This window comes from Armigeres subalbatus, unplaced genomic scaffold (genome assembly GCF_024139115.2).
Source record: "Armigeres subalbatus isolate Guangzhou_Male unplaced genomic scaffold, GZ_Asu_2 Contig1547, whole genome shotgun sequence".
NCBI lineage: Eukaryota > Metazoa > Arthropoda > Insecta > Diptera > Culicidae > Armigeres > Armigeres subalbatus.
Genome location: NW_026942337.1, coordinates 82,574 through 153,527, shown reverse-complemented (window position 1 = coordinate 153,527; position 70,954 = coordinate 82,574). Strand labels below are relative to the sequence as shown.

Here is a 70,954-nt window from a genome sequence, read left to right as displayed (position 1 = left end):
CCCAGGGAAGTCGAGACAATTTCCAATCCGAAAATTGCCTAGACCGGCACCGGGAATCGAACCCAGCCACCCTCAGCATGGTCTTGCTTTGAAGCCGCGCATTTTACTGCACGGCTAAGGAGGGCCCCTACCAGGCCCCATTACCGAGGAATAACCCTCCTTAATTCGGCGTACAAAATTATGTCCCGTATTCTGTTCAACAGATTGAGACCGCTTGATAAGTCCTTCGTCGGCGAATACCAAGCAGGTTTTCGTAAGGGCCGATCAACGACGTTTACCAAGAGACAAATCCTTGATAAATTCCGGGAGTACAACTTGCAGAGACATCATCTGTTTATTGATTTCAAGGCGCGGTACGATTCAGTGAAACGGAATGAATTATGGCAAATCAAGTGTAAGGGTTGCGGATGAAATATCGACGTCATTTGTGATGGATTTCAGATGGATTAGCAGGGTGATGCACTCTCGAATCTACTGTTCAATATAGCGCTCGAGAGATTAGGAGAGCTGATGTGCAAAGAAGCGGTACCATTATCACAAAATCGCATATGCTCCTGGCATTTGCGGACGATATCGATATTATCCGGATTGATCGCCGTGCCGTGGAAGAGGCTTTTGTGCCTTTTAAGAGGGAGACAGCGAGGATTGGACTCACGATCAATACCAGCAAAACGAAGTACATGGTCGCTGGCAATCAACGTGGGTTCATTAGTGGTGGTGGTAGCGAAATGGTGCTGGATGGTGAAACAATTGAAGTGGTAGAAGAATTTGTGTATCTTGGAACATTAGTGACGTGCGATAATGATGTTACCCGCGAGGTGAAAAGGCGTATTGCGGCTACAAATAGGGCTTATTACGGACTTCGTAACCAGCTTAAGTCCCGTAGTCTGCAAACGAAAACAAAACTCGCGCTGTATACAACTCTGATTCTTCCGGTGGCTTTATACGGCCATGAAACATGGACGTCAAAGGAGGCTGATCGGAGAGCTTTCGGAGTGTTTGAGCGTAAGGTGCTGCGGACAATACTCGGCGGTAAACAGGAGAACGGTATCTGGCGGCGCCGCATGAATCACGAATTGTACCAGGTGTATAAAGGGCTGGATATTATTAAGCTTATTAAACACGGCAGACTACGGTGAGCTGGTCACGTTGTTCGTATGCCGGAAGAACGTCAAGCGAAGATAATATTTAGTAGAGAACCCGGAAGAGGTCGCATGCTTCGTGGAAGGCCGCGTACACGATGGCTTTTTGCAGTTGAAGAGGATCTCGGGGCGCTCAATGTTCATGGCGACTGGAAGCGATTGGTCCAGGATCGAGTCCCAGTGGAGAAGGATACTCCATTCGGCGTAGGTTCCTCGAAGAGCTGTAGCCCATCAAGTATCAAGTAAGTTAGAAGTAAATAGTGAGAAGTGAGATGTGAGAAATGAGAAGTGAGAAGTAATATGTAAGATGTGAGATGTAAGAAGTGAGAAACAAGAAGGGAGAAGTGAGAAGGTAGAAATGAGAAATTAGAAGTGAGTAGTAGGAAGCAAGAAGTGAGAAGTAAGAAATGGGAAGCAAGAAGTGAGAAATGAGAAGTGAAAAGTGAGATGCGGGAAGTCAGAAGTGAGAGGCTAGAAGTGAATAGTGAGAAGCGAGAAATGAGATAAATATCTGAGATTTGAAAAATGAGAAGTGAGAAACGAGAAATGATAAGTGAGACCCGAGAAATGAGAAGCTATAAGTGAGAAGTGAGATTTAGAAATGAGAAATTCGATACGAGAAGTGAGATGTAAGATGTGAGAAGCGAGAAGTGATAAGTGAGAGCCGAGAAGTGGGTTGGAAGCGACAAACGAGAAGTGAGATTGAGAAGTGAGAAATTCAATACGAGAAGCGAGATGTAAGATGTGAGAAGTAAGAAACGAGAAGTGATAAGTGAGAGCCGAGAACTGGGTTGGAAGCGACAAATGAGAAGTGAAAAATTCAATACGAGAAGTAAGATGTAAGGAGTGAGAAGCGAGAAGTAAGAAGCCAGAATTGAATGGAGAGAACTGGATTGTGAGAAGTGAGATGTGAGAAATGAAAAGTAGTAAGATGTAAAAAGTTGAAGATAAGAAGGGTGAAGTTAGAAGATAGAAGTGGGGAGTGCGAAGTGAGAAGTGAGAAGCGAGAAGTGTGAAGTAAGAAGATAGAAGTGAGGAGCGAGAAGTGAAAGGCGATAAGTGAATAGTGAGAAGTGAGAAATGAGATGTGATATGTGAATGATATGTGAGATAAGATAAAATGAGATGTGATATGTGAGTGAGAAGTGCGAAATGAGAAGTGATAAGTGAGAGCCGAGAAATGAGAGACTACAAGTGAGAAGTGAGATTTAGAAGTGAGAAGTGAGAAATTTGATACGAAAAGTGAGATGTAAGATGTGAGAAGTGAGAAACGATAAGTGATAAGTGAAAGCCGAGAAGTGAATGGAGAGAAATGAGTTGTGAGAAGTGAGATATGAGAAATGAAGAGTGAGGAATGAAAAACAATATGTGGATGTGAGAAGTGAGAAGCAAAAAGAGAGTTAGAAGCAGGTTTGCCAAAAACTCCTCCTCGAGTAGAAAATGAGCAAGAACAAGAGTTTTTTTGAGGAGCAGAAATAAGCATCAAAACTTTTCCTCACTCTGTTTTTTTGTACCTCTGCTTTTTTACGCTTCCACTCAATTGTGAGGATGCGAATGCAGCATTTTGCTGATGATGATTTTATTTAACTCTAGCGAGTGTTTTGTCAAGCCTGGTTGGAGGGGAGAAGTGAGGTGTGTGATGTGAGAAGTGAGAAGCAAAGAGTTGAGAAGTGATAAGGGAGAGGCGAGAAGTGAGATGAAAAAAAGTGAAAAATTGAGATAAATATGGAAGATGGAAGAAGGGAGAAGTGTACCAGGCGAAGTTGACGTCACACGTTCCATTGCTTGGATTGCAATCCTGACGTCATGCTCGTTTGGCTATACTAATTAAGAGTTCGACTTTCCGATTTTGGTACAATATTTAGACCACTACCCGGGATGCGTGAAATGATCTTGGTGCTGAAACGTGGAGCGCAGCTAGCAGGACGATTGGCCCAACCCTAGCAGCACACATGCTTCACAGACCAGTGATAAGATTTAGTCACAATCAAGTTGCTGCAACCATTTTTGTCTGACTTGTGCTGCTCGGAAAGAGATCTTGGGCGACGGCCCCGAGATGAGGTCGTTGGGGACGGAAGTGACCTTCCAGGGCAAGCAACTGGACGAGGTCACGAACGCGGACGACGTCGTCTCTATTAGGTGTAGGAGGAGCAAGTAATAACAGCAACAAGTCCGTCTGGGTGATTAACAATTAATGATTATTTATTCATAACGAGTTCATGGCTAGCTAAGTAATAATGTAGTTCTTGATGTTGCTAAGCATCGGCATCGCTTCACTCCTCCTCAACGTCAAAGAACTTCAGACCAATTATGCTGCGAAATAATTCTTGCTTATTTTTTGCTAATGGTTTCGTCAAGATATCCGCCAGCATAGATTCTGTTGGACAATATTGAACTTGTATTATTCCGGTCGACACCAGCTCCTTCACGAAGTTGTATCTGGCATCGATATGTTTTGTTCGTCGGCTTCCTGTAGTAGATGACAGCATGGCAATACAACTTTGATTGTCTTCATGTATAACTACTGGGTTATCGACATCTTCTCCAATATCATGCATAAGTTTCAACAACCAAAGCAGCTCCTGGATAGCTTCCGAGAGCGCCACGTACTCAGCTTCTGTTGAGGATAAACTGACGCATTGCTGTTTCCTAGCAGACCAGCTTATGGTACCACTTCCAAGTTTGATTTTGAACCCAGAGTTAGATTTGCGGTCTACTTTGTCACCGGCCCAGTCAGCAGCAACGAAACCTTCAAGACCTCATGATCCGCCAAGATGAAGCTTCAAATCTGCCGTTGAAGAGAGGTATCGAAGTGTCCTCTTTGCTTCGTTCCAGTCTGCTTCAGTAGGTTGACTAACCTTGCGTCCTAGAATCGATGCCGCTATTGCAATATCAGGTCTGGTGCAAACCGCAATGTACAACAAAGCTCCAACTAAGCTAAGATAGTGCTCGCTATTTGGCATTCTTTACTCCTCCATTTGTTGCATATTCGGATATCCTGGGTCCATCGGTATTTTTTTAGGTTTTGTCTCGCTCATGTTGAATCTATTGGTAATAGGTATACGGATGTATGCTGATTGATTCAAAACAAAACTTCCAGAACTAGTCATTTCTACTTGGATGCCCAGGTAATTGGCAACCTCTCCTAGACATGTGAGACTGAAATGATGCGACAGATAGCGTTCGACTCTTTCGTACTCATCGTTGTTCGGACATACTACGAGCATATCGTCAACATACAACAAAATGAATGACATTACTCCTTCGACGTTCCGTATGTATAGACACGGATCTGCTTCGGATTGTTCATACCCGAGCTGCTTCAATTTTTCAGTTATCTTCCGATTCCATATACGTCCCGCTTGCTTCAGGCCATAAATACTACGCTTCAGAAGACACACGTCCTCTTGAGATCCAGTGTGATACCCTTTCGGTTGCTTCATGTATATGGTCTCCGTGAGTTCTCCGTGTAGATATGCTGACTTTACGTCAATGTGCTTGACTTGCAAGGTTCGACGAGCTGCAACTGTCAACAGGGTCCGAAGCGTGGTGTGTTTTGCTACAGGCCCAAAAACCTCGTCATAATCGACGCCAAACTTTTGACTATAGCCTTGAGCTACAAGTCGTGCTTTGTAACGGATTACCTGGTCAGATTCGTTTAGCTTCTTCTTAAAGATTCATTTGCAACCTATAGGTTTTCGGTTGCCAGGTTTTGATACTATTTCCCATGTCGAATTTTCTTGAAGAGACGCAAACTGCTCGTCCATTGCTTTCTTCCACTGGTATAGCAATCTTGACTGCGCATTGCCTCATCATACGTACGGGGTTCATCTTGGTGTGTAGAGGCCAGTCGGGTAGATTCTCTATAACGCACAGGTGGTATACCAATATTTCTCGGGTACTTATTCAAAAGGACGTATGTGATTTTGTAAACAAAGATTCAAACGTCGATTTGTCCAATCTGATAGCACTCCCACGCAAACCATCACCACAGACAGAAAGGGGAAGCCTTCGGCTACCTGTTGGTGGTGTTGGTTTGCGTGGGAGTGCCATCAGATTGGACAAATCGACGTTTGAATCATTGTTTACAAAATCACATACGTCCTTTTGAATAAGTACCCGAGATTTGAACGATTCGATCTTCTCACATCGTTAACTTCTACTTCTTCTTCTTCTACGGCAGTGTCGTAATCATCTTCACCGTGGAGCATTGTTTCATCAAGCGTATCCTCATCGTCAGAAGGTTCGTCATCTGCCCGGGGAAACTCCTCCTCAAACTGGTTGGTCGGAACATCAGAAACTCCAGTAGATTGTGCAGTAACTGGTTTGAATGGGTAGAATACAATATTTTCCAGCTGATTCTCAGTTTCGCAAACTTCTTCTGCTGGAATGAACCTGGCATCACGTGACACGACGATCTTGTTTGTAGATAGATCCAGGAAACGGTATCCCTTATGCTGTTGAGAATAATCAACAAATGTCATTTTGACCGATTTTGAGTCCAGTTCGGAGCGCTTCTCTTTCGGGATCCATACATAAGCTTGTGACCCAAACAACTGCAGATGATTGACGTCAGGCTTCTCTAATGTCCATAGCTCGAAAGGTGTTTTTGAAATAGCGCTTGATGGAAGAAGATTTTGAAGGTAGCATGCTGTATTTATTGCTTCAGCCCAATACTTCTTTGGCATTTTGGCATCAAGTAACAGACATCTTCCCATCTCTACTAAAGAACGGTTCTTTCTTTCCGATACTCCGTTTTGCTGCGGTGTATAATAGCTGGTGCAAAACTCCTGTCGAATGCCTTCCTGTCAACAAAACATTTCTTGGTTTTGGAATTCTTCGCCCTGATCGGATCGAATAACTTTCGGCGGTCTCCCAAATATTGTTTTCATCTCTTGCACGTACTGCTTGATATAATTTTTAGCTTCTGATTTCCGTTGAAGAAAATACACCACCGAGTAGCGCGTAAAGTCGTCTGTGATGGCCATGAAGTATCGACACCCACCTGGAGAAGCTGTGTTCATTGGTCCGCATAGATCTGTGTGAACCAGGTCGAGTGCTTGCTTTGTCCTCTTCTTGGATTTCTTGGGAAATGATAACCGTGAAAATTTGCCTTCCAAGCAACATTCGCAAACTGCCTTGACTCCACAAATTACAATTTTGAGACCAGTAACCATATTATTCTTCTCCAGCTCACCAACTGCTCCCGGGTCTCTATGGCTAAACTTTCTATGCCACGCATGTTGGCAATTCTCCGAATGATTTGGTTTGCTTTGTGCCAAATTTTCGACGTGAATGTGCTGAAGATTGTACAACCCACCAGAAACGACTTCAACTGCTACTACCTTCTCACCCTTAAATATGCGGCAACCTTGTTCGTCGAAAATAACAGTTGCTCCTTTCTTCGTTGCAGATCTTACCGAAAACAGATTTGATTCAAGATCTGGGACAAAATAGCGTATTGCTGAGGGTCATTTCGTTGACAAATCCTTCTGGTCCAATGCACTGAATGCGACAAATTCCCTTTCCAGCTGATTTCGTCTTCATGCCGTTTGCCAGTACGATGTCATCTTTAACGGTTTCGTCTAACGATTCGAAATATTCCCTACTAACTGCCATGTTGTTGCTCCAGTTGCTCCAGAATCAACAACCCATGAACCTTCCTTGTCGCCCTTCTTTGCCAAGAAAGCATATTCTTCAGGGCTGTTACGAACTACCTTCGCCTTGCTGCTTTTGCCTTGTGGTTTCGAATCGTTCTTCTTGGGTTCCTTTTCCCGGCCTTGCACCAATGAACGGCAGTCCTTCTGTTTGTGCCCAACTTTATGGCAATTATGGCAAATTGTTTTTTGTTTTTTTTTTGTTTTTTCGTACCCGCTTTTAATACCGATTGCGATCCTCCAGAACAGTTTCGCTTTACTATCTCGTCGATTAACTTTGACTTGACCAGGTCGAAGGTTAGATCAGCATCCGATCTGCTTTCCAAAGCCGTTGTTAGAGGGTTGAAAGAATCCGGCATGCTTCTGAGGACCATGGCAACTTGCAAATTAGCGCCCAATACCTGGCCCGCCACAGAAAGGCGATCAAAGAGATCTTGCTTCTCTGTAATGTGCTTCTCGATGTCCTCGCCATCAGTATAACGCATATCGCACAGCTTCTTGAGGATTGAAACCTTAGATGTGAGAGTTGTGCGCTTGTAATTCCTTCTGAGGTTGTCCCGCGCTTCCTTTGAAGTGACTGTGTCCTGAATAAGTTTCCGCTGGCTGTCGTCGACCAGAAGGCCAATTGTAGCTCTGGCCTTCTGATCACCCTTCTTCCACGCCGCTACTGCTGCTGCACTCGCTTGATCTTCTGCTGGGCAAATGCCAGTTACAAATTCCCACAGATCTTCTCGAACCAGCAATAATTCAACCTTGAATTTCCAGCTTGCGTAGTTGCTTCCATTCAATCGGGGTACACCCAATTTTTCCAGCGACATATTCAATTTCGAGCAGTGATGGAGAAAATCAAAAACGATTTACTCACGGACAGTGTTTTTTTCCCTTTGTTACTACTGGTTGCCCATAACCTATTAGGTGTAGGAGGAGCAAGTAATAACAACAACTAGTCTGGGTGATTAACAATTAATGATTCATAACGAGTTCATGGCTAGCTAAGTATTTAATAACAATAATGTAGTTCTTGATGTTGCTAAGCATCGGCATCGCTTCAGTCTCTGCCGTCAGAGAGCAGTGCGGTACAAAGGTCGTCTATTTGACATACAGCTAGCCTACCCTAGGACATGGAGCGAGGGATGTTGAAATCGGCTAGTCAGTACGCCCAATAAGCATACTTCAGCCACCTTCTGTGGACAGATACTATTGGCGCTTAGAGTCGGGACATAAGTCCTTCGATTTTGGGGCCCAGACCGTAGCAACCTGTGTCGTCATTGTGGTGAGGAAGGGCGCAAGGCGCAGGAATGCGATAAGTCACCAAAGTGTCCATCTGCCCCAGCAAAAAGCAAGCATATAATCACGTTATGGGTGGACCTCCGTGTGCCATCGGAGAGGAAAACAAGAAGAAGCCATGCAAGCAAGCTTCCACATGTGTATAGTACACTTTCACATTAGAGGAGCGTGAGTGCGTAATCGCAATGCGGTCGGGTCTGAGCTTCACGACCGACTGGCAAATAGCTTACACAACCTCACTTGATCAGTACAGTTGCTGATGAAGAATGTGTATAGCCGCTTAGTTGGTTAAAGCACCAGTCTAGCGTACTGTAGGGTCATGGCTTCGAGTCCCATCGAAGGGAAAGTGGTTACCAAATCAATATCTTTCACATAACGTACATATTCACATATGAGTTTTCACAACATTGTAAATTGAATAATGATTCATGAAAAATTCACAATTGAAACTATTGAATATAAATAGAACAGCTACTCGGTAGATAATCTAATCCTTCAAGAAAATACTGATCCATTTGTTGAAGTTTTCTCGTTTCAGCAGACTGAGTTAGGATAATCTGTTTGAGAAGGGGTGTCATTAAGCCAATCAGTTCTCAGATATATAAGCAATCCTTTACACGAGAATACTAATAACTCGACTATTATAATGTGCAAATATATTGGTGATAGAAATCAATGAAAAGAGTCAATGAACACCAGATAGTAGGACTTTTGAAATTCGTTGTCTTGTTCCAATTTGATTCTGGCAGTAATAATATTTGAGTAACACGAACCCGAGCAGTCTACGGTTCATTACTCAAAGGAATGACAACGAAAATTTCGCATAAATATAAAAAAAAAAGTTTTCACTTACCTCAATATCTTCATCCTCTGACGACTCAAAATCACTACCAACTTCCACTCGTTCTCTCACACCTGATTCACTTTCTGCATCTGATTCTTCATCTTCGATATCTTCATCTTCCTCATTATCACCTTCATCATCATCATCATCCTCGGAATCACCCTCCACAAACTCCCCATCCATATCCAACTCCTTCTGCATCTCCTCGTCGATTTCCATCTCCTTCTCCACCTCTTCTTCCAGCTCACTCTCCGCCTCCTCTTCGTCCTCGATCTCCTCTGCTTCCATCGCCTTATTGAAGGCAGTCTGCGGGAAGTTATATATATCCTCGTAAGCCCCCTTCCGCAATCGTTCCATCAGTTCCTTCTCGATGGCATTATCGATCTTGGCCGCCACCAGTGCCTTCTCCTCCCGTCGCCTGTCCCGCCGTTCCACCTTCGTCGACAGCGGCACCAGCATCTTCTGCCGTCGCAGCTTCAGCTTCCTCATGCGGATCAGGTATTGCGTTATCTTGGTGAAGCGTTGCTTGCATTTCAGACGCACGAACCGATCCCAGTAGAGCAGATTTTCGTTGATCTGATGGACGGCTTTCTCGAAGTTGCGGGACAATTTTACCTTTTCCCAGTGCTTCGCCGGGAAGGCATTCCGCTCGGCCGTCTTCATGTACAGATAGATGATGCCGTTCTCCTCCCGGATTGTGGCGTACTGGCTGTTGGCGATGGGGCAGGCCTTACGCGAGCACAAACCCGTCAGGCTGTACTCGTTGCGGCAGAAGTTTTGCGTCTGCGTTTTGACCATATACGAGCAGAACTGCCGGCTGATGATGCTCCAAACGATCTGTTCCGAAGAGGTGGAAAATAGTTTCAAATGACTTATTGACTATTGAATAAAACATTTTCGTTTATATGGAACATCTGTATTTGACAAACATGGGAGAAATACTTTCTTTTATTGATTGTCTCATGTTTGGTCTAATAGTTTTTTGGGTGAATTTTTCTGATATGATATATTCTTGCTCTTCAAAGACTGTAAGCTTGGACATCGTAAAAGTGACATAGTAGAAAAGAAGCGACTCAATACCAGCCCTGCAAAATAACTTGAGTCCTGAACGTGTGAGGTTAGTCTAGTCTATTCAAAACAAACGATACAAACGTGGACTTACCTCGTCCTGCTGCATTTTTAAGTCTTTTTAAATCTGATTCAAATGATTTACGAAGAGGACACACAAATTTAAAGAATTTCGCTGGAATCGTGCGCAAAAACCGCAAAAAATCACTACACCACCGCGAATTTTAAACCGAAATCGAACCACACATGCGGAATTTACGACTCCGTTCGAGAACGCGATTCAAGCTTTTTGACAGCAGCAAAAGGAAAACATCCCCATAGAAAATTGACCCGACTAAATCGGGTGCGAATCGGCCGATTGTTGCACCGTCGCTTATGGGAATTTAACACAGGCATTGGCCGATCAATCACTATACTTAGTCGGTAGTTCCGATTTTTACCGATCAAATCGGTTGATTCGTCGTTCGTTTAAATTGGTGTGCACGAAGTTCCACTATTAAACAAGCTATTTCGTCGGAATGATATTAAATAGGGTGATTAATTGACACACGCCTGTGTTAAAATCTCATAAGCGTAGGTTGCAACAATCGGCCGATTTTACCCGACGAAATCGGTCGATTCTAGCTGTCAAATTTTCTACGGGGATGTGCAGCGAGGCAGCACAAAGCGCAGACAGAAAAAGCGAAGTGGTGGATCAAAACAAATAGCCGGCTATCCGGAGGTTCGGGTTATGAATCCATAAAAATAGTAATGGCGGTTCACATCTCAAGTGTACTGATGGTGGAATATATGCAAAGTAAATGTTGATTCCAGGTAGGGATTTATAATTAAACGAAAATTCCAAAAAAAATATATATTCTTTATGTATTTTTAAAACAAAAAATGACGTGGGAATACTAAAATGATTGAACTATGTATACATAGTTCCAAATAATTATACATATTGGCTGGTTTTGCTCTATCGTCAGATAATTTCATAATCCCGAGTTCAGCGGGACTGATTTGAAGAAATTTTTATCAATACAAAATGTATGACGGCAATGCTTAAGAAATCAGAACCTACTAAAAAGTAGAAAATGATACAAACTCAAATAATCCCAATCAATAAAATGGAATAAAAACTTTATTCGATATAGACCAATGCAAACTCTAACTTAACCTCACTTATTTTGACAGTTCACAGAGCTTGTTTACAAGGTGTTAGAAGAAAAATCGATGAAGGGAAAATGAAAAATCATATTTTTAGTTTAAAATTGCTGTGATCCGAATATTTTAGTGTTATTCTTTGCATTCAGCATGAAATCAATCGCAAAGGACATCTACATGCGAATAAAATGACGAAACAATTTTATCGGAAGCTGCGCCGGAGGCTAAGTCCCAGAGAAAAAGCTCTGTGAACTGTCAACCACGTCATAATGCACTGGTCTATAGACGAATCCAAGTAAAAGTAAGAAGAAGACACACGACGGTGTTAACTTTGACAGATCCTACAGTTCAGCATAGGGAGATCATTTTAAAATGCTTATAATAAATTCTAGACAAATTGTAATTAAAATCTGATTGATGTACGGTACGGAAAAAGTTCCGAATTACATATCTGGAAGCTTATCTCAATTTTTTGAATTTTTTCCAAAAGTGTATCTATCATACAGTTCGGAACTTTTTCCGTAACATACATCAATCAGATTTTAATTACAATTTGTCTAGAATTTATTATAAGCATTTTAAAATGATCTCCCTATGCTGAGCTGTAGGATCTGTCAAAGTTAACACCGTCGTGTGTCTTCTTCTTATTTTTACTTGGATTCGTCTATAGGTAGAAGTCTCAGGATAGAAGCAAAAGAGAATCTTTGCGCCATTTACTTATTATCATTGCATTCCTAATTGGTGCTTCGTTTATAAATATTTGCGCTGATAAATACCGCGTTATCGTTATCAAATTTCTATTATTCCAAATTTTGAATACGCCAACACCAGATAGCCATATCATCATTCCCACAGACAGCAATGGTGCAGTACATCGCCAAAAAGTGGATCTACGCCCGGAAATTCAATGGCGAACCCAAGCTGGATGACTTTCGCCTGGAGGAGGAACTCATGCCCGAGATTCGGGATGGAGGTAATTTCACCCATCTAGAACAATAATTATGTAAAATAAACCATCGAATATTCTCTTTCAATAGAGTTCCTCGCGAAGGCGGAATTCCTGAGCGTGGATCCGTACATGCGCATCTACATACTGTCGTACCCGGTCGAATCGGTGATGATCGGTGGCCAGATTGCGCAGGTGCTCGAAAGCAAACACCCGGACTTCCCCGTTGGGGCGTACGTGTTCGGTCAGTTCGGATGGCGAACCTATGCCATCTGCAATCCGGCCGGGATCGAAACGAGGAAACCGTACGTGTTGCCCGAATTTGGTCCGGCGTTGCCACGTTCGCTGGGTATCGGAGCGCTGGGCACGGTGGGGAATTCTGCGTACTTTGGATTTTTGGAAATTTGCCGGCCCAAGGAAGGGGAAACCGTAGTGGTCAGCGGGGCGGCCGGGGCTGTTGGAAACATAGTGGGGCAAATTGCAAAGATTATGTTAGGGAAGCAAACCCAATCACGATGCAGTATGCCATGTTTAATATGTAGTTACTAAATATACTTTCATTTAAACCACCGACTCGACTAGTCACCATTTGTTTTACTCCGAGAGGTTATGGGCCCAGGAGTGGTGCCCTAGTAACGAGTCAACAAAGTTGAAAAAATTTTCACATCACACGCAAGATGGAGAAGTTAGGAATTCAAAAGCTCAATGGAACAAACTATAATTCCTGGAAGTTCAGCATGGAATTACTTCTCATTCGCGAGGATTTATGGAAGTTTGTTACTGGTACAAGACCTATCGCGGAAGGAGATGTAGCCAGTTGGGACCAAGGCGATCAACGGGCGCGTGCGACGATCGGGTTGCTGATGGAGAGTACCCAACACGGACTCATTAAGCAAACGACCACGGCCAAAGAAGCCTGGGGGAAGCTAAAGACTCATTTTGAGAAACCTACCCTTACTTCTAAAGTTTCGTACCTGAGAAATCTCATATTGAAACGGTACTCCGAAGGCGACAATATGGAGCGGCATGTCATTGAAATGGAAGAAGCATTCGAACGACTATCTATAGCTGGATTTGAACTCGACAAGAAATTACAAGTTGCTTTAGTATTAAGCAGTTTTCCGAAGTCATTCAACACATTAACGACAGCTCTCGAAGGACGTGCTTACCTTGGAACGGGTGGAAATGAAACTAATCGATGAATTCACGAAGCAATGAAGTTTCAGCGACGAAACTGTTCTCAAGGTAGGCACGAGTAAGAGATGATAATTTGCTATTATTGCCAAAAACCTGGATATAAGCAGCAGAAATGCCGCAAGATGATGAACAGTCGTGAAACGAATACAACGAAAGATGATCGCAAAGGACGGAAGAATTTTTCAAGAGCAAAACTGTACGTGAGAACACTGATTTCGCTTTCATGATGTTCGATTCTGGAAAGTCTTCGGGAAATGGATTGTTGATTCAGGCGCAACCTCGCATATGTGTGGAGATAGAAGCTACTTCACGGACCTGGTGGAATGCTCTACTGAATACATCACTTTGGCAGATGGTAAGACAACGAAGGCGAAAGGTAGAGGAACCTGCAGCGTTATGTGTTATGACTCTGCAGGTAACAAAGAACAACATCACTCTTTCTGAAACACTGTTTGTACCGGATCTGGAAGCAAGTCTTATATCGGTTCGAAAGCTTGTCGCAAAGGGAGCGAATGTCGCCTTCGACGCTAGCGGTTGCAAGATCATGAAGGGAAAACAAGAAGCGGCCTCTGCTATACTGGAAACGTGGATTATACGAGTTGAATACGGTAAATGAAGCACTGAAAGTAAATGAAAAGGATCATTGCGCAGACTGTCAACATCAATGGCATCGAAAATTGGGACATCGTAACAACGACGCAGTTCAAAAAATGCTGAAGAATAACTTTGTCACGGGAATGCAGATTACAGATTGCGGGTTACGTGCTGTCTGTGAATGCTGTTTGGAAGCAAAATCAGCCCGTATTCCATTTCCGAAGCAATCAATGACAACGAGCGGACAAGCTTTGGATTTACTACACGTGGACGTATGCGGACCTATGAACACAGTTACACCTGGAGGCTGCCGCTATTTTCTTACGGTAATAGATGATTATTCTCGTTATTGCACTGTTTATTTTCTCCGCGAGAAGTCGGAAGCGGAATTACGTTTGAAAGAATTTGTGAGGGAAATGAAAACGACTTTTGGGCGGCCACCAAAGATATTTCGTTCGGATAATGGAGGAGAATTCAAGAATAAGTCATTAGAAGCATTTTTCAAAGCCGAAGGTATTCGTCAACAGTTTACCACACCACATACCCCACAACAGAACGGAGTTGCTGAAAGGAAGAATCGGACGCTGAAGGAAATGGCCAGATGTATGATGCTTGATGCTAAACTACCAATGAAGTTCTGGGCAGAAGCCGTGAGTACTGCCAACTATCTCCAAAATAGGCTTCCATCGATAGCAATAGAACGTACACCATATGAAATGTGGTGGGGAGAGAAGCCAGACCTGAATCATTTACAGATTTTCGGAGCCGAAGCGTATGTGTGGATTCCGAAGGCAAATAGATCTACACTGAAATCAACAGCACAGAAACTTGTTTTTGTTGGATATTCGACGAACCAGAAAGCCTATAGATTCATCGATTTGAAGACAAACCGTGTTGTAAACAGTAGAGATGCCAAGTTCCTACCAACCAACAGATCTCGTAAAATAGATGGAGACGAAAGTTTCGTGGACTACCCGTTATTTACAATTTCAAAAGCTACTGGCAAGACTAGTGAATCATCAACTGTTGCAGGCGACGTAATAGACGAACATTTACATTCTGAGGAGGAGCCTGAATCTGATTATGAAGATTGCGATGAAGCTAATGAAACTCTTATCGATGATAATGGAAGTGGACCTCTACGTCCTAGCAATACACTGATTGAAGCTACTCATACACCGGCACGAATCTCAAATCGCTCGACGAAAGGAGTTCCTCCATCGCGGTATAAAGAAAGTGGTCGACTTGTAGATGAAAATTGTCACGAACCCAGAAATTACACCGAGGCTATATCAGGAAATGAAAGAGATGCGTGGAGAAAGCAATGAATGAAGAATTTATATCGTTACAAGAAAACCGAACATGGGAAATTGTGAAACTACCATCGGATAGAAAACCCATTGGCTGCAAATGGATATATAAGAAAAAGATCGATGGAAAAGGAAACGTTTCACGTTGGAAGGCCCGCCTTGTAGCTCAAGGGTTTAGTCAGAAATATGGAGATGACTACGATGCTGTATTTGCCCCAGTTGCTAAGCACGTTACGTTTCGGGCACAATTGTCGGTAGCTGCTGAACGAAAGTTGATAGTTAAACACATCGACAAAAAACTGCCTACCTCTAAACCTCCTGGTTATGAAACTGGCAATGCTGAAGATGTGTGCTATCTGAAGAGAAGTTTGTATGGCCCAAAACAATTAGGAACAATTTGGAATAATAAAATCACTGATGTCCTGAAGATACTTGGCTACACACCCGCAGAAGCTGATAACTGCCTATTCGTGAAGGAGACCAAAGGAAAGATGTCGTTTATTCTGCTCTACGTAGATGACATGCTCATTGTAACCCCAGAAGAAGAAGAATACGAGAATGTGGTAGTCTACTTGAGAAGTAATTTCAAAATAACATGCCTCGAGATATCAACAACTACCTTGGAATTCAGGTCAATCGAAACACAAACGGTAAATATATGCTGAACCAGAAAAGCTACATTAAGTCACTAGCCATCAAATTTCAATTGAATCAAGCCAAGCCGTCTGCAATACCGATGGATCCTGGATACCTTAACATCAAGCAAAAGGAGGAGATAATGCCCATCAAAGAAAAATTCATAAGCCTTGTAGGAGCTTTGCTATATTTGGCGGTAAGTACCAGACCTGACATCGCTATTAGTGCTTCAATATTAGGACGCAAGGTTAGCAAGCCAACCGAAGCTGACTGGACAGAAGCTAAGCGAGTCTTACGTTATCTACATTCCACCGTTGACTTGAAACTTCTTCTTGACGGATCTGGAGAACTAATTGGATATGCTAATGCAGATTGGGCTGGAGATAAGTCTGATCGTAAGTCAAATACCGGTTTCGTTTTTCTACTCGTTGGAGGACCTATTTCATGGACAGCAATAAAGCAATTTCTGAAGCAAGTAAGGAACTGTTATGGTTATTAAAATTGATGTCGAATCTGGGAGTGAAGCTTCAAAAACCAATTATATTACAAGAAAACAACCAGAGTTGTATTAATCTGTTACGGACTGAAGGAGCAAGTCAACGTACAAAACACATAGATACAAAATTCAATTTCATCCGTGACTTGCAAAATACAGAAATTCTTGAAGTTCAATACTGTTCCACCGAATTTATGCTAGCTGATATACTGACAAAACCATTATCACGCATCAAACATGGAAAGCTGAGAGAATCCTTGGGCCTACAGTTTATCGCGCTTGAGGAGGAGTGTTAGGGAAGCAAACCCAATCACGATGCAGTATGCCATGTTTAATATGTAGTTACTAAATATACTTTCATTTAAACCACCGACTCGACTAGTCACCATTTGTTTTACTCCGAGAGATTAAAGGTTGTCACGTGGTGGGAATAGCCGGTTCGGATGAAAAGTGCCAATGGTTGAAGGAGATCGGTTTCGACGATGCAATCAACTACAAGGCGGCGGATGTTGAAAAGGAATTGAAGCAGGCTGCTCCTGATGGAGTGGATTGCTATTTTGATAACGTCGGTGGTCAGATAGCGGCAATCGTGCGAAAACAAATGAACCAACGGGGAAGAATATCAGTTTGTGGAACGATCTCTATGTATAATGGCAATCCAGTGCAGGTGGAAGATCCGCAAAGAGATTACGTTTGGAAGCAACTGATTCAGGAGGGATTCAGTGTTCATCGCTGGACGGACAGGTGGTTCGAGGGAATTAACCAAAACCTAAAGTGGATCCAAGAGGGCAAGATCAAGTATCGGGAAACGATCACTGAAGGCTTCGAGAATATGCCGCATGCATTCATTGATATGATGAAAGGAGGAAACGTTGGTAAAGCTATTGTCAAGGTGTAACATATGTAAAACTGTTTTTATACTCATTAAATTTGTATTATCCGTCATTTTCTATTAGAATTTTACACGGTTTTTACTTCACCATCTTTCGAGTGATCCTGAGAAATCCTGAGCAATTCTTTTTCTTTTTACTGTGCACAGCCATGCACTCCTTCTCACTGGCATGATACTGCTTGTAGTGGATAGAAGTAGGCGCCGACATGTTTAAATCGATCACCTCACTATGTCACAGTTTTGTGAACTGGAAATCGCAGTAGGTGACGACTTTTAAATTGAACGCCTAACCAGGCCTAACCACGTGTTGAGGAGAAGGGAGAAAACTAAAATCTTTCTTTAGAAAGATTATGGATGAGCTCCTCAGTGAAAGATGCTGCTGGCATAGAAATGTAGAGAACATTGAGGGACGCGTTTACGAAAAAGTTCGTGCGCACGCAGCTGACCAGATTAAAGATTAGAAACCATATGATTTGATATGATGGCGTTCGACGAGCTGATACAGTTTAAGCTTAATGAAGGCAAACGATTTGGTTTCTCAGTTGTTTCCTAACGCTACTAAATTAGCCAACGTACTCGTGGTGAAAGTGCACAAGTTGAAAGTCATTTGACCTTGATGTTGCCAAAGATGAACCTTCACTTATCGGTGAGCACGAATACATTGTAAGGGGTGCGGTTTGAAATAAAAACCCAAATTAAACCACCTAGTAGTTGAAACGAGGCTGGATTAATAACAACCCTATAAAACATCCCACCGACTTTCCCCCCGACTTAGTCGATTTTCGTCGGTGAGATCGGCCTACTTTGTATCCGACTAATCGGTTGTTTGTTGCACAGATGCTTATGGGAGCTTTACAGGGGCGTTTAGCGATTAAACAATACATAAAATCGGCCAACCAAATCAATAGATTTCTAATTCACCTAGTTGATTGATTAATCGGCTAACGTAGTCTAGCACAAAAAAGCAACTAAACCGACGAAAATCTGAAGAATCGTATGATTAATAAACTGGTTCAATTAATAATAATAAAGCGTGCCTTGCATCGCTGGATGTTACCAGATGGGCCTCGTTTTGTTTTGTAGACCACCCGTATATCCCTTTCGTTTAGAAGAGTAGACAGCTCCCATATTCCATTTCATAGGGGCCCTCCTGCGGTAAGACGCGCGGCTACAAAGCAAGACCATGCTGAGGGTGGCTGGGTTCGATTCCCGGTGCCGGTCTAGACAATTTTCGGATTGGAAATTATCTCGACTTCCCTGGGCATACAAGTATCATCGTGTTAGCCTCATGATATACGAATGCAAAAATGGTAACTTGGCTTAGAAACCTCGCAGTGTTAATAACTATGGAAATGCTTAATGAACAATAAGCTGCGAGGCGGCTCTGTCCCAGTGTGGGGATGTAATGCCAATAAGAAGAAGAATATTCCATTCTCTTCTAGAGCCTTGATCTCATTGCGATAGCCGCGATCCACTGCTCATGATCCGGTCTTTCAAGAGCTTCTTCATAACTCTGAGGATCATCATATTTGACCAAATCTGCTGAGGGGAAATAACTTCACCAGAAAAAGACTGTACGTAACGTAATCCAAATACTTGCCTGGGATTCGGAGCTCCCACTCGCTGTGCCTCGACCCTTGCTGCTGATTAACTGCTTTATCTGATTGCGACGGGAGCTTGGGTAAATCTGGTTTCTTACCACACCATGCTTCTTCTGGTGTCGTCGCTATAGTGATCTCATAGGGCTTCTGCTAGTATGTACTCACCAATAACATTGATGGACGAGTATTGAACGTATTCGAAGCCCTGCTAGTTGATTACCGGCACGGAGGCGGCCTTACTGTTAGCCCACTCGTCAATTTCAAACCGGTACACGTGTCACCCATCCTTACTCAGGGAGTAGAACAGCACGACCGTCAGCCCAATGTCGTCGTTTCTAATCGACTATCCAGGTTCTGTCCGTTGTCGTAAGCAGCGAAAAGAGGCAAGAAAAATGGAGCATTACAAGAAAGAAAAGCCTCCGTTGCGTCAGAATCTGCCCAAAGGAGAAGCCGTACTCGTCCAGGCCAAAGACGCTACGACGTATGCAGCGCTCCTGAAGAAGGTTAGAGAGGATCCGGAGCTGAAGGACTTGGGCGAGAACGTAGTAAAGACCAGGCACACACACACCGGAGAGCTGCTCTCCGAGCTAAAGAAGGACCTTACGGTTGATAGCTCGATTATGCAAGAGCGCATTGCAAAATCGCTGGGCGCAGAGGCGGAAGTTAAATCCCTAACTCCAGAGATGGTAATTATGTGCAGGGATCTAGACGAAATCACGTCGGAAGCGGAGTTCTAGGATGCACTAAAGTTGATGTGGCTGAACTGATAAGAAGGATGGTAACGAATTGTGATGCCGCGAAAACTAGAGCCTAGGAACCAGAGGCTCAGTGCGCTAAGCGCTGCTTGTCTTAGATCCAGGTCCAGGAGGCGGGCACAGAGAGCGATGACGGAACCAGAGAGAGAGGAGCGCAAGGCGGCATTCCAGGAAGCTAGAACCGCATTGAAACGGGCAATCAAGATTGGCAAGTCAGATTGCTACAAAGAGCCATGCCGAGAAGCAGACGCCAATCCCTGGGGTGACGCGTACCGCGTTGTGATGGCGAAGATCAAAGGCCCGTCGACGCCAGCTGAAATGTGCTCAGTTTTGTGAAGGAAATCGTGGAGAGTCTCTTCCCGTAACACGATCCAACTACGTGGCCACCGAAACCGTACGGCGAAGAAGAAGAAGCACTTTCCGATGGTCGGCAAGTGTCCAATGACGAACTGGCGAGATGCGAAGCGCCTGAAAATGAAGAAAGTGACGCAGAGTAAAGGGTTGAGCAATGAAAATGAAAAACGTGCGTATATGGTAAGCGACTACTAACGAATGAAAGAAAATTTATTTTGAGCAGAATAATTGTGAGTTAGTGTGTGTGAGAAAAATAGTTCAATTTGAATTGGCAATGGTGCCACACGGTTGTGTAGCCCATCACTCCTCCTCAACGTTGTCAATTCATCGTCTCTGTTGGCTCCTTCACACAGATAGCAGTACGGTGCCTTTCCAGCTTCACTCGGTCTAACGGCTTCGTCATGAGATCCGCTTCCATGAGCTCAGTTGGTATATAGCGGAGATCGATTGCTCGTTGTTGGTGTAGGTCCTTAGTGTAGGCGTATTTGGTGTCGATGTGTTTAGAACGCCTTTCTAGGCGCTCCGATTCCACGATTCTAATGCACGACTGGTTGTCTTCCCAAACGACAATAGGTGCCTGCTGGTTTTGATGTAAATCGTTGTGCAACTTCCGGTACCACATAAGCTGTTGACAACCGTCCGCCAACGCCACGAACTCCGCCTCTGTCGAGGACAGGGCGACACATGATTGCTTCCGTGTTGCCCAGTCGACAAGACCTCCACCGAACTTTAGCAGGAAACCCGAATTGGATTTCCTATCACCTTCGTCGTCGGCCCAGTCCGCGTCTACGAAGCATTCAATTTTGCCGGATCCAGAGCCCAAATGCAGACGATGGTTTTTGGTAGCCTTCAGATACCGAAGGACTCTCTTTGCTTCGCTCCAATCTCGGTTGGACGGACTAGTGACTCTTCTTCCCAGTAGTGACACAGCGACACTGATGTCCGGCCGAGTATTAACCGCTACGTAGAGCAAACTGCCCACCAAACTGCGGTAAGATGTGTTTGTAAGCAATTGGTCCTCCTCCTTTTGCTTAAGGTACGCGGAGTCGATTGGTACTTTCGATGGTTTTGCTTGTTCGTGTCCAAAGCGCCGAATCAGTCTTTCGATGTAACTTGTCTGGTCGAGGGTGTACATAGTGATCACCGCTTTTTTCAACACGTATTCCGAGGAACTGCTGTAACTCACCGAGGCAGGATAGTTTGAACAGTTTCTGCAGTTGTTGACGTATCTCATCGAATTCTTTGTCTGAGTTGCACACGACGACTATATCGTCAACGTATATGAGTATGTAACTTTGCTTCCCGTTGTGGTTCCGAATATACAGACATGAATCACTTTCCGCTTGCTTGAAGCCCATGGATTTGAACACTCCGTCGATCTTTTTATTCCATGCTCTGGCGGATTGTTTGAGGCCGTAAATGCTGCGCTTAATGTGGCACACCATGCCGTCGTTGCGATCGAAACCGGGAGGCTGTTTCATGTAGATGTCTTCTTGGAGATCCGCATACAGATAAGCGCTTTTGATGTCCAGGTGTTTAACCAACATTCGCTGTTTACTGGCTAGTACGAGGATGGTCCGAAGAGTTGTCTGGCGAACGACGGGCGCAAATACCTCGTCGTAATCTTGGCCGTATTTCTGGGAGAAGCCCTGCGCGACTAGCCTCGCCTTGCGCCGCATTATTCGTTCATTCTCGTCTTCCTTCCGCTTGAACGTCCATTTGCACCCCACCGGCTTGCGCCCTGGGGGTAGGGGAACAAGCTCCCATGTACCGGTCCCCAGAAGAGCTTCAATCTCCTCCTGCATGGCAACCTGCCACACCGCTGCGTCGGCACAATTGACTGCTTCGGAATAGCTTTGCGGTTCGTTGATAGCAGGTTCCACCACGCTGGTGACGTCTCGGAAGCGTTGAGGTGCGATTCCCCTTGTGGAGCGTGTTGATCTTCTTGGTTCATTCGACTCGATGTTATCGTCTTCTCTGAGGAGGGGTGGTTCTGCGTCGCTGAAGCCTTCAAATTCGCCCTCTGAAGGGATCTGCTCCTCAACTGCTGAGTCATACTCTTCATTTTCCGCTTCGAATCGGGATTCTCTTGGGGTACTATTTGGCTGGGAACACATAACATATGTGTAACTCGGGTAGCAAAAGTTGTACCCTTAACTTTTTATTTGTTATACGGAACATCGAAACGCCAGAAGATAGTATAACAGTATTTGATCTAACAAGGGGTCACGCGACTTATATTGTATATCTGAATACGATTCGCGTTGGAATTATACAAAAGATTTTTCCTAGTGGCGTTGGGTGTTTAAGGCTACCTTACACCTCGGGAAAAATTTCGCTCAATATTAATTATTTCATGAAATATTATGTTTTTTATTCGAAAACCGTATCAAATGCTCATTCATTGCTATGAGCATATTTATTATCCGCATTTCTCAAACATTTCCCATGTGTGCCGTCTCTCCCAGTGGTGTGGCAGCGAACCCGAATTTGACTTTTTTCTAACATGTATGTAACCGACTGTTTGTCTTTCAAAAGTCTTCAACACTATGTTTCCTTAAACCACAGATAACCGATGTTGAGGCTAGCATCCCATACGTGTGTAAACATCCGCAACCGTTAATTCAAATGTATTTTAAATTGGGACTGCGTTTGGCAATCGATTGGAGATGGCGCAAGAATCATTGTTATTGAAAACGCAGCCCAATTGCGGCTGTCAAATGCATTGGCTGCGTTCGACGGTTGTAATTCAGCTGCATCCTTATGTACTGCCGCAATCAGTTGAGTAGATGGCAGTAGTGGGCCAACGTATATCAATTCAAAAGTTTACACACACTCTGAAAAATAATATCGTAAGGTTTACGTGAAAACATACATGGATTTTTTCCACAGCACTTTTCACGTAAATGCTACGGGATGATAATATAAGGCAAAACATGTCAAACGTCAACCCATTCCATGGTATGACTAGGTAAATTTTACGTGAAAATACCCTCTGTTTGATTATATTTTCAAATAAATGATAATGGGTTGTTGTGTGCATATTATTATGTAATGTATTATGTTTTATCATACGATATGATGTATCTCTTTAGAATATTAAGAAATAAAGAAAATTCACGAGTTTTCGTTTAAAAGAAAATAAGAACATATTTATTGAAAGAATCATTGGCTAGGAACGAATGGTTGATGCTATTTTGCCTGTTCTTGCATTGAGTGGCACAAACTGAACTCTACCGATTGTATTGATGCGGATCGATCAAGTCTGAGAATGACCAGTGCGGGGAGGATTAACATGGCTGTTTTTGATGCGGATTTGGCGGATGTGAGTGATGTGAGCTGTCGATTTGATTGGTCGACTAGTCTGGTGTGTCTGACTTGGCCAGAATCGTTGCTGTCGCATCAGCTCCGATAGCTCCCTGCTGAGTGCAACATTTCTTCTGTCGCTTCCTGTAATGGCCGCTGGTCATGGAAATTGGCATATACCTGCCGTGTTTCAGCTCCACTCTCGTTGTCTCTCCCCTTCCGCTATTCAGCTAAATTAATTAAAGTTCAACAATAGGTTGATTGTTTTCTTACGCTATAAAATTTTCCACAAATAACGAGAACGGTTGAAGCATCAGTTCAGCCATGTTAAATTTTCACATACAGGAAAATCACGTATTTTTGACAACTGCTGTGATGCATGCTGATTCACGTAATATGAATATGACAGTTTGGTAAACTACATTCAAATATTACATAGAGAGCATATGGTGTTCTGTGATTCATATCTGCCGCACATACAATCATAATTTCGAATAATTTTCCAATTTAAGTGCACATTCACGTACATTTAACGTTGCAATATTTTTGAGTGCAGGATTTTCAATAAAATTTGTTCTAGTTTCAATGTCTGTTATCTGTGGTAATAACCTATTCAAATTACGTGCTTCATGGCATGATAAAGATAATTTGATTTCAATGTTGAATCATCACATTTTCATTTAATATGATATCCAAATTGGAATCATCTCACAGTTGCGATGCTCTCCTGCATTAAGGCTGCCTCACACCTCGGGAAAATTTTCCAGCGGATTTTGAGCCCCGTGTATTTTAAATGGGGCCGGGATTTTGATTTTCCGTGTCCAAATTCCGAAAACATCGCATATGCAAAAATGCATGGGGAAAAAATCCGCGAACCAAATTCCCGAGGTGTGAGGCTACCTTTATGATAAGCGAGTTTGCTTTCGTACGATTGATAATTTATAATGTTGCTTCTAATCTATCTATTTTGTGATTGTTACGCATCGCAGACAAACATTGGTGTATCCCTCGTCATCCTTTCGAAAAAACCGAAGACTGCGTATATAAAGATTCGTTCCCAATGTAGAACAGTTCTAAGGAATATACTTTTCAACACATGTTGAATAAAATCTAGATTTTTACCATGCTAACTCGAAAATATTATATCAATTTTAGAGGAATTTTATTTTCGTATGATAAATAAGTTAAAATGGATAAATGACGAACATTTCATCGAAAATCGCCTGAAAATAGAAGTTTACCCTACAAATAAATCAAATTAGATTTCATCAAATATAAATTGGTTCGTAACAGCATAGGAGAGACCTTCTTTTGGATGCAATCCGTCATTTTTAGAAACAATGTAAAAAATTGATGATAGAAAAATAAATATCATTATACTTTGGCTACAGATCTTGCTCTTTGTAGTCTTGGAAAAAAGTGTTATAATTTTCTGATCATATGATATATATATGGTATTTGTTTACACTTAAAAATGACAGAACGATGTTCCCGTTCCCAATTATAACAGTTTTGGCTCATCGAAAGGGGGTCAACTTTTGGATTGGATTTTGTTCGAAGATCCACTTATGTTATGTGATGCACCTTACCATTTCGACGGGGGAGCGATTTTTTCTCTCCGCTATACTGTTTTGTTGGGGGCTGTAACCCGCGGTGTACTGAGTAGATATCCCCTCTTGCTTGTAGAAGACTCGTAACTGTTTTCCGCTGTTCTCGCCGCCCTGATCAGAGCGGATAGCCTTTGGTTTTCGTCCGAACAGCGTTTTGACGTGCGCGACATACTCCTGAATCTTAGTGATCACTTCCGACTTCTCTTTTAGCAGGTAGAGAACACAGTATCGGCTATGGTCGTCGATCATGGTCATGAAATACCTATAACCACTGACCGACGACACTTCCACCGGACCGCAAACGTCTGTATGCACCAGATCCATTGGTGCCTTCGATTTGGACACTGACTCGCATGGAAAAGGGGTACGTGGGGTCTTACCTTTCAAGCAGCACTCGCATTTTTCGGCGACGTTACATCCGTGGATTGTCAGGCCGTCCACTAAATTGCCCTTCAGCAGACGATCAATCGCTTTCAGATCACGATGTCCGAATCTTCGATGCCAAACGTGATGACAGTCTTTATTGTGGTGACCACCCGCCACCATCACGACGTCCGTGGGTAATTTGATGTGATAAAGTCCATCCTTCAAGCGTGCCACAGCGATAGTGGCATTTTCGCAGAAAATCCGGCAGCCTTCCGCGTCGAAAATAACTGTACTTTGCTTCTAAACTAATGCCGGCACCGACAACAGATTCATTGCAAGGCTTGGAACGTGTAGCGCGTAACTTATGTGCATTTCACGCCGCTTTCCGTCTTCGTCAACGCATTCTAAGACACAGGATCCTTCACCGCACACTTTCGCTTGCTTTCCGTCCGCCAAGTTGGCGAACTTAACCTCACTTTCGCGTATTTCCCGGAAAAACTTTCTGTCTGCCACGGTGTGTCGAGTGTTACCGGAATCTACGACCCACGGCTTGGTTCCACGATCGTTTTCGGATACTCCTTCTACAGCTAGTGCGAATGAAATGGTTTCAGGTATGCTGACGGTTTTTACCTGTGGTTTGGAACCTCCCGAGTCACGAGCAAATCTGCGGCACTCGTTTTGCTTGTGCCCAGCCTTTTTGCAGTAATGGCAAATGATAGGCTTCTTCTTCTTGACAACATGACCAAGTCTTAACGCTGAATTCGAGCCGGTACCATGTCGCTTGGACGCGCGTCAAGTAACTTTCTCTTTACAAGCACCAATGTTAGCTCGTCATCCGAACTACTTTTGAGGGCTGTTGTAAAAGGGTGTCGTAGGAACTGGAAAGACTCCTCAGAATCATCGCGACGGTGAGGTTTCTTCCAGTTCTTGCCCGGCATTGGACAAACGAGAAAACAGCTCCTCCATCTCAAACAGGTGCTCCGTCATATCGTCGCCATCAGTGAAACGCTTATCGCAGATGCGTTTTAACAGCGACACTTTCGAGGTTAGACTCGTTTTCTGGTGGTGGTTTTGCAGCGCCATCCAGGCCTCCTTGGCTGTTCGAGAAGCGCGAACCAGCCCGTGCTGATTATCTTCGATCAGCAGTCCTATCGTAGCCCTTGCTTTCGCATCACCTACTTCCCAATCTTCGTCATCTTCATCTTCTGGCTTTACACCCGGGTGTACGTAGCGCCAGAGCTCTTCACGGATAAGCAGCAGTTCGACCTTGAAACGCCAGGTCGGGTAGTTTCTGTTGCTCAGCTTCTGCAGGGAAAATCGACTCCCTTTCATGGCACTCACGACAAACGACCGAAGAAAAAAAATAAAAATACACGGTTACTACGATTCCGCGACGAACGAACCGCGAGCTCGAATTTATTTTACCGTTTTACGAATGGCGTCACTTTTTCGCCAACGCTAGGCCCATAACCTGACGCAGAGTAAAGGGTTGAGCAGTGAAAATGAAAAACGTGCGTATATGGTAAGCGACTACTAACGAATGAAAGAAAATTTATTTTGAGCAGAATGATTGTGAGTTAGTGTGTGTGAGAAAAATAGTTTAATTTGAATTGGCAATGGTGCCACACGGTTGTGTAGCCCATCAGAAAGCACCAGATGGAATACCAAACGTGGCTCTGAAAGCTGCGATTTTGGCATATTCGGATACGTTCAGAACGGTACTCCTGAAGTGCCTGGACGAGGGTAACTTTCCAGAAATGTAGAAGACCCAAACCAGGAAAGCCGCCGGAAAATCCGACCTCGTACAGGCCTATATGCCTGATAGACACAGTTGGGAAACTTCTGAAGAGGATCATCCTCAACAGGCTGACGAAGTTTATGGGGGGTGAGCGTGGACTGTCAAACATGCAATTTGAATTCCGCAAAGGAGTATCGACAGTGGATGTAGTCCGGACAGTGCTCGAGTGTGCTGAGAAAGCGTCCAAACAGAAGCGAAAAGGAGATCGATACTGAGCAGTGGCTACGATAGACGTAAAGAACGCGCTCAACAGTGCCAGCTTTGCAGCCATTGCCGCTGCGCTGCACAGAATGCGGGTTCCCGAATATCTTTGCCACATCATAAAGAGCTTCTTCGAGAGCAGAGTCCTGGTGTACGACACGAACGAAGGGCAAAAGTCGATGCGAGTTACAGCGGGTGTTCCTCAGGGCTGGACGAATGGAGTTAAGCTACAGATAGGTCACCACAAACCACGAAAACGGATTTCCGGATAAACTGATACGGTTGATCAAGGCGACGATGGATCAGGTGATGTGCGTAGTTCGAGTTTCAGGGGCATTCAGGAGTCCCTTCGAAACCCGTAGAGGGTTACGGCAAGGTGATGGTCTTTCGTGTCTGCTATTCAACATCACTTTGGAGGGAGTAATACGAAGGGCAGTGATTGACACGAGTGGTACGATTTTCACGAAGTCCGTCCAGTTATTTGGTTTCGCCGACGACATTGATATCATGGCACGTAACTTTAGAGGATGGAGGAAGCCTACATCAGACTGAAAAGCGAAGCTAAACGGATTGGACTAGTCATCAACACGTCGAAGACGAAGTACATGATAGGAAGAGGCTCAAGAGAGGTCAATGTAAGCCACCCACCACGAGTTTCTATCGGTGGTGACGAAATCGAGGTGGTTGAAGAATTCGTGTACTTGGGCTCACTGGTGACCGCCGTTAACGATACCAGCAGAGAAATTCGGAGACGCATAGTGGCTGGAAATCGTACGTACTTTGGACTCCGCAAGACGCTCCGATCGAATAGAGTTCGCCGCCGTACCAAACTGACTATCTACAAAACGCTTATAAAACCGGTAGTTCTCTACGGACACGAGACCTGGACGATGCTCGTGGAGGACCAACGCGCACTGGGAGTTTTCGAAAGGAAAGTGTTGCGTACCATCTATGGTGGGGTGCAGTAGGAGGGTACGTGGAGGAGGCGAATGAACCACGAGTTGCATCAGCTGTTGGGAGAACCATCCATCGTTCACACCGCGAAAATCGGAAGACTGCGGTGGGCCGGGCACGTAGCCAGAATGTCGGACATTAATCCGGTGAAAATGGTTCTCGACAACGATCCGACGGGAACAAGAAGGCGAGGTGCACAGCGGGCAAGGTGGATCGATCAGGTGGAGGACGACTTGCGGACCCTCCGCAGACTGCGTGGTTGGCGAAGTGCAGCCATGGACCGAGCTGAATGGAGAAGTCTTTTATGTGCAGCACAGGCCACTCCGGCCTTAGTCTGATGATAAATAAAAATAAAATAGGTCACCACAAAACGAAGGTGCTATTAGTCAGCAACTGCAAGGCGATTTAGCGGATGGATATCATCGTCGGAGGACATGCGATTGCTTCGAAGCAATTACTGAAGCACCTGGGAGTGATGAAGGCAATGATCGCACTAGCGAGGATCATGCCAAACGTTGGCGGTCTGCACGAAGGCGTCTACTAGTTAGTGTCTCGTCATCAATACTGCAGTATGGGGCTCCTGCCTGGAGCAATGTACTGCAAATCAAGCGGAACCGGGAAAAGCTGAAAAGTGTGTTTCGGCAGATGGCCGATACGAGTTGCAAGTGCGTATAGAGCGATATCGTCGGAGGCAGAGTACAGTCCAATCTAGACCGTCTATTCTTGACGATGCTGCAGGTAAATGCATAGAGAGAGCGAGACCACTGAGGGCATGGAGGGCCGTCTCTTGCGGGTGCTGCTAATGAAAATGAACCAGAGAGCGAGGCCTTGACCAGTAATCTGCTGGGCTGCTTCCATCTGTTTACGCCGATGATGAACCAGAGAAAGTGAGGCCACTGCGGGGCTGGATTGCCGTCTCTTTTAGCAGTTGGTCCCTTGACCGGTAATTTGCTGGGCTGCTTCCGTCTATGCAGTATGCGTTATCACCGGGATAGTACCCATTTGCATCACCCTGGTGGAAGACATCGAGACAGCAGGAGTGGGACAGTACGGAGAAAGGAAGATGAAACCACCAGCTCATTCCAAATCTGTCGAGGTGGATGAACAGTGAACCAGAAGTCTTCTGCCAACCGGAATCGTCGGACCGACCTCGGCACTCGAACAGCCAACCTGCTGAAGAAAGAAGGAGAAAGCGCTTCGGGTATGTAGTGCACCCGAAAACGAAGTCAGTGCAATGCGGAAAGCGCCCTCTGCGATTGCCGCCGATAGTAGGGGCACCATCAGTGCGTAAGTTTCCTTCACCGGAACTGGTGGACCACCTTCGACGCCGGGGGAGTCAGGAAGTTTGGTGCATGACCGTCGAGGGATCGAGACAACGTTGCGGTGGAGCAGTGGATCAGTCAGCCAGTCGGCGAACTAGCATAAGCTAGGGGCCGGAATTTTAGAAGAAGTCCATGAGCACAGCCCCACAACCCCCTCGTATACTTAGTATACGAGAAAGGCAAAAGGAAAAATCATTCTAAAAACCGATTTGTTTTGTAACTAAATTGTGTACAAATAAAAATGTATCAGATAATTGATCAATTTTTGACGAAACAAAACTCGCCGGTCAGCTGGTTTAATGTAAATAAACTTTATTCGGTGTTGATAGCAGAAGAGAAGCATCACGCCAGACACTCATTATCATTGCATTCATAATTGGTGCTTCGTTTATAGCTGCGCTGATAAATACTACGTTATCGTTATCAAATTTCTATTACTCAAAATTTTGAATACGCCAACACCAGATAGCAAATCATTATTCTCCCAACCAGCAATGGTGCAGTACATCGCCAAAAAGTGGATCTACGCCCGTACCTTCGAAGGCGTTCCTAAGCCGGACGACTTTCGTCTCGAAGAGGAAGTTTTGCCCGAGATTCAAGATGGAGGTAATTTCACCCCTCATATCAGGACGCTTATGATTATGATAAACTATTCTCTTTCGACAGAGTTCCTTGCCAAGGCGGAGTTCCTGAGCGTGGATCCTTACATGCGCATCCACATACATTTGTACCCGGTCGAAATAGTGATGATCGGTGGTCAGATTGCGCAGGTACTCGATAGCAAACATCCGGACTTTCCCGTTGGGGCGTACGTGTTCGGTCAGTTTGGATGGCGAACCTATACCATCTGTAATCCGGCCGAGATCGAAACGAAGAAGCCGTACGTGTTGCCCGATTTTGGTCCAACGTTGCCACGTTCGCTGGGTTTCGGGGTGCTGGGAATGGTTGGGAATTCGGCGTATTTTGGATTTTTGGAGGTTTGTCGCCCTACGGAGGGGAAAACCGTTGTGGTCAGTGGGGCGGCTGGAGCTGTTGGAAACATTGTGGGACAGATTGCAAAGATTAAAGGTTGTCACGTGGTGGGAATAACCGGCTCGGACGAGAAGTGCCAATGGTTGAAGGAAATCGGTTTCGACGCTGCAATCAATTATAAGATGGCGGACGTAGAAAAAGAGTTGCAGCAGGCTGCTCCCGAGGGAGTGGATTTCTATTTTGATAACGTCGGTGGTCAGACAGCGGCAACTGTGCGAAAACAAATAAACCTACGGGGAAGAATAGCAGTTTGTGGAACGATCTCCATGTATAACGGCAATCCAGCGCAGGTTGCGGACCCACAGAGAGATTTCGTTGGGAAGCAGCTGGTTCAGGAGGGATTCAGTGTTTATCGCTGGACGGACAGGTGGTTCGAGGGAATTAACCAAAACCTGAAGTGGATCCAAGAGGGCAAGATCAAGTATCGGGAAACGATCACCGAAGGCTTTGAGAATATGCCAAATGCATTTATTGATATGCTGAAGGGAGGAAACGTTGGTAAGGCTATTGTCAAAGTTTAACAAAAAAACTTTTGAAAATTCATTAAATTGATCTAATCCGATATTTTTAAATGAAAGTTCACACCTCTTCTTCCCTACCAATTTCACCCTCATACGAGTGATCCTGAGCTACTCTTTTCCTGCTGTGCCCAGCCATGCCACTCGTTTCACTGGTATGATACCGCTGGCAGTGGATCTTTAGTGATTCCTTCTTGCCAAACTTCTTCGGGCACTGATCGCACCGAATCAACTCCACACCGTTATGATCTTGCGCTTGGTGTTGGAATAGAAAAACTTTCTTCTTGAACGCCATTCCACATTCTTTACAACCATACGGCTTGTAGTCTTCGTGTACTTTAAGATGCATCCTCAGTGAATGTTTACTTTTGAATGATTTGCTGCAAACGGCACACACCGATGGCGGAACCTCGTGGATTTTGGCATGTTCGTGGAGCTCCCTTCTGGTCATAAACTCTTTGTTGCAGCACCGGTAGACATAGCCTCGCTCTTCGATCTCCTCTCCGTGCATCTTCGCACGATGATTGTCAAAGAGGAAACTATTCTTGAATACCTCGTCACAAGATGGACACGTGTACGTGCGTCGATAATCGTAATGCGTCTGCTGATGCTTCTTCAACGACTCCACGCTATCAAGAACTTTACCACACTTGCGACAAATGTAGCTATCTTCATTGCATTCACTTTTGTGCTCTATAAGCTGGTCCATACAGGAGAATCGCTTCGAGCAACAAAGGCAAATACATGGAACGTGTCCACTGAGGTTTATCACCGTATCCGCGTCGAAACGTTTATACTTCTTTGGTAAAACCTCTGCCTCAGGCTCTCCTACCACCTCATTTTGACTAACATCACCACAGGTCACCATTGGATTCGCAGTCGACACTGGTGTGGGGGCAGCCTTCTTGATGGCAATGGAGGTCCCCTTTAGCTTCTCCAACGCTAGCCCAACTGGGTCCGTTTCGTAGGTTAAGTATTGAAATGGGGTGTCTTCCTGCAGATATTCAATATTTAAATAGTCCTCTTCATCTGAACCATACTTTTGCCTCAATTTCTTATCCACAAGTCTCGCTTTCTCCCCGAACGAATATGCTGCACACAGCGCATATTGACACTTTCGGCAGATCCGCTTTGGAAGACGATCGTCTGGTTCAATCTGGAAGAAAAAACATCGTGTTTACTGGTAAAAGCATAGTGATTCGGTATTGATAGAATTCGAGAGTGCAACATACCGAAAGATAGAAGCACTTTTCCGCCTTCTGGGCCAGTCCGTGCTTGAAGAGGTCTATCGTTGCATTGCCGGTAATTCCGCAGAAACGACACTCGATGGGCCGATTTTCGAAAGGTACCTTATAAGTACTCATTGCTGAATATTAAATTACTTCGCAATTGACGCAAATAAATGATTTGTTATTATTAATATTATTAATATTTCAACCCAAACAAAAGTTCATCAAATTCCTTCTAGCACAAACAAAATATCGCGAAAAACCGGGAGAAAAGAAACGAAAACAACAAAATTGAAATTTTTTATGACTTGTCAAATGACAGCTGAAACCGATCGAATCTATAAAAATTTGCAAGACCTTTTCGCTCACATAAATATTTCTCGGGAACTTTTTCAAATCGGCGTATGTAACATTTTGATCAAGCTGAGAAAATGAGCTTGGAAGTTTTCAGATTTCATTTTTATTCCTATTTAGAAACTAATCATTTTTATTGCAATTGAATACACCTCAACAATACATTATGAAAAGGTTCATCGTCACTGACTCTGAAATCAGCAATGCGTGTGAACATTCCTGTTATTTTGATAAAAATATATGTTACAACGTTCTGCAGCAGATAAATCACATACGTCGTTTTGATACGTCAGCATGACCGAGGTCATGCTACTTTCGTCGAAATGTTACGCTGCTCCGTACGCTGCATTGTTGATACGTCGAAATGTTGCGTCAAGTTGAAACGTTTCACGCACATGCGACAAAAAAATTGCAACACTTACAACACGACGTAACAACATTTGCTGCAGAAAAACAACGTAAAATGTTTTTCTTAACGAAAATCAGAATATTTAAGCAACATGCTTAATTTTGAAATCAGTGATGAAAAAGTACAAGCAGACGCACGTTTTAAACTATTTAGTTGTTTGAAAAAACTTTTTAAAGTACATTTTCTGCTTAGCGGTGTATGTGCAATATTTTCAACAATGATGTTACACCGTTATAACACATTTTCATGTAGCTTTGAAGATATACACATTTTTAGATGAATTTTATACCATATGCTGTTGAAAACGGGTTTGTTTACAATTTGCGACATACGCCGTTTTGAAAAAGTACCCGAGATTTACAAAAGTCAAGCTCTATCTGGAATAAGGGCGAATGTCGCAAGAGAGAATTCTAGGGTGCTTTGAGAATAGGTCGTATGTGCAAAAGAGAGTCTCTCTTTGCCTCCATTCTCTTTCGATTATTACAGATCTATAATAAAGTTTACTTCAGATTTCTTGGCAGATATCTAAAGATTATAGCTTTGTCTAGCGTTCTGAAGTGCAAATGTGGCAAAATATGCAAAACTAGCTTATGTACAAGCGAAAGAGAGCGTGAACAAAGAGAGCCTCTCTTTTGCACATACGACCTATTCTCAAAGCAATCTAGAATTCTCTTCGCCGACTTCCCCTCTTGTAAATTAAAGTGACAAGCAGATAATTTCGTTGCGGTTTTTCCCCTCAGAATGAAAGAAAACAATGAAAACTTGCATTCTGAGGTGATAAACCGCGAAGAAATCCACTGTTTGTCACTTTTATTTAAAAGAGGGGAAGTCGACGAAGAGAATCCTCTCTTGCGACATTCGCCCTTTTACCAGATAGAGCTTGAAGTATTTATGTGCAGGTGCGTCCCATGCATGGGCCTTTTCACGAGACGTTTAAAAACAGCTGATTTCATCGTCAATTGACAGTTCTTCTATGAAAGTGACAGCTTCGGACTTGCAGGCCTGTTCAGCGGTTGTAAACAGTGCAGTCTCGGCAGTGTCACATGAAAAGGCCTATAGGGCACTGCACGGGACAAGGGGCACGACACTTCCGCTTTTATAGAAAAAATCACAAAAAACTCATCAAACTATTTTTGATTTTCAAATATCCTATCAAATTCATCTAAGCGTGCATTATCATCATCTATTTCTTTGATATCTGTTTCTACTCTTTAAAATCCCATCCAAGCATATGTCAATTTTGGCAAAAGGCCTTTTCATGAGACGTTTAAAGACAACTGAGTTTGACAGGGCATGAAATAATGGTGAATTGATACAAAAGAGATACACAAAAACAAACAAGAATCTTTAATGAATCCAACCAACTGTGCAGGAACCGAGACAGGAACCAGGACAGGAACACCCGAGGGGGATGCAGACCATTTCGTTCTTGCTTCGGTTTCTATACCATTCGTTAAATTTACGGCATGATACATTTTCAAGTACATTTCTTCACAATGCCCCATAGATCATCATCCATCATTCACCATCATCCGCACGATGCATTCAAATTGTTTTAAATGCACAGCTCTGCGAATAAACAGTGTTCATCAAGCTCTCCCCGATCAATGGTCGGAAACGGCACAGGGGCCGGATCATCTAGGAATATCATAATATTGATCAGGAGCGAGAAGATCGGTGACGATGATGCATATAACCTCGATAACTTGTTGGGCAAAAATCTGTAAAGGTTATTGTATAGAATAATAACAAAACAAAACCAAGGATACTATATATGTTTGCTTGTCATTTGTCTTTACCATCTCCCTTTTGACCATCATTCTGACAGCATCTTGACAATATGCCACACGGAAATATCCCGAAATATCCGTATCCAAGCATTTCTAATCTCATGAAAGAAAGCCAACTCATGATATTCTTATCTAAGACACTGAAAGTAATGTTTGGAACAAATATTATCTAAAAACCGATGAAAAGTACGGGTACTTTTTTGTGAATTGGCTTGTGTCGTCCCCCTTGGGTAGTCCTACTGATTTTTGACTCACCTACCGATTCACAGACGAAAGATCGAAAACTACAGATTTCTCAAAATTCCTACTGAGAACTACCGATTTTTAACTTGCCAACCAAAGGCACGGTAAACAAAGTAATCTTTCTCATAATAATTATCAGAATATTTCAATCTCCAGTTGTCGCATTTACCTTAATTTTGTTTAATTATCCAAGTAACCATTAAGCCGTTAAAATCGACTTTATTTCGGCTCTATAGTGTTGGAGAGCGCGCAACAGTGGACAACAAACGTACAGCGGACCGATAAAGCGAAGCGGTAACGTCGGAACGGAAGAAATAAAACAACCACTCAGTTGGACTTTACACGAACGAATACAATTCCTACACACAAAAAAAATCGTTGGTAAAATTAAAAGAAACGTTGGTAAAATCAAGGGGGACGACACAAGCCAATTCACAAAAAAGTACCCGTACTTTTCATCGGTTTTTAGATAATATTTGTTCCAAACATTACTTTCAGTGTCTTAGATAAGAATATCATGAGTTGGCTTTCTTTCATGAGATTAGAAATGCTTGGATACGGATATTTCGGGATATTTCCGTGGCATATTGTCAAGATGCTGTCAAGAATGATGGTCAAAGGAGATGGTAAGACAAATGACAAGCAAACATATATAGTATCCTTGGTTTTGTTTTGTTATTCTATACAATAACCTTTACAGATTTTTGCCCAACAATTATCGAGGTTATATGCATCATCGTCACCGATCTTCTCGCTCCTGATCAATATTATGATATTCTAGATGATCCGGCCCTGTGCCGATTTCCGACCATTGATCAGGGAGGCTTGATGAACACTGTTTATTCGCAGAGCTGTGCATTTAAAACAATTTGAATGCATCGTGCGGATGATGGTGAATGATGGATGATGATCTACGGGGCATTGTGAAGAAATGTACTTGAAAATGTATCATGCCGTAAATTTAACGAATGGTATAGAAACCGAAGCAGAACGAAATGGCTGCATCCCCTCAGGTGTTCCTGTCCTGGTTCCTGTCTCGGTTCCTGCACAGTTGGTTGATTCATTAAAGATTCTTGTTTGTTTTTAGTATCTCTTTGTATCAATTCACCATTATTTCATGCCTATCAAACTCAGTTGTCTTTAAACGTCTCATGAAAAGGCCTTTTGCCAAAATTGACATATGCTTGGATGGGATTTTAAAGAGTAGAAACAGATATCAAAGAAATAGATGATGATAATGCACGCTTAGATGAATTTGATAGGATATTTGAAAATCAAAAATAGTTTGATGAGTTTTTTGTGATTTTTTCTATAAAAGCGGAAGTGTCGTGCCCCTTGGGTAAAATTAAGAAAATGAGTTAGTGATTTTCAGTAGAAAGTACAGGATTGTTGAATCTACCAATGCAAAAATTGTCACTTCGGTGAGCACTTTGACAAGAGCGGACTTTTCAAAATAACACTTTTCCCTCAAAACTAAATGTGTGTATTACTATTGAAAATAACATTTTCCTCTCGAAGCTAAATGTGTATTTTACTTTCAAAATAACAATTTGCTCTCAAAACAAAACATGAATTTTACATTGAAATTGACAGTAATATTTTGAAATGATTGTGTGCTTTCAATTTCATTCTTTTCGATTTATTTATTATTTCATCTTATATATTTATTTAAAATATTTATATTCATTTTAATTTCTCCTCCGTATTAGCTGCTTCATAGAACAGGTCCTCAATTGCTGGAAGATGCCGTTGATGACGATTGACGAGTTGTTACCGCTGGCGTTTACCCCAAATGTCAATCTCGCAACTGCATCGCGCATCGCAACTTTTCCGGAATAGGCTGTATCTGAAATCATACATTATATTGTATAATATTATAAGTTGCATCGATGAAAGACATTCTCTTACCCGAATAGACGCTGTTGTTCGACCTTCCTCTGCATCAGTAGCTGATTCCTGCACTCTTTTTGACCATACTGGCCAGGAAACTGTTGTATGATTTATTCACTAAAAGTATACGGGGCTAGCTGTCTAACCCAGCCGTTCCGCTACGCAGGGGGGTTTAGTGTTCCACTAGAACCACGTCCTATCAGGTCACACCTCATCGGTTTTCCTGCGAGTGATCTCTTTCATCAATGCTTTTTGTTCCGTCTTCCGTTTCCGTCATCCTTCTTCCTCTTCAGCTATTCGGTGATGTATTTCACTATGATATATAAAAACCACTGCCCTAAAAACATATCTTTTTGTAAAACAAATAATTTCGTGTATATAAAAGTTGCTTACCTTCAGGGAATTTCAATGGCAATTGATTAACAGTTTGACATTTATCTCGATGCACCAAATCGTTGAATGTTTCACAAAGTGTTACTCGTGGCCTGCAGCTTATTTGTGTGGCCTGCAGCTCCGGATCGGTGAGCAGCGACTGAGATCTTGTTATTTAATTGGTGCGGTCCGGTTAAAAACTATCCGTCGTTTCACTTTGACGATTTTTACATCGGATTATTACTCCATTACTTTCTACATCATGATGCCGTTTCTCCCGTTTTAAACCTTCTGCCAGAGATAATAACGTATCGGCTACATGATGACGGTGGCCAAAGGAACGCGCACTTTAATTTACCGGAGAAAAAATGACGAATTTCGGCAGCAGCATCAAAATCAAAACAGACAACATGTTTCGAATTTCGATGAGAAAGCGGGAACGATTTGACAGCTGGTTTTAATTTCTTGCTAGTGTTGCCAATCTTCAAGTAAAGTTGAATAGTATTTGAAAATTTTTAAATTGTCGTTTGAAAATTTTTCGCTTTAAAAATTACAATGTTTTGATTGAAAAATAATTTTCATATTATGAGTTTTACTCTCACAGTAAATGTTTCGTTATTCAAAATTACCAAAACTGAGCAACTTTTGAAATGAGAGCGCTTTTTTCTCAATAACACAATTTTTTTTTTCTCTGTGTATTTATTTACATTCGATGACATAAACATTCGATAATACAATCATAGTACATCCATAATGCCTACATACAGTTGTCTCGAACACGAGGGGTGACGATTGCACGCTTAATTTAATTTCAACACCCCTCCTCAAGTCGACAACCCGAGAATCACAGACAATTATCACAGATCATGTAGCAAAAATACAAAAATACACGTACTTTAACTCTGAACAAAAGATATTTTAGTTACTAGATAAAGATTGTCGCTGTCGTCGCTGTCCGGAACATCTTTTGCTGGCGAGGATAGGGGAGCTAAATGTCAAAGAAGGAAAATCCATACGATTTGACAGGTATGTACCACACATGTTTCGGACAGCAGAACAAAGGGAACAGTAGCGACAATCTTTATCTAGTAACTAAAATATCTTTTCTCTGAACACTTGATCTTCAAGCTTAAGTCAAATTAATCACAAAACAAAACAAAAAATTTGTCCCAGCAAAGCTGAATCTTCTTCTTTCACATATCTTCCATTTCTAAATTATTAGCCCCTCCAGGCCCCTCCTAGCTGCAAGCTTCGTCAATCCGCATAAAACGCCTTTTCTCAGCAACCGATGATTCCTCATTCGTCATTTTGTTTCAGTTTTGTCTTCATCGTTTTATTACACTTCTCCAATCACTATTCATCGCCATTTCTTCCGCTCGCTGTGATATACACACTAAATCGAGATGAAATTCATTGTGTATTACACTGGTACAACACATCCAACACATATTGTTTTCTGTCGTAGAACGCGACGGCCATTACCGTGCCACTTTTCGTAATTTCTGCTTTATTTCCAATGAAACTGACTTTCATACCCGTTCTCGCTACACGGTTCACAGAGAACAAATTACAGCTGAGATTGGGTACGTACAGCACATTTTTCGCTTCACATTTCTGTCTCACGTTGCCAACAGCTGAGTGCACTACTACATCGCCACAGTATTTCGCCAACAACTTTTCACCGCTCGCTACCACCACTTCCACGGGCCGCTCCAGACGCCGCATCGTGCTGAAGTACTTTCGGTCGTCCATGTGGTCCGTCGCTCCAGAGTCCAAGAACCACTGCATTTTCACTCCTTCTTCTTCCTTTTCTTTGGATGCCATGAAGGCCACATCAACACGATCCGAGGATTGCTTGTCTTCAACCGCTATGTCTGCTCTACGATTTTGATACTTGCTCTGGTATTTAACTCTTCCATAACCACCGGGATCCGATTCCAGCGACACTTTCACACGGCAATCGGCTGCCACGACGGTGGCAGTGTCAACAATAAATGACAAACCGCGTCGGAGTCTTCTACAGCCGCACCACTTTCCTTCAACTCCCGAATCAACCGATCAAACTTCAGTAGGTGTTCCGACAAACTATCACTCGCATCCTCCACATACTTTAATGTGAGGAGCTGCTTCCGGATAAACAATTTCCCGGCAACACCGCGATGCTCAAACACCGCTTTTAGCGTGTCCCATATTTTCTTCGGTGTCGCACAGTCTTTCAAAGTTCAAGCTGGCTGTCAGCAATCGCCTGAATTATCACAGCTTTACACTTTTTCTCCGCGGCTCTTCGTTCCACCATTTTCTTTTTCTTCTCCGACTTTACACTAGCGGAATCGTCCGCCACCAATTTAAACTCGTCGATCTCACTCATCTCCCGGTGGAGGCAATCCAGCAGATCGAACGTGTCGAGAACGGTTTCCATCCGGAACCTCCAGTTGTGGAAGCCGGACCCGTCGAACGCGGCGATTTTCACTTTATCGTCCATAGCTGGGCCAATAACCTGTTGGAGAGCGCGCAACAGTGGACAACAAACGTACAGCGGACCGATAAAGCGAAGCGGTAACGTCGAAACGGAAGAAATAAAACAACCACTCAGTTGGACTTTACACGAACGAATACAATTCCTATTTATTTACATTCGATGACATAAACATTCGATAATACAATCATAGTACATCCATAATGCCTACATACAGTTGTCTCGAACACGAGGGGTGACGATTGCACGCTTAATTTAATTTCAACATATAGTCGCACTGAAATCCTGTCAACAGTGCTAATAAGACTTACAATATTCTTTAGTGCTGCTCAAGAGCCGCTTTTGGCGAATTATTTGGCTGATTTAGTGCTTGCCCCTACCAATTTTTCCACGCCTATGCCGAAATGTCAAATTTTTTAGACGAGTTGAAACGGAACGAAGAAAAACGAGTTTATACAATCCCATTGAATTCCACCACTTAATTGTATCTTGACAGATACGTATTTCGACCTCAAAAGTAAGGCCGTCTTCAGTGTCTCGTACTTGACTCGACTTAGTCGACAAGTCGAGTCAAGTACGAGACACTGAAGAATTGAATCTGAGAAACAAACGTTTTCTCAGAAGGCTATTTTGGATTCATCTTTATATCAGTTTAGATTCATATACTTGAAACTGTCATATTGTTTAGTTTTATTTTCTGCGGATTCGAACCTCAAATAAATCGGACGATATTTTTTTTGTAAGTGCATTGGTGTATGGCAAACAGACCAATCCGCTTTATGGAACGTACACACGGTCAAGCAGTTTGACCAACATTGACTCCACCTCCCGTTTATTCAAACATCCATCAAGTTTTGCCAACAGCGGCACGAACAATCAGTTTATTCGACCAACAATATCACACACGAACGACCGAAGCGCCAACTTGAGCACCAACCATCAAAAAATATATGGAGGTTTGTGCAACTTCACTACAAATGCTCAAAGATGTTCGGCGAACCTTGACTCCACCCCCGACAACTCAAACCAAAATCGAACCGTTTTAATTTTTTCCAACCGAGCCGCCAACTGTCAAATGGTTGTTCGAACAACTTCACACACGTGCAAACAAAGCAGCAACCGAAGCGTTTTCTTGGGGGCGGAGTCAATGTTCATCAAACTGCTTGACTGATGTGTACGTCGCATTACAAATCGTCGGGGTTCTGCCAATGAAAATTTTCCTATTTTTTTACCCAACTTGTTGTAGCAGATTCAATTGATCACAAATCTCATCGGACATCGCACAACGCCATTACTGAGGATGTCATACAAAAAATGTACGTATGAATTAACATGGAATCATTTCCGTTTTCCAAAACAAAATATCACAATTCAATCGAAAAGCCGCTTAGTAAGATTTGGCCGAACCCCGACCAAATGTGCAACTTTTCTGGACAGCAGCATTGGCAATAATTATATTGAAATAGATTTCAAATATAAAAAGAACACTGCTGGGCAAACTATGCAATTTCTAGACCAACATTTGAAAAGGGCGTAACAGCCAAAATTTATTCCTTCTGATTCTTTGTATATATTTTGAAAGAGGTTATATGAAATAAGGCCAAGTGCGCCTTAATTATGTCATTTCTTATGATTTGATACTTTACCGATAACTACCGATTTTTCTACAGTCAAGCTACCGATTTATCAAATTATAATCTGGCCACTCTGATCGAAGGATGTTAAAATTGAATTTATTTACTTTTCATTGTAGGCCCTAATCAATTGTTAAGCGAGAGTTGCACCATCGAAGAGTGTTTAGAAGCTGTCACACGAAAAGCCTATTTGAATGTCAATTGACAGCTGTCTTCGACTTCGGCTCGTTCGGCTCGGCTTCCCGGTGACGAAATCGTTCCCGTTCTTCACAGTCTCTCGTGATCGCCGGTAGTATCAAGTTGTGCTCGGACTTCGCTCTTATTCGCGTGTGTGCAGAAAAAGCTGACTGGGTGAAAAATCCTTAGCTCTCAACAACATGAACCGCCGAAACAATCCCCGTGGTACCCAGAACCGCAACCAACAGCAGGTGCAGCAGCAGTACGAACAGCAGTTCGTTTCCTCGAACGGAAACAACCAGGTATTTGAGGTTTTATTCCGCACGGAAGAATCCGTGCCTAATTTGTTCTCGCGTCAGCGCCAGACACCGGCCATTTTCTTTTTCATCCAGCCTCATCTTTTCCCCATCAGTGACTGAAATTGATTTTTCTCTGTAACAAGATTTTTGTTTCTTTTAACTCATCGACCATTACTTTTTTGGCAGGACGTCTGGAATTGAGCGAGTAAATATAGAAACATTCTTTTCCAAATATAGTTATGTTCATTGTCCGCAAGGCGCTTCTCCGGTCGGGCGCGGCTCGGCCTTCGCCCTCCAGGCGGAGGCATAGGGCTTCCTCCGGTCGGAGACCGTTCACCTCTGAATCGTTCTGGACCCACGAACGTAAAAACGACCCCGTCTTATGAAACTTTATCTTTTACAACTTTTAATGCTAAAATTAAATAAGCAAAACAGCGCGCGAGGAAGAGAGGAACGAAAATCTGTCGGTTCTAGAAAACCAGTTTGCAGCGCAAAGCCACAGCCATCTTTAGAAACCGGGATGGAGTGGATGGTGCTTCGGAAAAATCCGGTGAAAATCTTCAAGCGGCAACGGCGGCGGCGACAATGGTTCTCGCATACGACGCACTGCTCGCGTGCAGATTTTTCCCCGATCGAATTTTCCAAGATGGCGACGTCGACGAGTTTTCTTCCCGCATAGCTTTTCTGTCTGTTTTCTTCCCGTTCCCCTGTGCATCCCCGTTCCCCCCTAATCACCATCATAATCATCCCATCCTACCTGTCTGCCAGGGTCTGGATAGGTAACTACCCGGGCTGACGGCTATTGCCGGCGCGCTCCGGGTAACTTACCTACCTGGATCGATCGCGCGTCCTTCCAGTAAAAGCAGTCCAGAAATAAACAATCATTAGAAGTCAAGACGGCATGCCCGCGTCCGTTGTTTTGCAGCAAAATGTTATCGATTAGCTTTGTAAGTTTGCCAACCAGCTGGGAAGGGAAGCAAAATACTTTGTAGGGACGAGCTATGTAAAGTGTTTTTCTATGTTCCCTTCCATAAGGCCTACTCCCACGCGCAGGGCTGTTAGAAAAAAATTTAAACGTGCAGTTCCTAAACTGCGTTTCAGATCACACTATTTGAAAATTTGTTGCAAGTAAAGATGCAATCAAGGCTCATTTTGATACAAAATTACTATGTTTTGGGATGCAAAACTTAATTCACAATGATTAGAGTACGCTAAAATGTTGCTAATGTTTTTATTAGCAAGCTGTAGAAGTTCAGTTGGCCTTGCGAACAAAAGCGTAGGATGGCCAATCGTTGGGTTTGATTCTCGGTCTGGTCTAGGAAACATCTGGACTAGACCTGTGCGCCGCCGCGCCACGCCGCCGCCGCCGACACTTTTTGGCATACGCCGACGTCGGTTAAGGTGTCGGCGGCGCGCCGTACGCCGGTTGCCACCACGCCGCCGAATTTCGTATTTCACGCCGATAATTGGCCAACACAAAAAACCAAGGCTACCTATCAGGCATTAATTAAATAGCTATTATAACTTTAGCAGATTTGTTTACTATCTCTGTCACTTTTACCTGCATTGGCATGTTAAATCTAAGTCATCTAAGGTCATCTTCTTGGCTACAGACCTACAAATCAACAAGCGTAGCGATGAACTTCTGATCTCATATGTAACTTCATGTGGAATAACCTCATTCTGGTCGCATTGGGTGGTTCATAATCTTTTTCAAGGTTTGAATTTAACATATCTTAATTGGTCTAGTGTTTATATTCGTGGCTACAAGTCAACACTACCCGAGCAGCACAAGTCAGGCAATAATGGTTGCAGCAACTTGATTGTGACATAATCTGGTCAAATATGAGTTGCAGTAATCTATGTGAAACATGTGTGCTGCTAGGGTATGAATGTTGGATTTGGATTCCCAGTCTGGTAGATTTTTTCCAAACTTCCCTGGGCATGGAGTATCATTGTGATAGCTTCGTGATATACGATGCAAAAGCTACAGCACGATGGGGCATGTGACTCACCAAATTGAACATTTCCTTCACTCCTCCTTGTACTTGAATTGCCAGAAATGTTTTGATTTATATTGAAATTTCTTTGTTTTGCTGAAATAATTTCCGAAGGAAGGAAGTTCTGAAGAAATACAGAAAATTCTTAGTCTTAAGGACTTTCTGAATTTATCCCCGTATTTCAGAAGCATTTTCTGAAGGAATCTCTTGAGAAAATTAAAAAAAAAAAGACAGGATCACCGTCTTCGACCAGAGGTCGCACAGACTGAACACTTAACATCTAGCATGAGACAACGGACAAGGACATTTACACAACACCCAGTGGACCAGTGGAGAACTTTTCGCTTTACAAAAGGTTTTCTCCTTACCACCCGAATAAAAAATATTATAGAAAAACAATACAATTTATTGTAACATTACTATCAAAAACAATAAATTGACCTTAGATTATACTGTAGATGAAATAATAGAAATACATTAGAATGTATTGTTATGAACCATTCAATTAATTGTAAATGAAGTTTTCGCATTAGAACGTACGGGTTGTTAAGTATCGTGATTGTATAGTTACGATCTGAGATTTTTTCATACACTTTTTTTGTCAAACAATAGAGTGTATCGTAATTTTATTGTTGAAATATCCAAAGAAAACCGTTCGAGTTACATTAGATTTAATTGTATTTTTATAATAAAACAATACGATATCGAATTTTTTAATTATGACGGATTTAACGTTCAACAATGAAATTTAAGCCCCAAACGCAATACAACGGAACGGCGACGGAAACGGAAAATTTGACAGTTAGCCCATATATCAAATAGTCAAATTTGCCGTTTCCGTCGCCGTTCCGTTGTATTGCGTTTGGGGCTTTAGAGAAAAATAATGCATTTTTTACGCAATGGGGTGAATATTGTTTAGCATTTTGAATAAAGTTTTAATAAGTTATCAATAATTAAAACTTAAGTACTAAAATGATCCAAAAACAATTGCAAGTACTGTTACATTAGAGAACTATGTTGACGTATTATATCCACGGTGTTGATACAATATGTGCAACCATCAAAACACAATATATCCTATTGTATACCGTAGAGCATATGGTAATCCAATTGTTTACACTATTGAGCCTATGGTACTGTTTTATCCGGGTGTGGCGGGAATCGAACCCACACTCCACAGCACATGCGTTTAGACGATTGACGTCGGTAACCGCACTGCCACGAAGCCCACGAAGTGTAAATTTTGAAGGAGTTCTTGGAAGAATGAGCAAAGAAATTATTCAAGAAATTTGAAAATGTCGGTAATTTCTTTAGGAGTGCCTTTGGAAATGGCTCTAGCAATTCGAAATATCCTAAAATGCGTCTTAGAATTTTGAAAGGAAATGGCGGAGAAAGTTCCGAAGGAATAACTAGATGAATTACCAAGGCAGAGCAGAGACACATGCGCGAACCCCGTGGGTTTAGAGGTAATCTCCTTTCAAAAGTGTAATCCAACAGACTAATAAAATACTTTATTTTGATAAACAATTCCCATATAAATTTTGCTCGGTTTTCTTGAAATAATTTACGAAGGAAGTCCTGGAGGAAGTTCTGCAGGAACATATAAAGAAAATTCTTAGAGTTTTACTTTACTTATGGATCCTGTACACCTCTGGTGGTGTAAAGGGCCGACTTGAAAGATCTCCATCCTGAGCGTTGCCCGGCTATCGCTTTAACCTGTTGCCAGGTTAGATTTCGGTCGACTTCTTTTATTTCTTTATTGAGGCTTCTCCGCCATGAGCCTCTGGGTTTGCCTCTGCTGCGATGTCCCGCTGGGTTCCAGTCTAATGTTTGTTTACAGATTTCGTTTCCACCCCTACGTAGAGTATGGCCGACCCAGCCCCACTTCCGATCCCGAATTTCTGTTGCTATCGGCCTCTGGTGACAACGACGATGGAGCTCGTTGTTTGAGATCCAGTTGTGAGGCCACCAGGCCCGAATTATATACCGCAGGCATCTGTTAATGAACACGTGCAGCCGTTGAGTGTTCTCCACTGATACACACCATGTTTCGCTAGCATATATCAGCACAGATTTCACGTTAGAGTTGAAAATTCATATTTTGGTGCGTTCACTTATCTGCCTGTTATTCCAGATATTTCTTAAACTCGCAAAGGTAGCCCTTGCTTTCTTGATCCGTGCGCCTATGTCGATCTTGGTACCGCCGTCTGACGCTATTTGGCTACCAAGATATTGGAAGCCTTCAACATTCTCCACTGGTTGCCCGGCTACTGTGAAACTGGAAGGAGTTACCGTGTTTACATCCAACGATTTGGTTTTGTTGACGTTGATGACTAAACCTGCCGAAGAGGAGCGCTCGGCAAGGTTGTTGAGCTTACTCTGCATATCAGAGCGCCGTTGCGCGAGGAGTGCAACATCATCCACCAATTCGAAGTCATTTAGGTGCTCCATGGTTATAGGCTACCATAACCGCCCGCGGTTTGGATCACGGTCAATCGCATCTACCAGAATCTCGTCAATTACAATGAGGAACAGTGACGGTGATAGAATGCATCCTTGCCTCACACCAGCTATGACCCGGATAGGGTCGGACAAGACCCCATTGTGCAGCACTCTACACGAGAAGGCCTCGTACTGTGCCTCGATGAGGCCGATGATTTTCTCAGGAACTCCCTTGCGTCTCAGGGCGCCCCACATATTCTCGTGATTGAGACGGTCGAAAGCTTTTTCGTAGTCAATGAATACCAAGTAAAGGGACTCTTGGAATTCGTTAACCTGCTCCAGAATGATGCGGAGCTTGACAATATGGTCCACACAGGATCTTCCGGCACGGAATCCGGCTTGCTGCCGCCGGAGAGTCGCATCGATCTTCTCCTGAATCCGGGCTAGGATAATTTTGCACAGAACTTTGTGAACGGTACACAGCAACATAATGCCTCGCCAGTTATCGTATACAGTCAGGTCACCCTTTTTGGGCACCTTCACTAAGATACCTTGCATCCAGTCGACCGGGAAAGTTGCGGTGTCTCAGATATTACGAAATAAACGAAATTCATAGAGTCTCCTTTGTAATTTCTGGAGGATTTTCTGACGGAACCCCTGAAGAAAATTCCGGAGGAAATTATATCTGATATATGAAAATTCTTCCTAGAATTTTGGAAGGAAATGGCGGAGGAAATTCCGAAGAAATTACAAGATGAATTTCCGAGGAGATGGAATATTCTCATGGGATACATGGAAAAGTTCCAGTGAAATTGCTGAAATTTTGTAAGCATTTTTAAAAGTATGTAGCCTAATTTAGGAAACCCTGAAAAATCCCTGAAAAGCTGTTTTATTTTCAGAGTTATGGGCAAAATTGGACAAATTAGGAACATGGCCAAAACTGGTACAGTTACCTATGTATTTATGCAGTTATCCACCATCCTGGATTGAGTCTTGCTCTGCATACGGTTCCACCAAATAGTACAGTCAAGTTTAATCACCATTCGGCTTTCAATGCACTGCTATATGAAGAGCGAAATCGGAAGTGGCAGACCCGTAAGCAGAGCACTTACGCGAAGCCCGCGGGACACAGAGAGTCTCCTTTCAACAGTGTAATCCAACAGACTAGCAAATAGATACGCAATCCTTTTTGAGCTTTTGTTTCAAAAAGGATTTCTGAAGAAAGTCCTGATGGATTTGTCAGTATTAATCTTAGAAGAAATTTTGAAGGAATTTCCAGAAGAATTCTTCAAGAAATTTCCTATGGTCCTAACAAGTTCTGAAGCAATTCTCGAGGGAAATTTCAAAGAAAAACCTGGTTCCATTTGTGGAAGTTTTTTAAGGAAGAGTAATTCCCGATCGAATTTCTGACGGAATTTTTGAAGGTTTACTGGAATGAATTTCTTGATGACTTACCGAAATAATTCCTAAATATATTTCCTAGGGAATTATTTGAGGTATTTAAGAAAAAAATTCTTTGAAATTTTCAAAGGAACTTATGCAGTAAATTCCCAAGAAATTTTTGAGTAAATCCAAATATAGACCATTCCGATAATTATAAATACTTTTTGTTTATTGAATTTTTCAAAAAATTTCAAATAATTTACTGTTTTATGGCTATATTAACATTCCATTTAATTTCACATAGCATCGAGTTTTCCAGAATGTTCTAAATTCTATAAGTTCTATAATTTTTCTTTCGCAATGTTTCGAGGATTTTGCACAACGTGTTTTTCTTACTTCTTACTTAAAAATGTTCATCAATATTACTACTTAATCCATTCTATCTGGTTTTTATACTCATTTAACAAGCATTATAAATTTTAAAATTTAAATAATTGCTATCGGACGAGAATTAGAACAATTTCAAATTTATAGCGATTAGCCCTAAAAAACACTAAAACACACCGAGCTCTCGTTTTCACCAATGCAACAATTTTTTTAGTTTTTGGAGCAATGGGGTCTGTGTCATTAGTGTCCAGATGAAACTCCAAGATAAACCGTACGTGAAAATCGTCTGATTCTAAAGCGATATCCCTACTAATGATAATTATTCTTTGTTCGAAATATTTTTTGTGGTTTTTCAAAATTTTCAGGTCATTGAAATTATTTTCCAGCCAGATCTCGTCGTTAATGCGGAAAGACAGACATTATTATGCGTCTGTATTGAAAATAATATTCTACTTTCTTTTCTAAGTAATTTACCAAAAAACACGTTCCAAAAATAACCCATACTGTGCGAAAAAAAAAATTGATTAAGAATTAAAGCTTCATATTTTCCTAATTTTAAGCAAAAAATTTGGAACTTATACATCACGTGAAAGAGTAGGATGTAATTTATAGGAGGTATCGACATTTTTCTTGAATAACAAACGGTATTTCAATTGGTGACTTTTTCTTAGTGTAATTATAATTATCGGAACGTTTATATCCGCAATTTCGATATTTTGGGAGTTTTTCTTGGCATGTAGTCTTGATTCTAGAGTCAAAATTGAGTTTGTTTTACTGCTGTCCGGATTTTCTGAGAAATTCTTGGAGAAATATAGAAATTTTTGTTTATATTCTAATAGATACTTGTTTGGAAAATCCATTAAAAATTCCTTTGCAAGTTTCATTCAGAATTCCTTAGGATATTCCTTCAGAAATTCATTTTGAAATTCTGTTCGAAAATCTATTTCCGGTTTGTTTTTTTCTTCCGGTTTTTCAAGAAATGAGTCAGAGATCTCTCCAGGAATTTCTTTGAAAATCTTTTTGAAAAAGCCACCAGGAATTAATTTGGACATTCATCCAAAGATTCCTTCAGGAAACCCTATAGAACTTTCTTAGGAATTTTTCTCAGTGAACCGTACAAAATTCCTGCAGGAATAATTCCGGAACGAATTCTGATTTGGAGAAATTTTTAAAGGAATTTTCGAAAAAAAGGTATTTGAGTGTTAAACTTATTTTCAATCAAAAAATACTTAAACGATGGAATGAAAAATAAGGAATTTATAAACGAAATTTCCGAAGATTTCTCAAAAGAAATTCAGAAGATACTCCCGAAAGAATTCTTGAAGGAAATTTTCGAAGATCTACATTCTGCAGGAATTTCTGGAAGAGTTGCTAAAGGAATTTCCGGAGGAAATTCGGAAAGAAATCCTGGAGAAAGTTCCAGATAAATTCCAGAGAAACATTTCGAAAAAATACGAAAAATAACTTTTTGGAGTTACCGAATAAATTCTTAGAGGAATGACTGGAAGAATTTTTATTGGAAATTCCCGAAGAATTTAAAATAAATCCTAAATCAAATTCCGAAGGTAAAGGGATTTTCGAATGTATTCCTAAAACAGTGTCCGTAGGTATTCCTGTAGAAATTCTTGGAAGATTTTTCATGGGTATTTTCTAAACAATTCTTAAAGGAATTTTCAAAGAAATTCCTAAACAAGTTTTCGAACTCCCAATTCCAAAGGCTCCGTGAAAGAATTTCCGAAGCAATCCTTAAACTAATTTCTTAGGAAATTCCTGAAAGAACTTTTGGAGAAATTTCGAAACGAATTTCTGAAGAAATACCCAAATAAATTTTCAAGGGATTTCACGGAAGGAAGTTCTGAAGGAATGCATGAGGGAAATTCTAAATCAATTCTTAGAATTCCTTTTCTGAATTTTCTGAGGAATATCTTGATGAATTTCCAAAGGATTTTTTTGGATTAATAATCGAATTACTTTCCAATGAGATACCAGCTATAGCTATAAGGATGTTCACCCCATCAGTCTGTCTATAGCTAGCAATTGTACAAAACAATCTTAAATTCATAAAAACCATCATATGCTTGCAGCGTAATTTGAGAATGGGTCATCGCTCTCACCGGCAGCTTGTAGGTCGTAGAGCAAAATCGTTCAAAAAGGTCTCTTATATTTTAGTCTTCTAGGCCTCAGATACATTCACTCCATTATACAAGCACTATAAGTAGTAGTATGCTCAAAGTTCTTCACGCCGATTCACGCCGCCGCCGCCGCCGTCGAATATTGCTTACGGCGTGACGCCGCCGACGCCGCCGCCGCCGGAGTAAAAATGGCCTTACGCCGCCGCCGTTCTCAAATACTTCGGCGCACAGGTCTAATCTGGACAAGAAAAATGAATACAAATTAATTTTGAATTGTGTTTAATTCGGGGAATGAGTTGAACCTTAGAATTACGGCAATTATTTGTTAAAATGTTTCGTTTGGTAGCCTATGATTTGATAATGCATTGACACATTGAAAATTCTTAAATTTGTTATCCATTTTGGGAACTAGACTTGACAGGGCACTGGGCAGAGACAATGACACCATGCGGGTAGACGTGCGTATCGTTCAAAAGTCAACGCCGCTTGTATTGATCTACGGCATTCCTCTAAATACAGGTTGCCATATCCCCATTAAGTCATGTAAGACAAACGAAAGTTGGCAGAATTTGTCACTACCTCGGCAACAGCCCTGATTCTACAAAAGAAACGGTACGGTTGGGTCCCGATCGCTGCCAATGGAAATAGATTTGCTTTCTTTTTCTTCGCCAAACCCAAATTCTACTCTAGCTGATGCGAGAATGTTTAATCAATTTGTTTGTGGAGTAAATGGAGGTCACTGGGTGATGTTCTCCAAAGCATATCAACAGCAAGTTTTCATGTAGAGAAAGGGGGTGAAATGCATTCGTCTTAGTAGTTTGGAAGTAGTTTGCTGCTGTGGTTTTAATTGTCCACGAATTCTGAGAAATATCAATACTGAATTCTTATCGCCGGTTGTTTGGTACGAAATTTTACTGAACCCCCTCTTTCATCCATTTTTGATAGAATCCAGAAAAAAAATCAGCAAAAACAGGCCAATATACATAGAAATAGCCATCTTCGAGTTTTTGAGAGCAGGCAATTTCAAAGCATTAACATTTTGTAGAATCCTTCCTGCGAGGTTCTTTGTTTTTTTTTTTACCAAACTGAATTCAAATAGCGTTTGATATCAGCTCCCTCTGCCCGGTTCAATGGTCGATTTTGGCTGCGATGACGACCGCCGTTCGTAGCGTGACAAAATGAAAACAACAAAGCTGGCTGTTGATTACCAATACCGGGTTCCGGACATTGAAACGGCACCGGGCCAACAAGGTTGGGGTTGGGGCGTTTTCCGGATTCGACAGGTGAATGAAGGAATTTGTTTATTCTCATTGCCTTGATTTGTTGATTGTAGATCAACATTTTGTTGCTGAATTAAGAACGGGCAGACATTTGTGTAGAAACAATGTTTCGAACAGTTACATTATCATTCATTTAATATTCTTGATTATTATTTTAATGTACATTAGTGATTTTTTACGTTTTTATGATTTTTTTTGTGAATTTTATTAAATAATTTTAATTTACTTTTGACGAATACAAATTTTATTGATTTGACAACACAGATTCAAAACAAACTTTCAACACGACAAAATGTTGAATACCAAAAATGATATAAAATCATTCATTAGTTTGCATAAATGTCTACCATGTCTGCCTTTGCCTAAGCAAATTTAGAATCGGCTTTCTTTTATTCTAGTGAAATAATGTTACATGGCATTGTCCCGCTTATACGAAGATTTTAAAAATCGACTCGTTAAGCGTGTAGACTGTGGATCTATTTCACTGGCGGAACAATTAATTTTCTAAAACTTCAAACCATTAAAATACGATAAAAGCATAAGCAGCGCAACGCTTGTAAGTTTTAAAAGTCGGATTGGCGAGTCAAATCTCGAAAAATCCGGCCACACATTTACGCAGTCGTCGATAACATGTTGCTGTTGAACAACGCGAAATACTTCGAAAAAAAAAATCCCGATAGTATTATTATAACATAGTATAGAATTCGTGGCTTCTCGGCTAGTCTCCGGACTCGTGCACTCAGCTCACACTCCAATTCAACGCCCAAACCGACGACACCAGAGTCCGTGACACTAGGTGAAGCTCCCGAATTCTGCGACTCTCTGTCCACGTTCAAACAATACCAAACAAAAAACTCGTTTTTCGTTGGGGTACAGAAAGACCGCTCCCTTAGTCGGAGCTCACGAGAGCACACGCAATAGAAAATGGCCATAGCTATATAGAGTGGAGGAAAACGGAAGCCCTGCAGCTTCGCCGCCGGAAGACCACCTGTGGTGCGCTACGCAACCGTATGAGCTTCGACATGCCCCTCCTCCCCGTCGCAGCATTTGAGCCATCAAAGCGAGACAGGCTCAAACCAAGCCGGTAATGTAGAAGAGTATGTATCTGCTAGTCTCATTTACCAATAAAACACAACAAATCATAAGGTCTCTTTACTACACCACCATCAACGAACCCGGCACTAAATGCCGGACCAGCAACACATCGATTTATTGGCGTGCGCGCATTTTTCTCCAGATCAGAACTAGCGACAGGTGCGCCACCGGAACTTCTCTGAAAGCGACAACTCCCCCGTTCCAAATGCAATCAATCAAACGAGTATCAACCGAGAATCTCTCGTTGCAGTCAGTGTCAGTAGTTTTGCCGAGTCCGAGAGTGTATGCGCCGCCTGCCAAAAAATTGAGTGCGCCAGTAGTTGTTCCCCTCAAGAAATATCTGTACCACCCTCTCGCCGTATTTAAACCCCTTGGAGTTTGAAGCGTTGTCGTTAATTCACTGTGTACTGTTTTCTATAGCAAAACCAACAACAACAACAACAATTTGAGGAGCCTCCGCAGAACAACAACGATTCTACTATGCCGGTCGATGACACAGGAGATGAGTCCGAGGGCGGAATCGGAGCCAAGATGCGAAAGATTTTTGCCAACCGCAAGAATCTGAGCCCAGCCGATCGCAAACGTCTCGGTAAATATGTAACTCTTATTCTCTTAGTTCTTATTCGAGTTTACACCCTCTCTTTTCCACGACATTTTTCGAAGATGTCAATAGTTGCATTATTTTGAAACAACATTGATTATATAAGCATAAGCAGTCTAATGCGATCATTAAGATGTGCCAAATATTGTTTTTTGTTGCTGAAGCAATTTTATGAAGGAAGGTACACAACTGTTGGAAGGTACACAACTAGCTCTACAACAGAGAAAGGAAAGGAGAGGGTTTAGATGGTAGTTACTTCATAAATGATTACAAACACTGCGCAAATCTGAAAGCCGTTCAATGGTAAAGCTAAAAAAAATAATTTGAACAAGCTTACATAGTGATTTGATTGTCAATTATATGATTTTCTTAAAACGTATTTTTGCGCGACTTAAAATTAGATATTGAAAATTAAAAACAACCTATTTTCTTTTCCCAGAAAAAGAACGTAAAGCACGTCAGCTGCGCCGTTTGCGCAAGCTGTTGACCCCGAAGAATGCCGTGGTGGCTCTCCACGAGCTCCAGGGGCCCGGCATGAGCGAGTTCACCATCAACACCAACGGCCAGGAGACGACGGCCGAAATCGTGGTCAACAACGTGCGCTACGAGGCTACCGCTCCGAACAAGCATCTCGCCAAGGCCCGCGCTTCGGAGAAGGCCTTGCGGGATCTTGTCATCGCCCAGATGGCCAAGGCTCGCCAGAATGCCGAAACCAAGGCCACCACCCCAGTGCCTGAACAACAATGGCAACAATGGCTCGGCCGCTGGTAGCGATGATGTGGAAATGGCCGAACTTCCGGAAACCGACGAAGTGCCGATGCTGCACCTGGCTTCCTACGCCCTGTACAAGCTGTTCAACGAATGGCAAAACGAGGGATTCGAAATTCCGGCCATCAAGCCAGCCAAGGCCCCAGTCAAGCTCACCGAAGGAGGTGTTCACCCGCTAGCTCCAAAGGTCGCCAAAACCAAGGCCGATTTACCCTCTGATGCGGCTGCCCGTCATCCGACAGCCCTTCTCGCTCTGGTAAACCACCCACCGCTTTTATTCCCTACAATAGTTTTGATTCTAAGTATTTTCTACCCCTTGCAGATGCGCCCGCAAATCCCCTACGAAGACCTGGGCTCGAACAATACCAACGACCCAGCCAAGCGGGAGTTCTCCGTCGGAGTGACTGTCGACGGGCAACGATTCATCGGCAAGGCCCGGTCGAAGAAGTTGGCCCGCAAGGAGGCCGCTGTTGCCGCCTGCCGGCAACTATTTGACGTGCAGTTCGCTGAGGTCGCTACTGAGTAAGACTTTTATCTCTCCCGATTATTTTATTTTAAGATCATGATGATGTAAAGATTAGATTTTAAGTTTTCGCGGAATGTAGCGCGAAGTCAAGCATCTTTACTTTTACTCGAACGCCTGCCGTAATATTTTTGGCAGATCGTGACTGTACTAACGCAGAAAAAAAGTAGAACAAGGCTTCCGCGATCGTTGACGAAGGTGCGCGATCCGGGCCATAAATGAGTATTCCATTTTTTTTGTGAACCAACAGTGTGAATCAGCACTTCTTGACAGCAATTGATTGTAGAATATAGAGGTACTGCTACATTACCTATTCCGTCTTAAATAATAGATTAGGTATGAAATTCGATTGATCCGAAAGCCTTAGGAAAACAAATTAATTTTAACTGATCAATATGTTTGTTTAAACCATACCAACAATCGTTTCCAATAAGCTTGATAACCACTCTCATAGTCTTGTTGCATCTGGAGAACCATTTCCACTCGATTATCTAAGGTTTTGGCCATGGACGCAGTTCACCATAGTCGCAAACCCAATCCCCCAACGATGCTTCTTCCATCTATTCCAGTTTGGAGTCCGCAGAATAGTAATGTTGCGTTTCAGGCAGCTCGGCCGAGGGATCAACATCGGGAGCTAATCTCACTTCTAACTTTTCACTTCTAACTTCTCACTTCTTCACACTTCGCACTTTAAATCTCACACTTCATTTTTAACTTTTTACTTCTCACTTCTTTCTACTCATTTCTCACTTTTCATTTTTCACTTCTCACTACTACTTAACACTTCTAATTTCTCTCTTTTCTCCCCTCTACTCACTTCTTCGCATTTCTCACTTGTCATTTTACACTTTGAATTTTTATTTTTCACTTCTCACTTCTTTCTATTTATTTCTCACTTTTCATTTTTCACTAATCACTTCGCACTTCAAATTGTTTACATCTATCTTCTCACTTCCCACTACTCACTTCGCACTTCTTATATCTCACTTCTCCCTTCTCACTTATATCTTCTTATATCTCACTTCTACTTCTCATTTCTTGCTTATCACTTTTACTTCCAACTTCTTACTTTTCACTACTACTTCGCACTCAGAATTTCTCACTTCTTTTTTTTTGTTGGGGCGTAGAACCACTGCGTCCATTGAGTTGAACTTTTGTGGTTTCTCACTTCTAACTTCTCTGTTCTAGCTTCTCATTTTTTTCTTCACACTATTCATTTCTCACTTATCATACAAAAGTGACATTAGATCTTCCCGGAAACAACCCAAGAACTGGCAAAATCAATAGGAAGACATCTTCAGAGCGTAATTGTAGCAAATAATGGGCTCACGGATAATTATTTTGCCAATGTTGTGAAAAATATCATCCGGAATTGCAGAAAAACGAATTTTACTCAGGTAAACGGAAATCTGCAACCAGACACCTGAGGAGGTAACTCAGGTAGTGTAGGGATGGGTATGTCATGTAACTCTTACCCGACCCACTAAAACCAAAACCCTTTCGCCAGTCCGTACCCCCGGCCCGCAATTAAGCAATACATCAGGGGGGGGACTATCGAGAACGCTCACGCCTATGCTAACGCACTTGACGTTAATACACACAACATCGACTTCAAGGGTGGTAACCTCAGCACCCGTCGATCGCAAGCTATGATAGTAACCTAGGGGTCCGTATCATAATCTCACGTTGGAGACGAGCACCCCGACAACAACCACCGCGCAGGAACCGCAATGACCTCTATATCTACATCAGGGTTCGTAATGCTCACTCAATATCAGGAGCACATGATTTTCCCTCACGAAAGTTTTCGGGGAGAAATCACTTTTCGGGAAAGAAAAACAGCCTAGAGAGTGATAACAATTTTTCGCTCACTTCGATTGCCGCTAAACGTTGGTTTGCTCTTTTTCTTTCATATTCTTTTCGTGACATCATCAATGCCAATGGTAGTAGCTTATGTGGAGCAAATAACTTAACGCTTTCATACAGGTAGCGTGGTGGTGTGGCTAAAGTAAGCGCATCCCAACAGCTATTATTGTTACTATTCTGGGTTCGAATCCCGGCGCGGCCATACAATTTTGTAATTGTTCTGCGATAATTCTCGCGAAAAGTGAGTGAGAGGTAAAAGTAATGAAACGAAAAAGGATTTTCATCTAATAGGCAAGATTTTCGTTCATCTTCCAATGCTAATTCTAGAGAAAAGATTGATGGGTGAAAGATGATTCTCAACATAAACAACGAAACAAGATTTTCCCTTGGCCCGAAAAACGCTTGCTTCGGCCTCATTGAAACGAAAAGTCGAAACCCTGATCTACATACAGAGATCTCCGCAGCCCACCCGCGACATGTTGGTTGTCGGGGTGAGCAAAGTGTTCACTGCATAACAGGTGCCCTTACTCCATTCGTTGGTTTTGTTCAAGACGCCGCCACCGCTGCAGTTTCGACATAATCTGTTGAGATGCTGTGTTCACCGCATTCCATATAACTTCTTCCCGACACATCCTCTCGACGAGGTTGTCCGGGGTTGTATCCATACCACTAACAAGCAGCATGGCATTGCGTTCTACCTGGAATCGCGAGCATGTGAACATCACATGCTCTGCCGACTCTACCTCACCTACACATTCAGGACACTCCGCAGAATCTGCGAAGCCAAACCTGTGTAGGAATTTTTTAAAGCAACCATGTTCAGACAACACCTGTGTTAGGTGGAAGTTGACTTGACCATGTTTTCTATCGGCCCAGTTGGACACATCCGGAATTAGTCTGTGGGTCCAACGACCTTTGACTGCGGTGTCCCATGCTCTTTGCCATTTGAGCAACGAGGCTGCTCTCTTGACACGTCGCACTTGCGTCGTACATAATATTCCACAGAACCGGTCCGAGGATCGATCCCTGTGGAACACTCGCAGACACTACGATCGACTTTTGACCAGCATCCGTGTTGTATATCAGCACCCTGTTCTGAAAATAACTTTTCAGTATCCTGCACAGGTAATCCGGAACTCTCAATCGGCGCAGGGAGTCAGCAATAGCTGCCCAGCTAGCATTGTTAAACGCGTTTTTTACATCAAGTGTAATCAATGCGCAGTACCTAATACCTCGTCTGTTTAAACCTCTCGCTATCTTGGCCGTATCCATTACCGATCGAATTGCTTTGATGGTAGAACGGCCCTTACGGAAACCATACTGGTTGCTGGATAAGCCACCAGCACACTTTTTTTTACTTTATTGGAGAGATTTTTAAGTTTTTTGACAAAGTTCATCACTACCACCAGCACACTCTGTATAAGCCGACAATCTATTCAGGATGACCCTCTCTAGCAGCTTCCCAGCTGTGTCGAGTAGGCAAATTGGTCCAAATGCCTGGATGTTCGCCAGGCTTCGGTAATAGCACCAATTTCTGCCGTTTCCATCGATCTGGGAAGTTTCCTTCGTCCTTGCATCTCTGGAGGCAGCTCCTGAACATATCTGGATCAGCAAGAATGGCGTGTTTAAGGGCCAGGTTTGGAATACCATCCGGGTCTGGCGCCTTATTGAGCTTAAATTTTCTTGTGGCTACGATAAGCTCTTCGTTAGTCACTAGCGGTACCAAGTCAACTGACTCGTGCGGTGTAGCGGGCCAGTCCGATGGTTCATGTCTCGGAAACAATCCCTCTACTATACCGGCTAACATCTCTGGGGATCTCTCAGGAGGTGTGCTGTTGGTCCTAGACATCACTATCCTGTACGCATCTCCCCATGGGGTGTCATTCGCCATTCTGCACAGCTGTTCAAAGCAGGCTCGCTTGCTACATTTAAGGTCACTCCTGACGGAATCCAAGTTTCAAAGTGCACGCGTTTTCGGGGGCACACCACTCGATACGGAGGCGGCGCACAACTGTCATTTTTGTTGATTTAGCTTTGCTGCGTCGCAGCATGCGTGAAATAATAAAAATGACAGTTGTGCGTTGCTTCCGTATCGAGTGGTGTGACTCCGAAAACGCGAGCACTTTGACACTTGGATTCCGTCAGGAGTGACCTTAATCGCGTAGTTCAGAGCGCTGCTCGCTGTCTGGAATACTTGCTCAGCGTCTGTTCTAGCACGTCGCAACCTTCTTTTAACTCTAAGACAGGTACTACGACAATCTGCGATCGTGTTAGACCACCAGTACACTGGTTGTCGATTGCCAGGGAGCTGGGTCTTCCTTGGCATCGCTATATCGCAGGCACGTGTTAGTACCTCTGTCAATTCGTTACCGCTCAGTCCTGTAGTGTAGCGCAGCGCATCCTCCAACAGTTCCTGATTGAACTGTGAGGTGCGCCATCCGGGATCAGTTGCACCGCCTCGTCTTGTCGTAATTTTCCGGATATACTCGATCATAAAACGTAACTCCTGATGGTCGCTAGAAGTATGACCCTTGTGGACCATCCATCCTGGTTCTTTCGTCATATATGTGTCACAAGTATAATCTGTTCAATACAATTGGCGACGAAAGGATTTCAAACCTACTAGCAAAATGGACCACCCAGATTTTATTTTGGAGATCAATGGGAAATGTATCAAGAACGTTTGGAGCAACATTTTCTATCTGTGGATTTGGAAGATGAGCAAAGATCCGCTGTACTTCTTACCTCAGTTTCACTAGAAGTTTATCTAACGGTAAAGAACATTTGCGTCATTGTTTTATAGAGCAAGGCAAAAAACTGGAGAAAGCGTACAAGAATAGTACGTGCGCTCGAAGAAGCTATCTTTGAATTCCGATTTTAAAGAACATTTCGATCATGCACTGAAAAACATTTTTATTACGAGACTTCAACCCGGTCCGATTTTTGAACGGCTGTGTGAAGAAGAGGACAATGTTTCACTGGAGAATTTGCTCAAGATTGCTGTAAAAAGGGAAGCCACATTGAAAACCCGAACATTACTGGAAGTTAATAAGATTAGCAAGAAAAAGGCAAGCTATGGTTCAAAGCCAACGAAGAAAGCTAACCATGATTTTAGATGTTGTCAGTACCGAAGTAATGTATGCAAGATTTTTCAAAGATAATGGTTGTCGTGGTTTGCCCGAAGAAACAAAAAGCGTTCAAGAAGGATCAATCGGTCAATCATTTGGAAGTTAACTCTGTTAGCTGTTCTGAACCTTATTACATGGATATTGCAGTTAATGGGCGAATGACAAGATTTGAAATGGATACTGGATCACCAATTACGATTATCTCTGAGATGTTTTACCGCAGCAATTTTGGAGAATTTACGCTACATCCGTTCCGTGGGAAGTTGGTGTTTTATACAGGAGGTGAAGCTACACCGAATGGAGCTTTTGATGCTGTTTTATGTTATCAAGGTCGACAAGTCGTTGGTCAAATTGTGGTCATTGAAGGAGGGCGCAATCCGTTGATTGGACGTGATTTTATTGGAGAGTTGCGTCACTTGCGGTTCAACAAACTTGATACGAAGTCGAGTCACACTCAAGAAATTCAACTGAAAACTATTTTAAAATGAATATCAAGAATTATTTGATGGATCATTGGGTTGTTACAAGCATGCAAAGATCAACTTGATATTGAAGCCTGATGCAATACCGAAGTTTGTTAAACCTCGAAAAATACCGATTTCGTTCCAAGCTATAAGGTCGAAGAGGAACTGGACGCACAAGAGAAGACGAAGAGGTTTAATTACTAAGGCTGAGATCGCTGAGTGGGGAACCCTGTTAGTTCCTGTTTTAAAGAAAGACAAGTCAGTTGGGGGGTCCCGTAGCGTAGCTGGCTACACGTTCGCCTTATAAGCGAATGGTCATGGGTTCGATTCCCAGCCCCTCCACCAAACCCTCGTCAGTCGCCGGATGCGTATCCCATGCGGTAGCGTTTTGGGAGACGCGCCTATCGTCATGGCTGCCTGATGACGACTGACACTTGTTCTTCTCGGAGGCATTCCTCCAACATACCCGAATAAAATGGCAACCGAACAATGCAACGATCATTGGATACACGACATGGACAAACGGACACAATGGACTCACGATGAGATGGACTGGCAACGACAACAATAATGGCAATGGAAATCTAAAAATAGATTCTGTGTGGATTCTGCAAAGCAGAATACCACAGTAGATCTCGGCACAGTAGCGGTTAAGTAACACAGAGTGCCTAAATAAATAAATAAATAAAGGAATAAAAAAAAATAAAGACAAGTCAGTTCGTTTGTGTGCTGATTATCGAGTAAATCAACCCGTTTCTGGAGGACAAGCGATACCCTGTGCCTATTTTGGAAGATTTGTTTGACGCATTGTAAGGTGGAAAGCTATTTTCAAAACTGGATTTAAAATCGGCGTACAATCAGCTAGAGCTTGAAGAAGAATCGAGAAAAATGTTGGCATGGAGTACTCATAAAGGAATATATTATGTGAACCGTTTACCCTTTGGTACTAAACAAGCCTGTGCGATATTTCAAGAAGTTCTGTAAAAGCTATTGCAGGATTGTCCAGGGTGCATCAATTTCATAGATGGCGTTTTAGTAACTGGTGCAACAGTAAGCGAACATCTCAAGCATTTAGCGAAATAAGCTTTAAGATTCAGGATTTCGACTAAATCGTGATAAGTTTTTGCCTTTCGCGTATACTAAGTATCCAGTATGTTGGACGGGAAAGTAATCGCATATCCTGCCCCACCACGTTGAATTATGTGGTAAGTTACCTCAAAAATTACAAATCGTGTATTTCGCATTACTGTTGTACACATGCACCAAAACGATTGTAATTGCTAGTTTTATAGCCAAGTTGTAAATATGTACATTTTTATAGTGAAAGGAGAACACGAACACGAAAGTTGTGAAACATGTGATTCGAAAGAGCAGAAACAAACTAAACATCCTCTAGATATTCAAATAACAATCCTCCATCCAACAAGTTTTTATCGAATTTCGATAATTGTGTGATTTTTTTTATTTGTGATTTTTTTAAACATGTTGCAAATCTTGTTGTGGCACATTGAAGTTACACGTTCAAAATGATAGGTAAATGTTGGTCACGCAACCGAATGAAATTTAAGAATTGGTGATTAATGATGAATAAAAACAGATATACCTTAATGCTTAATTAATTTTAATTTTACTTTTTAAATTAATAAATTTTACTTTTACATGCTACTCATATACTAACAAGAATGGCGAGTGCAAAAGATGATCGTTAGCTTTTTAGTATTTTGTTAGTTAAATCAGATATTGTAGCCTACAATAGGTGCTCCCTGCATAAACGCGAGAAGTTGTTCTAAGATAATGTGACATTGTCCCAACGTGTTTGCTATAAACTTGTGGTAGATCAAAAGTTAGCAATCTTTTGGAAAATAATACCCAATGAATTTCTACTCCATCCAAACTCAATTTAGTATGACCGGGCTTAAACATCATCCGCTGGCCGGGATAACAGTTCTAAGAATATTCGTCATAATAAAAACAAGAAAGTAAAATCGTAGAATCTTCCTGAACCAGAGACAGTCAAAATTCATGTTTATGGGACATTAGAGTGGGGCGTCATGGTCATTTTTTCAAATCAATGGTTTTTCGAAGCCATTCTGGGTCCTGAACAACTGTGCAGAATTTGGGACCGATTGGTTGCTTCCTCGCTTTCCGCATCGCGTTTGAAGTTTGTATGGAAATTAGTATGGGAGAACGTATATTTTTGCATTTCTACTACTAGAGGTTTCAGTTCATCGTAAACCAAGTGGCACATTGCGTTAAAGTATAACCCAAAGGATGCCGAAAAATTTTGCTGAAGAAGGCACGTTACTGGAACGTCCACGAAAAACATTATAACGCTTCGAACATTGAGTGTTCAAACCATATGCAAAAAATCGTTTATTCTGCCACCACTGCCATACTACGTAGACCAATAATTTAACTGAGTTTTATTTCAGAATAACTGATCATATAGAGCTTAAGAGCTAATGGGAGCTATCCGGAATTATTTCATAAAGAAAAAAAATCCGACAAAAAGGAAGATGGGTTTTGCTCTTCGATAACCATAGGTTGTCCGGTAGTGCTGGCAGAAACGTTGATTTCTTGCATATGGTTTGAACAATCAATTTTCGAAACGTAATAACATTTTTTGTAGACCTTCCAGCTACGTACCTTCTTCGGCAAAGTTCTTCGGCATCTTCCAGACTATATGCAAAAGTATTGAGTCACGTGATTGATGATAAATTGAAGCCGCTAAGAGCAAAAATGTAAAAAAGTACGTTTTCCCATACTAATCTCCATGTAAATTTAAAACGCGATGCGGCATGTGAGGTTGCAATCAATCGAGCCCATATTTTGCACAGTTGATTGGGGTCCCAAGACGATTCAGAAAAACCTTGATCTCACTTGATCGGACGAAGTTTGCGTTTTTCCATACAACTGCGCCCCTCTCTAATGAGACATATTATACGGTAACTGTTACAATGGGACTCAAATGTGGTTACTTTCAAGGTGAGACAAATCGACTTGGTATTTTTTTTTCGAAATTTTTAGAACAAATTACACAGTTTTATTTAAAGGCATAACAATATAAACCAAAATATTGGTCATCAAAACTAAAAACCCAGATTAATCCACCTAGCGGTGATGATGGCTTTCTCGTTTTTATTCGAGTGAGTGATTTCTACGCACTTTTGGTATGAAAAAAAAAGTATTTTGGCCATAACTTCTGAGCCCATAGGATAAGTGCCAAAAAATTTGTGAGAAATTTTCTTATAAAAAAATGTGTTTTAACCATAGCTCCGAATCCCATAGTCCGATCCGCCCAATTTTCAATAGGAAACAATGGGACAGAATTCTGCGTCGAAAGCAACTTGTTGAGGGCAAGTCGGTTAAGGACAAGTGCCAAAAAATGAGTGAGAAATTTTCATGTAAAATGTACATTTTCATAAAACATGTATTTTGACCATAACTCCGACCATAACTTGTTGCGAGCAAATCGATTAAGGATAAGTACCTTAAAAATGAGTGAGATTTATTTGTCCACAGACATACACGCACACAACGGTTTAGCGGGTCGGGGATGTAGTCCTGCCTCCCTCGGCGATCCCTAAGGATGTCTGTCGACACAGCAGTTTACGGAGGAACAACTAGCCCACCTCAACAAGGGACTGGGGTATGCGATCACACAGGAATCAGACGTGGAACAGATCATCGTGCACATGGAGACAGCGTTTTCCCGAAACATCGAGCAACAGGATCAAAATACAGCGAGGAACATCGTGGCAGACGCCATCAAAGAAGGACGGCACGGGACAATGAACCATGACGAAAGGAGGATTCTAAAGGAGCTTAAGGAAAAACCAGTATACTACGTAAAAGCCGATAAGGGCAATACAGTAGTGGTAATGGATAAGGAGGACTACGACGAACAGATGACGACGAAAATCAACGGAGGACCTTATAGACATTTGAGAGTGGATCCGCTACCAGGATTAATACGACTCACGGACAAAACAATAAAGGAGTGTAAGGCGATCATCGGAGAAGCTCGAGTAAAGACAGTAAACCCGGTTCTACCTAGGATTAAAGGACTACCAAAAATCCATAATCCCGACAAGGAGATGCGAGAGATAGTTTCATCAGTTGGTTCCCCTACCCAAAACATAGCCAAATGGTTGGTAAAGGAGTTCCAAAGTATGCCGAAACCATTCCCCAGCAGGTCAGTCATCAACACCCAGGAGTTCGCCCAGAAGCTGTTGGAATCAGGACACATCGAAGAAGAGGACATAATGGTATCATTTGACGAAGCGGCATTGTTCCCTAGAGTTCCAGTGAAAGATGCTCTGAATCTTCTAGAGGATTGGCTGCTAACACAAAGGACGGAAACAACATGGCGAGGAAAGGTGAAGATGTACCTAAATCTGACAAGGCTATGCATGACGGAGAACTACTTCACATTTAATGGCAACTACTACAAACAGACGAAAGGAGCACCGATGGGAAATCCGCTATCACCGTTTTTGTGCGAACTGTTGATGGCGAATCTGGAGAACAACCTACAAGAACAAGGAATACTACCCCAGAAGTGGTGGAGATACGTCGACGACATTTTCAGCACCATCAACCGAAAGGATCTACCCAGGATTTTGGAAGCAATAAACAACGTGCATCAGGACATCAAATTTACCTTCGAAGAGGAAAAAGAAGGTAAACTACCTTTCTTGGATCTACTAGTCATCAGGGAAGCAAATACAACATTGAGCCTCGAAATCTACAGAAAGCCAACGAACACCATGAGAGTCATCCCATATACATCGAACCATTCGTACCAACATAAAATGGCAGCATTTCATCACATGATCCACAGGATGCAGACGATACCCCTGAGCGAAGAAGGAAAAACGAAGGAACTACAATACATCTTGGAAACAGCGAAGATCAACGGATACCAAGAGAGGACTATACGAGCGATCATCAACAAGAAGGAAAGGACCCTACGACGAAATGGACATACAACGCTGACACCGATCGAGGAGCCGCTGAAAAGAGTTTCGGTCCCATATGATAAACACATCACCAACCAGCTACGCCCTCGACTAAGGAAATTCGGCATCGATCTAGTATTCTCCAGTAGAAAAAACCAACTCAAGTCTCTATTGGGTTCAACGAAGGATAAAGTAGAAATGTTGAATAAGGCAGGCGTTTATAAAATAAGTTGTTCCCAATGTGAAAAAATCTATGTAGGCCAAACAAAAAGATCATTAGATATAAGGTTCAAGAAACATATGGCGGAAGTGAGTAAGGCGAAAAGAGAAAACGATAAGGGATTACATTGCGAATTTAGATCTAAGGTAGCAGAGCATGTGTATAAGGAAAATCACCCAATTACGGCATCAAATATTAAAATATTAAGAAATGTCTCTTCCCCATGGAAACTCGATTTAGCTGAGAGTTTGGAAATCCACCGACAGGTACAAACAGCGCTGTTGAATGAGCATCAGGGAAATGGCAGCTCTTGGCTCTTCAAGTTTCTACCTAAGCAATAAAGTAATTTATTGTATAGGTAAATAAAGTAGGCAAATAAGATTAGATTAGGTACCTAGCGTAGTATAAATAGTGTAAGTTGCGATTGTTTTCTTCAAGTCGAATCAAGTACGAGACACTGGAGACGACCACACAGTTGTGGTCGAAATACGTATCTGCAAAGATAACGAAAATTAATTTGGTGGAATTAAATGGCGAGTACTTAATTCATAAAACTTTGTTTACACGGATTTTCAAATTTTGAACTGAAAACTTTTTTTGCACGGAACGCAAAAAAATTAGGTGTGCATCCTTATCCTACCCCATGGCGTTCAAGTGGTCTGCAAGGACTCTTCTGCCATTACCCTCTCTATTATCGGCCTTGGATTGACTTGTGCTCTCACCAAACGCTGCAAAATGAAAATGAAAATAATGTAATGTGACCAGTAAGCGTCCTGCGAAACGCGGGACGCCTATCTGTATTACGTCACTGGCTTGAAAATTTACATAAAAAAAATGCATTCCGCATAAATTTTGGGCCAAAAAATATTTTAAAATATTTGTGAGACCGTAAAAAATAATATAACTTTGTAAAATGAATTTGAAAAATGCAGCGTCCCGCGAAACGCGGGACGTTTGGTCACATTAAAATAATGTAATGCTTGGTGTTACTTGACGAACTTTTGATTTGAGCCCCGGAGACCAATCGACTCAGCTCGACGAACTGAAAACAACAGACCCCCCTTCCCCCATAAGTACTTACGTAATATGTGTACGACCCCAAAGTATGCTTGCTGAGAAGGTATTCAGTATCATTCTTAGGGTGCTCATCTTGCCCCGTCCTACCCTAAGTTTCTCAAATCCCATTTAAAACAATTAACCAATTATTCTGGCCACAAATGGTTGTGTGGCCTCCTATGTTTTATTTACTCTATTTGAAGCGACATCCTGTTGAAGAAACCACAATCTGGACAACAAGTTGGAGGCGGACATCCCGAAAAGCTTTTTGAGTATAACCTTAGTTATGATATGCAATGACATATGGTCGGGGTTCAGCCAAACCGCATCAAGCGGCTTTTTGGCTGACTTGTGATATTATGTTCGCAAAAGAAAAACGGAAAGTAATTTATGTCAATTCATGCGTACATTTGTTGTAGGATATCCTCAATTATGGCGTTGAACCATGTCCGATGCGATTTGTGATTAAGCGAATCTTTTACACGAAAACTTTGTCAAAAAAATTGTAAATTTTTTATTGGCGCTTGGTGTGATTTGGCTGAACCCCGACCATATGCACTTAACTCTTTCTAAAACTATCCAATCCTATATTTATATTTATTTCTTATGAAATATAATGCCATTTGATACCCAACAATAAATTAGAAAGAGTTAGTGCAACAATCACTGATGTGATTTCCCATAAAAAAAGATGCTATCACTCCTAGCCTAGGTGAAATATTCTGGGTTTCGTTCGGATGCATTGAGTTATTCTCTCTCCCATATGTCGGAAATACGAAAACGTTTTTTTTTTGCCATAATAATACTCAATGGTATTGGATTTTATAATTCCAAAAATGATTTCATCTGGATTTCAGTCTGATTAATTTGTATCACACATTCATGGTAGATAATTGTCAAAAGAAAACAATATAACAAACACACACTATTCATTCAACTGCTTGATAAGTCTACTTAAAGCTACACAATATTATATTTTCACTATTTATCATAATCTAGTTTAGTTTTAGATATGGACCTTCGGCTCGCACACATTTAATTTGGGTTCGGATGTGTCCTGAGTCGCCTCATTAGACACTGAATGCGGACGTGATTGCTCGCCCGCCGAAGAATTGTCAGCCACACTGTTGCTGGGCGTGTCCTGCTTCTGATGCCTACGTGACATTATGTTGGGATGGAAGTTCTTATAGTAGCATACCATAGACAAGATTCCGATCATGAAAAGCACAATCGGAGCTGCACTCAGCAGTGGCAAATAATAGGACTCTTTGATAGTGGCGTTTCGCACATAACAGAGGTAGATTATAACACAGACGAGATTTTCCGTCCCGCACAAGCTATAGTAGATGAGGTACCTATAGAATGTCCGTCCCACTCTCGGCAGGATGTATGTAAAAATGAACACTACTCCCAAAACCAGAGAAAACACAAAACTGTGCAGCATAGTCGAACTGCAGAAAGGCGAACGGTCAAAGAAGAATATCCACAAGGTCATGGTAAAAGAATGTAAGAAACACGCGATCAGCGTGTACTGTGGGTAGATACTGGCCACGATTGCGATCGCCAGGATTCTCGACATGGTAACGCAGAAATGCCACAGAATTTGCGAAATGGTACCCAACCAGGAGATGTGCCGCTTATCAGGCTGGGAAAATCGTATGCACCGATAGTAAGAAGCCATGCACCACGCGATGCCAGTAATGGCTCCGAATATTGCGAGCAATTGTGGCCATGTTATACGATCCTCACCGGATAGGACGATCGTCAGCTGGAGAATTTTCTGCGGAGCGGCTTCCAGCAAACATTCGAATATTCGCACCAACGCGACGTCACTGTCCTCCTGGATCATAAACTCGTAACATTTCTTCTGCGCGTCGCGGTCGTTTCGGGCCTCAGCAATCTTGCTTTGGATGGCGTACGCCAAAGATTGGCAGTAACGAAAGAACAACGGAATGATAATGGTGAAAAACAGTATCTCACAGCATCTTTTGCGAACCTTTTTGTGCTCTTTCATGTCTTCCAGGTACCTGCGATAGAAAGATGTATTACATCAAGGGGAACATCAAGAAGCTGCAAATGGTGCTTACATGTATACCATCAACGCGCTGGTCACAATACCGGGAATGATAATGCAACAGGTGGTCCATATGAAATAATCCACTTTTCCTTTCCGATAGTAGTCGTATGCAAGGTTGATGTTCAACAAGATGCTCACTATCCTACTGATGATGGAAACCACGGTCCACACGATATCCGAGTTGGTCACGGTGAAATTGCCTTCGTCGGTGCGAGTTAGGAAATCGAGCGGCTGTTTGGCCAGCACACTCAAACGAGAACCATCCGTTTCGGTGGCCGTGGTTGATCGAGGTGTGCCATTTCCATTGCTGTAGGAATCGGATTTATCCTGCATTTTGGTGTCTAGATGGTGATGATGTATCGTTAACTAAAAGGACGGAATTTGTCTCCTATATCAGATCTTGGTTCACTGTCATGCTCACTCTTACGGACCACTAATTTACTAATATCTTTGATATTCTGAGGAAAACGAAAGTGCGTCAAAAGATCGCATCATCACTCCCAGATTCCTTCAGGCGCACAGCAGAGATGACAATAATATTTGTATTTTTGTTGTATACTCTCTGACATCGCCTTGAAGTGCAATGCACGTTCACACACCGCCATCTGTACACGGAATCATTTCAGTATTGTACAGTATTGGTCACAAAAAATGCAACATGATCGAATCAGAATAGCAAAGTACATAATTTATGTATACGAATATGTGTGACAACCGAGTTCCCTGAGACATTTTCAAATTTTATACATTACGTCTAGACTAGTAACAGACATTTGCAAGAAAGTTCACGGGGCAGTACCAAACCGGATTCATGGACATACGTTAAATATTGCCGTCGTGCCGACAATACAACATGCCAACAAATCATCTGTTCATCGACTTAAAAGCCGCCTGTAATACAATTTGATCGAGACCAGCTAGTATGGCGGCTAATGCACGAATGCGGATTTTCGGATGCACTAACACGGTTGGTCAAGACGACGATAGAACGGTTATGAACGTAGTTCGAGTTTCAGGAGCGCCTTTGAGTCCCTTTGAAACGCGCTGAGGGTTGCGGCAATGTGATGCACGTTCGTGTCTGCTACGATTTTCGACATTGACGACATTGATGTCCATGAAAAGATGGAATAAGCCTACATCAGATTAACGAGCGAAACTAAGTGAATCTGACGCCATTCAGGGGCTCTTCGTAGTGCTGCCGCCACTTTTGGATCACCTCACGCTCGTTCGTAAGAAGGTTTCCGTTTATGTCCTTACACATATCGAGCTGTGGCACGTGGTCCTTACGTGAACGGTTCAACTTCTCATAGAACTTTCGTGCGTTATTAGCGCGGTACAGTTCCTCCGTCTCTTCACGGTCTCGGCCTTCCTGCTGGCGCTTTTTCCTCCGGAAAATCGAGTTTTGTCTGTTCCGCGCCCGTTTGTATCGTGCCTCGTTCGCCCTAGTGCGGTGTTGCAGCAATCTCGCCCATGCTGCATTCTTCTCTTCCACTAACTGCTCACATTCGCCGTCATACCAGTCCAGTCGTTGCTCTGATCCGGGGGCACCGTGCCAAGTGCAGGGGTTGCGGTGCTACCAATGGCGGATCGAATATCTCTCCAGCCATCTTCAAGAGACGCTGCACCTTGCTGCTCTTCCGTTGGGAGTCCCACTTCCAGCTGCTGCGCGTATTCTTGGGCTAGTCTACCGTCTTGTAGCCGCCCAATATTAAGCCGCGGCGTCCGACTTCGACGCGTGTTGTACACCGTCGAGATTTTTGAGTGCAGGCATACTGCAACGAGGTAGTGGTCGGATTCAATATTCGCACTGCGGTAGGTGCGGACGTTCGTGATGTCGGATAAGAATTTATTGTCGATTAGAACGTGGTCGATTTGGTTTTCCGTTTCTTTGTTAGGTGATCTCCATGTGGCCTTGTGGACATTTTTGCGGGGAAAGTAGGTGCTTCGGACTACCATTCCGCGGGAGGCTGCGAAGTTTATGCATCGTTGGCCGTTGTCATTCGATACGGTGTGCAGACTATCCGGTCCGATGACCGGTCTATACATTTCCTCCCTTCCTACCTGTGCGTTCATGTCACCGATGACGATTTTGACGTCCCGCAGTGGGCATCCATCGTATGTCTGCTCCAGCTGTGCGTAGAACGCGTCTTTCTCGTCGTCGGATCTCCCTTCGTGTGGGCAGTGTACGTTGATGATGGTATAGTTGAAGAAACGGCCTTTAATCCTCAGCTTGCACATCCTTGCGTTGATTGGCTGCCACCCAATCACGCGTTGACGCATCTTACCCAGCACTATGAAGCCGGTTCCCAGCTCGTTGGTTGTGCCACAGCTTTGGTAGAAGGTAGCCGCTCGATGCCCGCTTTTCCACACTGTCTGTCCTGTTCAGCAAATCTCCTGCAGCGCCACGACGTCGTAGTTGCGGAGATGTAATTCATCGTAGATCATCCTGTCGCAACCTGCGCAACCTAACGACTTGCAGTTTCATGTTCCAAGCTTCCAATCGTGATCTTCTATTCGTCGCCTAGGTCTTTGGCGATTATATCGAGTCGCATTATCTCTCGGAGGGCCGTCGTGGCAGGGCTGTTTAGCGTCCCACCTAACACCAGGACTTGGACGACATTCGAAGCTGCTAGTGAATCTTACTTCGATTCTCTAGCAGAACTTGA

At 42.6% G+C, this 70,954-nt stretch overlaps 7 protein-coding genes, 1 long non-coding RNA gene and 1 pseudogene across 8 annotated transcripts; 3 read left to right on the top strand and 6 right to left on the bottom strand.

Moving 5' to 3' along the window:
• Positions 1-7,689: 7,689 nt before the first annotated feature.
• Positions 7,690-10,591, bottom strand: LOC134202976 (protein MAK16 homolog A-like). Its single transcript, XM_062677977.1, has 3 exons — positions 10,093-10,591; positions 8,940-9,767; positions 7,690-7,707 (listed from the first exon to the last, which is right to left on the bottom strand). Exons 1-3 carry the CDS (start codon positions 10,105-10,107, stop codon positions 7,690-7,692), a joined length of 861 nt encoding a protein of 286 aa, XP_062533961.1. The 5' UTR covers positions 10,108-10,591.
• A 1,221-nt stretch (positions 10,592-11,812) lies between these two features.
• LOC134202984 (prostaglandin reductase 1-like) lies at positions 11,813-17,281 on the top strand. The gene is made up of 3 exons (XM_062677984.1): positions 11,813-12,117; positions 12,182-12,574; positions 16,728-17,281. The coding sequence occupies exons 1-3, from the start codon at positions 12,006-12,008 to the stop codon at positions 17,219-17,221; spliced, it is 999 nt and encodes a 332-aa protein (XP_062533968.1). The 5' UTR covers positions 11,813-12,005; the 3' UTR covers positions 17,222-17,281.
• An 8,823-nt stretch (positions 17,282-26,104) lies between these two features.
• LOC134202975 (uncharacterized) lies at positions 26,105-26,539 on the bottom strand. Its single transcript, XM_062677975.1, has one exon. It carries the CDS (start codon positions 26,537-26,539, stop codon positions 26,105-26,107), a length of 435 nt encoding a protein of 144 aa, XP_062533959.1.
• A 2,794-nt stretch (positions 26,540-29,333) lies between these two features.
• On the top strand, positions 29,334-31,035 carry LOC134202981 (prostaglandin reductase 1-like). Its single transcript, XM_062677981.1, has 2 exons — positions 29,334-30,088; positions 30,149-31,035. The coding sequence occupies exons 1-2, from the start codon at positions 29,977-29,979 to the stop codon at positions 31,033-31,035; spliced, it is 999 nt and encodes a 332-aa protein (XP_062533965.1). The 5' UTR covers positions 29,334-29,976.
• On the bottom strand, positions 30,981-32,521 carry LOC134202980 (zinc finger protein 700-like). Its single transcript, XM_062677980.1, has 2 exons — positions 32,265-32,521; positions 30,981-32,188 (listed from the first exon to the last, which is right to left on the bottom strand). The coding sequence occupies exons 1-2, from the start codon at positions 32,394-32,396 to the stop codon at positions 31,094-31,096; spliced, it is 1,227 nt and encodes a 408-aa protein (XP_062533964.1). The 5' UTR covers positions 32,397-32,521; the 3' UTR covers positions 30,981-31,093.
• A 4,134-nt stretch (positions 32,522-36,655) lies between these two features.
• On the bottom strand, positions 36,656-37,812 carry LOC134202971 (uncharacterized). Its single transcript, XR_009977393.1, has 3 exons — positions 37,341-37,812; positions 36,966-37,284; positions 36,656-36,903 (listed from the first exon to the last, which is right to left on the bottom strand). It is a non-coding gene; the product is annotated as an uncharacterized LOC134202971 (long non-coding RNA).
• Positions 37,813-38,630: 818 nt separating this feature from the next.
• LOC134202974 (uncharacterized) lies at positions 38,631-39,801 on the bottom strand. The gene is made up of 2 exons (XM_062677974.1): positions 39,585-39,801; positions 38,631-39,361 (listed from the first exon to the last, which is right to left on the bottom strand). Exons 1-2 carry the CDS (start codon positions 39,799-39,801, stop codon positions 38,730-38,732), a joined length of 849 nt encoding a protein of 282 aa, XP_062533958.1. The 3' UTR covers positions 38,631-38,729.
• Positions 39,802-41,690: 1,889 nt separating this feature from the next.
• On the top strand, positions 41,691-54,825 carry LOC134202978 (double-stranded RNA-specific editase B2-like; annotated as a pseudogene).
• An 11,770-nt stretch (positions 54,826-66,595) lies between these two features.
• LOC134202973 (XK-related protein 6-like) lies at positions 66,596-68,703 on the bottom strand. Its single transcript, XM_062677973.1, has 3 exons — positions 68,698-68,703; positions 68,299-68,654; positions 66,596-68,238 (listed from the first exon to the last, which is right to left on the bottom strand). The coding sequence occupies exons 1-3, from the start codon at positions 68,701-68,703 to the stop codon at positions 67,218-67,220; spliced, it is 1,383 nt and encodes a 460-aa protein (XP_062533957.1). The 3' UTR covers positions 66,596-67,217.
• Between the last annotated feature and the right edge of the window lie 2,251 nt (positions 68,704-70,954).

Excerpts from the sequence above, each read along its gene's own strand:
- LOC134202975 (XM_062677975.1), bottom strand. The coding sequence starts at position 26,539 with ATGAAAGGGAGTCGATTTTCCCTGCAGAAGCTGAGCAACAGAAACTAC.
- LOC134202974 (XM_062677974.1), bottom strand. The coding sequence starts at position 39,801 with ATGGACGATAAAGTGAAAATCGCCGCGTTCGACGGGTCCGGCTTCCAC. Across the intron at positions 39,362-39,584 it reads AAGAGCCGCGGAGAAAAAGT|TTGAAGGAAAGTGGTGCGGC; the intron begins GTAAAGCTGTGA and ends TTGATTCGGGAG.
- LOC134202984 (XM_062677984.1), top strand. The coding sequence starts at position 12,006 with ATGGTGCAGTACATCGCCAAAAAGTGGATCTACGCCCGGAAATTCAAT. Across the intron at positions 12,118-12,181 it reads GCCCGAGATTCGGGATGGAG|AGTTCCTCGCGAAGGCGGAA; the intron begins GTAATTTCACCC and ends CTCTTTCAATAG. Across the intron at positions 12,575-16,727 it reads CATAGTGGGGCAAATTGCAA|AGATTAAAGGTTGTCACGTG; the intron begins AGATTATGTTAG and ends TTTTACTCCGAG.
- LOC134202973 (XM_062677973.1), bottom strand. Across the intron at positions 68,239-68,298 it reads AGCGCGTTGATGGTATACAT|GTACCTGGAAGACATGAAAG; the intron begins GTAAGCACCATT and ends TTTCTATCGCAG.
- LOC134202981 (XM_062677981.1), top strand. The coding sequence starts at position 29,977 with ATGGTGCAGTACATCGCCAAAAAGTGGATCTACGCCCGTACCTTCGAA. Across the intron at positions 30,089-30,148 it reads GCCCGAGATTCAAGATGGAG|AGTTCCTTGCCAAGGCGGAG; the intron begins GTAATTTCACCC and ends CTCTTTCGACAG.
- LOC134202980 (XM_062677980.1), bottom strand. The coding sequence starts at position 32,396 with ATGAGTACTTATAAGGTACCTTTCGAAAATCGGCCCATCGAGTGTCGT. Across the intron at positions 32,189-32,264 it reads AAAAGTGCTTCTATCTTTCG|ATTGAACCAGACGATCGTCT; the intron begins GTATGTTGCACT and ends TTTTTCTTCCAG.